Raw genomic sequence first — 70,739 nt, 5'->3', positions numbered from 1 at the left:
TACAGGAGGACCCCACGCCTCAGTGGATTAACAAGGCCGTTCTCACTCCGGGGCTGTGGCAGGTAGCTTTTCTCTACAGGCAGACGTGCCCATGCTCCCGACGGTGGCTTCCTCCCCCCGCACCTGAAGCCCCTTCCTGCATCCAGCTGCTTGGAAAACGTGGTCTTACCCTGCTCACGTCTCATAAAGTGTGTGTGTATTGGGGGGGCAGTCACAGTGTCACATCTCACTGCTCCAAGGGCTGGAAGCGTCCCTGGCCAGGCCACTACTCTGCAGGGACAGAGCTACACTGTGGAGGAGGAAGAGGGATTTTGTTTTTTCGTTGTTGTTTGTTTGTTTGGAGTTTCTTAATTTTTTAAATTTCTTTTCAGTGTACCAGAATTCATTGTTTAGGGGGTATAGCTCAGGGGTAGAGCATTTGACTGCAGAAATCATTGTTTATGGACCACACCCAGTGCTCCCTGCAATCTGTGCCCTCCTTAATACCCACCACCAGGCTCACCCAACTTCCCACCCCCTTCCTTCCAAAACCCTCAGATTGTTTCTCAGAGTCCACAGTCTCTCATGGTTCATCTCCCCCTCCGATTTCCCTCCCTTCTCTGGAAGAGGGACTTGGGTGGGTAGTTGTCTCCCTACAGGGGTCTGGGTGGGACTTGTGGGGTGAACACACGGATATTGACGGTTTGGGGTACTTCTGTGTGCCAGGCACTGTGCTCGGTGCCTGATGGACACAGCCCTAGAGAACCCTTGCAGCTATCCTGTGAGGCAAGGCCTGCCAGGGGGTCGTTCATCAGGATAGGCACCCCCCCATGCTGATTCCAGTCTCCTGGGACCTACAGCCGGAGTCCTGGGTGCCCACATCCCTGGGTTTGTGGGAGGCTGAAGTGGGCTGTCCTGGGGAAGAAAGGGCCCTGCCCAGGGGTTTTTCATCGTGTTGAATGGCCATGGTTGGACCGACTCGATGTTCCTTTTACCTCTAGGGGAGGAGGAGTTTACTGGCATTGGGGAGTTGAGGGAGGAGGTGAGATTTCCGGTGTGAGCCTGGAATCTGACACCTGGTGGTTCCCTGTCTGTGAGCAGCTCACGCTCCCTGCTCCTCTGGGGCCTCGGGTCCTCCTCTGGAGGATGAGGGGTTCAAAACCAAGGTCATGGATGGCCACCTGGGGGGTGGGAGCCTGACTTCTGGGAGGAACTTTTGGACTCTGGTTGTGATTGTAGGTCGGAAAAGCATGGTCTCAAGTGGCATTTCCTTGCTGGGAGGTTGGTTAGCGTGATTCAGTTTCATGTGAAATCTCAGACTGCTTTTAAAGGGGGGAGGGGTGATGCTCTTGTTGGTGGGAGAGGGCACGCGTAAGTGAAGACTTGAGAAAACATTGCCTAACGCACGCCCCTGGGCCCCCTCTGTGAAGCGCTGACCTTGGACAGGGGTGGGGCGGGGGCAGGAGGGTGAGGAGCTGCGGGAGCCCGAGGGTGGCAGGTGGAAGGAAGCAGGTGGGCCACGCTCTCGGCCTGCCCCTTCTACTCCCGAACCCAGGCAGTCTGGCAGGAGCGGACACCTAGGACGAGACAGATTCTGCGACAGTTTCCACTCTGCCACGTGTGGGCTGTGTGACCCTGGGCACGTGAACTCTGACCCTCGGGTTCCTCTGCAAATAGGTTGCCTGTCCCACTGGAAGGGCTCCCTGGGGGCATCTGTGCGTGCCTCAGGCTGACCCACTGACAGTTCATCCCTTCCCTGTAGAGCTTAGTGCGGTGTCAGGGGGCCCAGGGTCGCGCCCGGGCTCTGCCTGGGAGCGCTGCTCTCTCTTCTCCGAGTCCCTACTTGCTTTGTTTCATGTAGCCCGCGCATTTCGGCAAATGCGCCCGGTGCTTTCCAGGAAGACGAATCCCAGACTCTGGAGGGACACCGCACCGGCCTACAACGTCCCAATGACACGGGCTCCTCATTCATTCCCTCAGCGTGTTTGCTGTGCGCCCGGCGCCCTTCTCAGCCCTGCCATCCGAGACGCCTGTTCTGTTTGTCCATCCCAGGAGACCGTGTGCTCACTCATGTCACCATATTTCTTTGTTCCGCGTGCACACGCTGCCTCAGGCGTGAGCCCTGGTGAGGTACGCCCGTGGAGAGCTGACGGCTGCACAGGGTCGGTGAGGCCCTCTCGCCGTCGGCACTGTTGACATTGGGGCTGGGCCCTTTCTTGGCGGTGGGGGCCGTCCTGTGGATCGTAGGGTGTTGAGCGGCGTCCCACCCGACCGATGCCAGCAGCACCTGCCCCTGCATCTGGTTGAGTCCAGACATTGCCGGACGGCTCCTGGGTGTGGGGCAGAGAGCCGCAGAATGAAGCCAAGAAGCCCCACAGTCCTCAGCAGCTTTTCCTCTCACGGAGTGACTGTTCCCTGCTCTACCGCGGCCGACCCTGCGTCTCCTGGCTCCTACCACGTGCTCGACATCTTGGCTTCAGGTCGCGGTGCTGCCCGGTCTCCTGAAAGGTTCCCCTGTGAGCTGCAAGCTTAGATTCCTGGGGCCGGGCGGGGATGGGGTGGACACGAGGGATCCCCCAGCCCGCACGAGCCCTATGTTCCCTCCCCTGATTTTCCAGGAGAGATCAGATTTAGGATTTTTTTAAAAAATGGGAAGCCCTTCATTTTTTTAAATGTTAGCAGCTAATTAAAAAAAAAGCCAAAAACAAAACGCAGTGTGACTGGGCTTCCAGTTCCCAGTCCTCTCTTCAGCATCCACTCAAGAGAATTAAGTTCTCACGGAACACAAAACAACCCCCTGAACAAAGCGAAGGGAACCGTGAGAGGTGGGGGCTGTGCTTCAACTATCTCACCGTTTGTCACAAATTTTCCTTCAAAGCTGGCAACAAGAAATTTCTTTAAAGGGGGAATTAAGGTTTTGGGTCCCCTATCAGTACCCTTTGTCTCCTTGATCTTGAGCCATAATTTTAAGTCGGAACATATTACATACAAACACCCGATTTCTGGCTTCTCCTGGGAGCTCTGATAACCCCAGGTCTTCGTGCTGCACAGAGACTAGTTGGCAGGAGGTGTGGGTGTGTGTTGGGGGTGCGTGATGGTCCTTTGTACACCCCACACCCAGGGGAGGGCCCTCTCTCGTGCCTGGTCTTCACAGTGTACAGACCCAACACGTCTCAGTTTCCTCTGGAGCTCATAGACTTGGTTCTGGAGGTCAGAGGTTTCGACTCTGGGCTCAACATTCTGCATTGCGACAGGGAGGCCGAGGTGGCCACGATGCCCGGGACCCTGCTTCCTGAGCTTTTCTGGTGAGTCTGATGGCCGCCCAAGAGGGGAAGCTTCCTGCCCCAGAATTCTCTCAGACCGTCTCCACTGAGAAGGAATACTTGCACGTGTTGGGGTCTGCTGTCCTGAAGCCTCGATGGACACACGGATGTGGAGGGGACCCTGCTGGTCAGGTGGGTGCCTGGGGCCTGTCTTCTCGGGCATCTTGCGTGCGGTCCTCACGGTACGCCGGTCCTGCAGCCGCTCACCCAGGGCAAAGACGAAGAAGTTGGGCATGTGAATTTGGGCGGCTTTCCGATTCCAGGAGCCCGGAGTGGTGGTGGTAGTAAGAATCACGCTTGCTACGATGTATTTAGCGCCCACTTGGGGGCAAGGCTGACCTCCTGTCCCTCACAGCTCGTCCTCACAGAGGCCTTGGGGTTGGCATTCGTTCCTCCCCATGGTCTGTAAGGCAGTGGACCTGAGATCCAAACCCAAAGCCCCAGACTTCACAGTCCTACTGTGTTGACGCCTCCTTCCTTACTCGTGTTTACTGAGTGCATCCTACTTGTCTGGGCCCCTGCCAAGCAAGCACTGGGGACACATTGCTGAATGTGCTGACCCTTGAGCTACCCTCTAGTGTGTGTGTGCAGGGGTGGGGGGTGGGGAGGGGGAGCGGGTGGTTGGGGAGGGGAGGTCTCAAGGAGTGAAGTCAGACAGTCACGGGGTGACTGCATCTGGCTCACTTCCCGCTGTGAATGTGATCGTCTGGGAGTCCGTGTCCCATGTATGCCCACACCGGGACTGTTAAATGCACAGTTATTAAGTTGAGCACAGATGGTGAGTTGTTCAACAACGGACCACAAGAGAACTGAAATAGAGAAGTTTTCTACTTACAGGTCCTAGAGGAAGTGCAGCACATGCCCCAAGCCGCCACGTGGGGAGGTCAAGGCAGAGCGCAGACAGAGGCCGGACCCGGACACATGCCGTTACTGCAGTCTGGAGTTCCCGGGCCAGGGCCGGACTGGCCACTTTAAACCAAAAGAGTGGGGTTATGGTGAGCCCCATGGGGGTCTTAACTAAGGAGTGTGTGAAGGATGTAAGTGCTGGGAGGCAGGGGAAACTTGCTCACAGGGTGGTTGGGGCAGTCACCAGGAACTTGCCTTTGCTTCTGACTCCAGGCCATGTGCTCAAGGGAGGGGCGGGTGTCCAGCGCAGGCTCCTACCAGCCAGCAGGCACACAGAAGGGATGCCGAGGCAGAATGTCCTGGAATAGCTTAGCTCAGGGCTGGACACCACCCTTCCCAAAGTGTGCCCTGGGGAAGGTGGGTTCCAGGGAACGTTGACAAGGTGCTGGGAGAAGACAGGATCCTGTGTTCATGGAATTTAGGAAAATGTTGGATTTGAATTTTGTTTTTTCTTTTTTTTTTTTTTAAGATTTATTTATCTTAGATAGAGAGAGAGATGGGGGAGGGGCTGAGGGAGAGGGACTCCCCAAAGAGCAGAGAGCCCACGGGTCTCAATCCCAGGACCCTGAGATCATGACCTAGGTGAACCCAAGTGTTGGCTCAACCGACTGAGCCACCCAGGTGCCCCAGTATTTGCATTTTCTAACACATAGCACAGTGCTGGGCACACAGGAGGAGCTATGTCAAGATTTTGTTCACAGAATGTACCGAAAACAAATTTTTGTCTGTTTCCCTTCAGGAGCCTTTAATGGCAGAGGCGGGGCTGGAGGGCACATTGTTAATATGCAGTGTTTTCTGAATGTGTTTGATCATGAAACCTTCCACTGACTGAGCATCTTGGGGGCTGGTGTGCTCCAGCCCATCCTTTGAGGGGGGAGTGTTGTGTGTATGTGTGTATGGGTGTGCACCCGTGTGCACGTGTGTGTCCTTGTGTCTGTATCTCTGCATGTCTGTCACTGGGCAAACGTGTGTCTGTGCGTCTGTGCGTGTGTGTCTCTAGTGTCTGTGTGTGTGTATCCATGTCTGTGTATCACACACGCACTCATCGTTCCCTTCCACTTGCCTTCCAAGGAAGCTAGAGGTGCAGAGGGTCTTATTTCTGGCCCCATCGATTTTGCTTCTTCTCTGCCTCAATAGACGAAGTCTGTCCACAAGCCTGGCTCGGCCAGAGCCTTCAGCACCACGGACAGAGCCCCGTTGCCGAGCGGAGGGTGTCAGAACCCCCGTATCCCTTCCGGAGCTCCCCAGCTGGCTCATGAGGAGGTGTCCTCCCCAACTTCAGATGAGGAGAGCATCAGGGGAGGTGACTTCCCCCGGACCCTCCCAGGTTGTGAGTGGTAGTGCTTAATAGTGAAATCAAATACCCATGCTCCTAATGCTCTACACTTCATGCCACGTCTGTGAAATTTGTGTGGTCCCCAGCTAGCAGAGCAGTAGGTGTATTTCAATGGATAAAGTCATTATGGCTCCTGGGGGGCTATGCCCAAGGAATTTGGTCAGGAACTGATGTGTTTGATCACAAATAAGATCTTTTTTTTTTTTTAAAGATTTTATTTATTTGAGAGAGAGCGAGAGAGCATGCAAGCAGGGAGGAGAGGGGGAAGCAGGCTTCCTGCTGAGCAGAGAGCCCAATGCAGGGCTCGACCCCAAGACCCTGAGATTGTGACCCGAGCTGAAGGCAGATGCTTAACCCACTGAGCCACCTGGGCACCCACAAATAAGATCCTAAAAAGAATAGATACTTGGAGGAAAATTACCAAGTCTCTTTTATACCAATGCCCAGATTCCTCATTTCTCTTCCTATGTTTTTCTTTGAGATACTCAATGAATATATAAATGTTTTTAAAACTAATTTATCAGATGGGAGCCCATCAAGCGTACTGTTCTGCTACTTGCCTGTGTATGTGTGTATGTGTATGTGGTGTTTGTGTATCTGTGTATCTACTCTTATATCTGTCTAATGATCTGTGTGTCTGTGTTTCTATCATCGGTCTGTGTATCTTTGTATCTGTAGATCTGTGTATGCGTGTCTGTCACCTCTCCACAACCAGCTACCTGCCTACCTACCTGTGGATCCAGGATTATTTCAGAGAAGCTCATACACATCCTCTCATTCCTTTCCATATTTCCACAACATTTCATTGTGGACGTAACATTTTGTTATCTAGTAGCCCAGTGAGACTGTCCCTTGTCTTCTGCTGCGATGACCACGCTGCAGCAAAACCCACCTGCTCCTCTCCTGGCATCCAGGAGCTGCATGAGGGGAACGTGCGTTTGAGTTCTGACCAATACAACCTCTCCCAGAAGTTAGACTGATTGATGGTGTCCCCAACAGCGTATGATGTGACTCGAGCTGCCTGCCCTCCCTGTGAGGGTGATGTGATTTGGGGTGCTGCTGGGGTCCAGAGCAGACCACCAAGAAAGAATTCTTGAGACATCTTTGGTGCCAAAAAAGAAAAAAAATGTGGTTTTACTTAAAGCATTGGGACAGGACTGGTGGCAGAAAAGAGCTGCGAGGGGGGTGACTGGTTATATACTTGGGAGCTGGGGGAGGTAAGGAAAAAGGGAGGTGTCCAAAAGGACTTAGATACGCTAAAGAAGACTCACCAGATAGATGGACCTGGCGATTGTCAAACTAAGGTTGTTCTTCCCTCTCGTAAGGCGAGGAGACAGCTGGGAGTTTCCCAGAGGAGCTCGTCTACTGCTGTCTCAAGTATTTACCAGCGGGCTGCAGGTTATGAGGAAATTCCCTTCTGCCCTCGTTTCCCACATCACAAAGGAGGGGAGGGTGGCGCTAGGGCTGCAGGAAATGGAGTCTGTGGGTCTCTGGCAGTTAGGCTAGTGATAAGAGGGCTTTTTCCTTGTAAATCACTGAGGCATTTGTAAACTGATGGAGACGCTGATCTCTACCAATTCACCGTCTGTTTGTGTTCCCTTCCCATAGTTTTAGGGCAGGCAGGAGTGCCTGAGGAATGTCACACGTACCCCAGCTGGGGGGCAGGGGGGTTGTGGCATGTCAGAGTGCGCCTGGCCCTCATTGGCCTTCCGCTCCCTCATCAAGGGAGCACACGAGCCAGGAGGGCTTTGAGTTGGCCTTCATCTGGGGACATCCGGTCGCACGTGTGCCCCTGGTGTGTCCAGCGCTTCACAGGTAATGTCTTGGCCAGCGTTCGCAGTAACACTAGGAGGCAGGGGCTCCTTTCTCCATCCGATGGAGAAGCAGCCTCAGAGAGGGGAGGTGACACACCCTAAAATTTACCAGGAGACACAGTAATGCTGGGTGTCCGTTGCTGGGTGCTGCCACGCATAGACCCAGCGAGATTTTGCTATTGATAAGTGAAGCCACTGGCCCAATATCTGGTAATTCATTACCATTTCCCATGGGATGGGAATACTGCCCGGAACTCCGTCCACCGTGGCTGCCAACTGCAGCCCAGCCCCTTGTCCTGGACCTCAAGGCTCCTCCCTCTCCTCAGCTGCATTTGCTTTTGTTTTTAAGATTTTTATTTATTTGATAGCGTGCACAAGCAAGGGGGAGCAGCAGGCAGAGGTAGAGGGAGAAGTAGGCTCCCCACTGATTCCAGGACCCCAGGATAATGACCTGAGCCAAAGGCAGACCCTTCACTGACTGAGCCACCCAGGGGCCCCTCCTTAGCTGCATTTGATGTGGGAAACAAAGGCAGAAGGAAAAAAAAATAAATTTCCTTAGTACCTACAGCTCACGGACAAGGCCTTGAAACAGGCAGAGTGACCTTCCTCTAGAAACTGGCTCCGGGTTGACACTTCGCTGAGGATAAAAGGCAACCTTAACCCAACCCCCAGGGTCCTGTAAGTCTACCTTAACATATAAAAATTCCTTTAGAAATTTCCTGTCTCTCTAAACCTTCCAAGCTACGTGTTGGCCATCATCCCCCGAGCGTATGTCCCACCGATACACATCTGGAGGGTCTCACGACTCAAGTTTTATTAGATGGTAATAAATGACGTTTTCCCAACAACCGCTAGCCCCCTCAAGGTCCTGGAAACCTTGTTTCCAAAATTCCTTAGAGACTTATGCTAGCCCTAACCCCCTCCCAACTTGGAGATATATAATGGGCCACTGCTCATGACCCTAGAGCTGCTCTTTCTGCCCACGGGTCCTGTCCCCGTGGTTTAAGAAAACCACCTTAAGAAAACCACCAAAGACGTTTCAAGAATTTTTTCTTGGCTGTCGGCTTCGAACCCTGTCTTTCCTACATCACGTTCACTGCTGTGAATCAATCCAGAACAATTTATTTTTAGTTATTTATTTTAGGTAGAGCGCTGCCCAAGTTGGGGGAAGGATCAGTGGGGGAGGGGCAGAGGGAGAGACAGAATTTGAAGCAGACTCTGGCTGAGCCTGGAGCCCTGGCCTGGGTCGGGGGGTTGAGCCCACCACGAGATCATGACCTGAACTGAGATCAGGAGTCAAATTCTTAACGTCGTGAGCCACCTAGGCACCCCCAGAATGATTTAGCCGTAGCTTTCTACTGTGCAGAAGTACAGCCCTGCAAGGTAGATGTTCCCATCCCCGCCTCCCCTCAGCTTCCTAGGGTCCTCTAGGAAAACGCTGGTCTCTGCTGCCACTGTCTGGGTTCTTGGGAACAGTAGTGTCTATGAAATAATGAAGAGACAGGCTCCAGGATGAAGCGCAGTCAAGTATATCATATGTCACATCATTTACTTTTTAATTTTTAAAAAAGATTTAGGGTGGGGTGCCCGGGTGGCTCTGGGTTAAAGCCTCTGCTCAGGTTGTGATCCCGGGGTCCTGAGATCGAGCCCCGCATCAGGCTATCTGCTCGGCGGAAGCCTGCTTCCTCTTCTCTCTGTCTGCCTCTCTGCCTACTTGTGATCTGTCAGTCAAATAAATAAATCTTAAAAAAAAGATTTAGGGTAAGAGAGATTGTGAGTTGGGGTTAGGGAGGCAGAGGGAGAGGGAGAGAGAAAATGTCAAGCAGACTTCCCATGGAGTGTGGAACCCTATGTGGGACTCCATCTCACGACCCCGTGAACGTGACCCTGAGATGGTGACCCTGTGATCGTGACCCTGAGATCATGACCTGAGCTGAAGTCCAGAGTCAGAAGCTTAACTAGCTGAGCCACCCAGGTGCCCCTATGTCACACCATTTCAATGCATTGGTCTGAGTTAGACCTTGTGTTGTTGGTTTATTGAGGGAAAATGCACATAATGCAGAACCAACCATTTTTCTAAAACTTGGTAAGACTGTTAAAAAACAAAATAACAAAATATCCTAAACTATATAAGTTTTACTTTATAAAAGTATCAATGACATCATCATAACCTCATGAATCCTGATCACCTCCCAAAGGCTCCACCTCCTAATACCATCCCGTTGGGAGTAGTTTAAACGTCTGAATTTGGGGGGAGGGGGCACATTCAGTCCATAACCGTTACAGAAGATTTCTTTCTTCTTCTTCTTCCTTCTTCTTCTTCTTCTTCTTCTTCCTTCTTTCTTCTTTCTTCTTTTTTTAAAGATTTTATTTATTTATTTGACAGACAGAGATCACAAGTAGGCAGAGAGGCAGGCAGAGAGAGAGGGGGAAGCAGGCTCCCTGCTGAGCAGAGAGCCCGATGCGGGGCTCGATCCCAGGACTCTGAGATCATGACCTGAGCCGAAGGCAGAGGCTTTAACCCACTGAGCCACCCAGGCGCCCCATCTTCTTCTTCTTCTTCTTCTTCTTTCTTCTTCTTTCTTCTTCTTTCTTCTTCTTCTTCTTCTTCTTCTTCTTCTTCTTCTTCTTCTTTTTTTTTTTTTTTTAAATAAAAAGAGCTTTCCGGATTTTTGTCTCTGCTCCCCATTCAACTTTTCATCGTGGTCCCTAATCGTCTGTGGCAAAACTGTGAAGACACCCCATTTCTGACACAGGTGCTCCCAGACCTGGAAGGACCGGACCTGGTTTTCTCCAGGAATTTAAGACCTCTGCAGCCAGAGTCTCTTCTTTAAAAGAATAGACCATTTGGGGGGCAGTTCTGGGTCACAGCATTTGTGGAAGGTGCAGAGATGCCCCGCTACCCGCCGGACCCACCCACGCACGGCCTCCCCCGCTCTCAGCACCCCCCACCGGAGCGCGGCATCTGCTACGGCCGAAGGACCTCCGTCCAGACCTGTGGGTGACATTCGGGTCATTCTTGGTGTTGCCTCTTCCACCGATCTGCAGGGACGTGTGACGTATCTGTCACTCCGGCATCACCCCGCGTAGCCTCACTGCCCTGACCGCACCTGTTCATCCCGCCCCACCCCCCGCAGCCGACCACCATCTCCGTCTCCACGTCTCACGTTTCCAGACGCCACACGGTTGGAGTCGCACAGCGCGCACCTTCCAGACCGGCGGCTGTCACCGGGTGGGGCGCGCTCGCGTGTCCTCCCTGCCCCTGCTGGCGGGCTCCGTGCCTCCCGGTGCCGGGACACTCGGCTGTGTGGACGGAAGGCGGTGCTTCTGTGCGCTCACCCCCGAGGTGCCCACCCCCGGGGCGCCCACCCCCCCGCCCCAGGCGCTCACCACCCCCAGGTGCCCACCCCCCCCAGGCGCTCACCCCCCCCAGGCGCCCACCCCCCCCCCCCCCCGCCCCAAGCGCTCACCCCCCCAGGCGCCCACCCCCCCTCCCCCGCCCCAGGCGCTCACCACCCCCCAGGCGCCCACCCTCCGGGGCACATTGGCTGCTTCCGCCGTTCTGGCCGCCGTGATAATGCAGGCTCCGCCCTGGTGTCGTCCGTCGCCTGCAGAGGAAGCCAGAAGCGCACGGCCTGTGCCGGGGCTGCCGTGGGTGGCCGGCCGCGGGGCTACAGGGGAGCCGCTGAGGGTGCCCCCCGGGAGCGGTCCCTGCCGCGCGTGCGGTGGTCCCGGGGGAGCGGCGTCGGGAGTGTCTGCGGCACTTTCGTGGTCGCGGCGGGGGCAGGCGGTGCCCCTGGCGGCTGAGTGGGTAGAAGCCAGGGACGCGGCTGAGCAGCTTCGCGGGCCCGGGACGCTGCCTCCCCGACAGCGAAGCCGACGGGGCTGAGGATGCCGAGGTCCACGCAGGGCGGTGCTGGCGGCTCTCCCGCCGGGCTCGCTGGCGGTGACGGGGGGCTCTAGCGCCCTCTAGCGGTGCGGGCGGCTCTCCCTCCGGGCTCGCTGGCGGTGACGGGGGGGGGGGGGGGCTCTAGCGCCTTCTAGCGGTGCGGGCGGCTCTCCCTCCGGGCTCGCTGGCGGTGACGGGGAGGGGCTCTAGCGCCCTCTAGCGGTGCGGGCGGCTCTCCCTCCGGGCTCGCTGGCGGTGACGGGGGGGCTCTAGCGCCCTCTAGCGGTGTGGGCGGCTCTCCCGCCGGGCTCGCTGGCGGTGACGGGGAGCTCTAGGCGGGCGTTGGCGGAGGGTCAAGGGCACCGCGGAGCCACAAAACGGCCGGCGGGGAGGGTGTCCCGCCCCAAGCCAGGCTGGGTCGATGCTTCGCGTTGATGCTCAGGCCGCCCTCAGGGACGACTCCGTGGGTGGCTGTTCCCAGGTTCAGTTCTGCAGTGCGGGGAGGCTGTGGGGAGTCAGTGCCGGGTACAAGTGGGCACGAGGGCTTTTTTGGAGGATGAACTGTTCTGTGTATTTTGGCGATGGCTCTCCAGCTGCTTGTCAAAACTCAGAGCGCGACACTCACCGGAGGGAGATTGCTGCTCTATGTAAATCATACCCCAAAACCAACCTAAAACAATACAGATGAGGCGGAGGCAATGCAGCCTTCTCAGGCTCTAAAGTCAGCATCACCCCATGCTCCTGCGGACAGGACTGATGGTATGATGTACCGATGGACGTTTGCCGCCTGTACCTGCCACCACCCTCCCCTCCTTGTGTTGCAGGAGTGCAGTAAGCTCCCGGACAGCAGGGACCTTGTCGATCTTACGTGCTGCTGGATTGCCAGCCCTGGCCAAGCGGCCAGCACACAGGTGCTGGGCATTTCTAAGAAGAATCAGCACCTCGTCCCCTCCTTTTGGAACTTGAAATCGAGTGAGAAATCAGGAATTAGATATAAATAAAAATGTCGCCTCTATTCTCCGTTGGTCTGATGGCCTGTATTTGCAGATTTTTAAAAAGATTTTATTTGAGAGAGAGCAAGAGCAGGGGGAAGGAGCAGAGGGAGAGGGAGAAGCAGGCTCCCTGCTCCATGCGGGGCTCCATCCCAGGACCCTGAGATCATGACCTAAGCCCAAGGCAGACCCTTCACTGACTGAACCACCCAAGTGCCCCTATATTTGCAGATTCCTAACACCTTGCCTCGATCAGAGTCCCAGGAGGCTTGCTGCATGGAGGAGGAGAGAATGCATGTGTCTGAGGATAGGCTGCTTGGAAGGGGTACCCAGAGGGGCACAGCCACACAGGCCTGGTGTCTTCCTTCTGGCCTTGCCAACAAGGTAACTTCTCTACCCTTGAAGATGGCTGGGTGGGGGAAGGGTGGGGACAAGACATTAGTCGCAGAAGTGAGGCGAGACTGGCTTCCCCCTAGAGCATAGAATTGGACAGACGATAAGGTGGCCCCATGATCTCTTCATCCCTTCATGCCCTTGTGGGGGCCTCTTCCCCTGCAGCGGGAGCAGGACTCATGACTTACAGCCAAACAGGATATGGCAAAGTTGGTGGGACCTCACTTGCGTGGTAACAGGAAATTTTTAGTCTGTTTTGTAGGGAGACTCTCTAGCTTCAAAGAAGGAATCTGCCACAGCAGGGAGTGGCGAGGCGAGCAGCCAGGAATGCCCCCTGACACCAAGAGCCTCTGTCTGGCGGCCTGCAAAGAAGTGAACGCCTCCAGGAACCACCTGAATTTGGAAGAGCTCCTCCCCGGTTGAATCTCTGGTGAGACCATGACCCTACCGGGCACATTCATCATGTCTTTGTGAGATCCCGAGGCAGAGGACCCAGTTAAGCCGTGCCCAGACTCCTGACCCACAGACACTGTGAGGTAAGGTGTTTCCAGCTGCTAAGTCTGTGACCCATACTGTGAACAGCCGTAGAGGACACAAGTAGGTATTTAATCATGTTATCTGTGGGATGAGTGTTCTGGCTTTGTGAGCTTTCCAGGAATTCAGCTTCCCAAACTGCCCATAAGAAATGGGTGCTGTTTTCCTTATTTTCTAAGAGATGGGAACAAAGGCTAACAGAAGCTGGCATTTGTCTCGGGTCATCAGAATCATTTCGGAGAGCCAGGATGCCAACACAGGTCTGAATTAAAAACTTCTTGCCTTCTCTCTTGGATCTTCCTTTTTGGGCAGTGATTTTCTGAAGTGGGACATAGGAACCGTCCAGGGGAGAGAGGAACAGACAGTGGTCAAGAGACTCCATGAAACACAGAAGGCAGGCGATAGGTATTTTTAGCTCTATGTAAGGTGGTATTTCTTTTTTTTTTTTTTAATTTGACAGAGATCACAAGTAGATGGAGAGGCAGGCAGAGAGAGAGGAAGGGAAGCAGGCTCCCTGCTGAGCAGAGAGCCTGATGAGGGGCTCGATCCCAGGACCCTGGGATCATGACCTGGGCCGAAAGCAGAGGCTTTAACCCAGTGAGCTGCCCAGGCGCCCAAGGTGGTCTTTCTTTAAAAAGACCGAAACAGGGGCGCCTGGGTGGCTCAGTGGGTTAAGCCGCTGCCTTCGGCTCAGGTCATGATCTCAGGGTCCTAGGATCGAGTCCCGTATCGGGTTCTCTGCTCGGCAGAGATCCTGCTTCCCTCTCTCTCTCTGCCTGCCTCTCCATCTACTTGTGATCTCTCTCTGTCAAATAAATAAATAAAATCTTAAAAAAAAAAAAAAGACCGAAACAGTATGCTTTATCAGCATTTGACCCCAACATCAGTGGGGCTGCCTCACCGGCTCTGTAGGCCAGCCGGTCCCATATCCCGAGTGGGAGAGCCAGTGCTCTGAAGACTGGGATGTCTCTAATTAGGAGGCATAACTGTGACATCGCTCCCCCATTCCCATCACACAGACCAGGCCCCGTGGGTCCAAGGCACAAGCGTTATGTAATCTGAATATTTCCAGAACACGCATTTAAACACTGTTCCTGGAGAGACACCAGAGACGGAAGATAACACTAGCAACAGAAGCCCAAGGAAACTTCGAGGCTGGCCTTTCTCCTCTGCTTGGTCTGAATTTCCATCGGCCACATCACAGGGCTGAGAGGCAGCAGGCAGAGCCGCTGTAACCTGAGCCCACAGGGAACAGCCTTAAACATTTCCAGGTTTGTGGAAACGGTGCTTAAATTCTAAGACCAATGAGTTAATGTGTAGATTGTGCATTGCGTAGAGCCTGGCACACAGGAAGGACCATGTTAGCTACTATTGTCGTAGAGCAGACAGAGCCATAAACGGAAGGACTGATGGAAAGGACACACTGGTGCGAACACAAGAATTTCCCACTTTCCTAGGAAGAGACTGGTCTGTAGCCATGGTAACAAGCAGCTACCCAGCCAGGGGTAAACCCATTAAATGGCTCCAAGACAGCTTGGCCCAGGGAACATGCTTGATAGGCCAATGAAGGACTCCCCTTGGCTTCTGAGAACTCAGCCGGTCAGGAGGGGTTCACTCTGATGAGCAAACCTGTGCATGCCAAGGGGTCTTACCCAAGGAACTGGTCACAACTCCCCGCAGAGACTCACCCATCCCTGAACTCCACGCTTCCCCCAAACCCCAGCCTACGGAAGACCAGCCTGTGCTTCTCTGAGACTGTGGTAGACCAGTTCTGCAGGACGCTAAGCATTTCGTTCGTTTATGTTGAGAGAGTGATGCTCACACCACCCTTTGCCTTTCAGGTTATGTTTTAATTTTTTCTAACACCAACAGGCTTGTATCCGCCACATCTGGGGGCCACTCTTAGGACCTAAGTCCTCCCACTCTTCCCCTGGATCATATCCCCACTGCTCAAGGTCGCGAGGTGCTTATTCCCTAAATGCTCCCAGTGCTTATTTTATTTGGTTTTCTCCACATGCCTGAGGTAGGACAGACATGTCACAGACACTGAGATCCTAGGGTCAGAACAGGACAGCCTATGTTGGAGGCAAATGCAATAGCTAAATTACATGGGACACATGAGAATGGTCACCAGTGAGGGTTTCGTGAGAACCGGAACTCGTATTCCATTTCTGAGAGGAAGCTCCTGGGTACAGCTTGCCCCAGAAGACTGCTTTTATGTTTCTCCATCAGAGCACGTGTGTGCATGTCGGTGGGGGGCAGTTCTTGTTTTCAGTTTTTCCACCAGTACCGGTCATCTTCATCAGTAGAATACCAGCTGTCACCAATTATCATCTGTGGCTTTCGTCGTTGGACCTCCTCTAGCAGCTTCCTTATTTGAGTGGGATATTGCCATTTCCACAACCTGGGGAGGCGGAAAGGGGACACGTTACTCTGGGGATTTGCTTCTGACTGCTTCTCCTTTCCTTAAAAGTCCTGGAAACACCACCAAGGATCTGAAGACTCTTCTCGTACTCTTTTTTTTTTTTTTAAGATTTATTTGACAGACAGAGATCACAAGTAGGCAGAGAGGCAGAGAGGCAGAGAGAGAGGAGGAAGCAGGCTCCCCACCGAGCAGAGAGCCTGATGCGGGGCTGGATCCCAGGACTCCGAGATCATGACCTGAGCAGAAGGCGGAGGCTTTAACCCACTGAGCCACCCAGGTGCCTCTCTTCTTGTACTCTTGAGGCGCTCCGTAGAAGAGTAGATCCCTGCATGTACAGGCACGCTGGGACATATTCATGCTGCACCGAGCTTCTGTAAGCATCGGCCCCTCACCACAGTCCCCAGAGACAGGCATGATCACTCACACATCCACGAACTCCTTCCTGAGAACCTGCTTCGTGCCGGGTCCTGTGACAGGGTTTGGAGGCAGGGCGGCCAGTAAGGCTAAGTGCCTGCCCTCGTGAAGCGCGTGTGGTGGGCAGGAAAAGGAAGTATTCAGTAGGCGCACAGCATTGTCTCCATCTTACGGACAGGGAAATGGGCTCCCGGAGGGTCCGTGAGTAGAATCCAGGTCTGACTCTTCAACTGCTGAGTCCCATGATCACAGGCTCAGTTTCCCCAAAGCTACGCTGCTTTGTGAGTCATTGATACAAATATGCTCTCTTTCAGCCCAGTCTCCTGCCTTTGCAGCCTATTTGCAGAGAGATCGCTGGGAGTTCCCCTGCTCACAGCGAGGTTTTGGAGTCTGCAGAGCTATGTCTTCCAGTCCATCCTGGTCCTCACATCCCCCACTACAACCACCCTGTTACGTCCATAGACCAACACTGACCGTTGTAGGACCCCAGCCCCTGTCTGCTGTTGAAACCAACAGAGACCAGCCAGCCTCCGCAGGCTGTCCGTCCTAACCGTTTTCCAGTGGGTGGTTGGGCTGCCATCTCTGCCATCTGTCCTCATGACTTTTCATCTTCCCAGCTGACACTCTCTGCCCATCACACACCGTCTCCCCACCCCCCTTCCCCAGCCCCTGGCGCCGCCGCTGACCATTGGTCTCTATGACTTTGCCTGCTCTGGGGACCTCACTCAAGTAGGACCCTGCTCTATCCTCTTCCTGCATCTGACTTACTTCACTGAGCATAATAACCGGGAGGTTTGTCCCTGTTACAACAGGTGTCAGGACGTCCTTTGGTTTTAACGCTGAGGGACAGTCCACTGTGTGGACAGATCACGCTTCATTCACCCATTTGCCAGACAACAGACGCCTGGGCTCCTGCCGCCTCTGGACGTCTGTGAATGATGCTGTTGTGAACGCGGGTGAACAAGTAATTCTTCTAGATCCTGGTCTCAGTCCTGTCGGGGGTGTGCTCAGAATTGTTGGGGCATACAGAAATTCTACTTCTGAAGGATAAACATCTCATTTGTATGTTGTCTCTCTGTTCTTCCTCAGCCCTTCCAGAAGTAAGGTCTGTGATATCAGGCACCTTGCTTCTGTCTCTACCCCTGCATCCCCAGGACGGTGCCTGGAGCACAGTGGGCACTTACTGGTTGAACAAGGATCTGGTTGTCAAGCTACCTGTCAGCCTCGGGATAAAGGGTTTCTCCCCCAGCCAGCATGCCTGCAGCGGAAGGGGGTGTGTGTCTTGGAAGACAATCGCCAGGGACTCACCCGATGATCTGTAGGTTGCACGTGGGCTGCATGAGGGCCAGACACAGCGTTGTCATTCCTTCAGGGCTGAGATCGTTCCGCATCAGATTCAAGCTGGTCAGGTGCTGGCTGCTGAGGACAGCCGAGGCGAGGACCTCGCAGCAACTGGCAGTCAGTCCACACGCCTCCAACCTGCAGGGCCAACACGCCAAGAAATGCCTCCAAAGTTCAGTGACTGACCCTTCAACCCATCGGACTTCCAGGGCAATGTTTAAGATGGGGGGCGGGTGGTGGGCTCTACCCCTGGCGTTTCTGGTCCTGCAGTTCTGGGGAGGAACCTGGACATTTGCATTTCTGACGATTCCCAGGCAATGATGCTACCTACCACGGCTGCTGGCTCTCCTATTAAGAGGTGCTGGGTGACTTAATGACAGTTGTGGAAAGAATGCAAGATAATGGGCGAGAGTGCTTGCAACCAGGAAACAAAACAAGGAACACGGAGAAAGACTTGCTGAGAACCTACATTTCACCTGGAACCCGAGAGACAAGAAGGAAACCAGATGAACGGGGCAGGAAGTAGTGACGGGGGTGGGGAATTGCACACAGCTGGCCCTCGCGGGAGGGAGTCTGGGACACGTCTGAGCCACGGACAGTGAACTACAGGGGAGATGGCCACAGGGGAGCCAGAGGCTCCCTGTGTGAGAGGAGGCTGGGCATTTTAGGTCACATTAAGAATTTAGGATTTTATCCTAGGAGCCGCCGATGGCTGGACAGCTTCATGAGGTGTAGTAACTGGATGGCAGCTGTGTTCTCCCGTGTTGGAGACGCATGTCAAGGTACTCAGAGGGGGACGACAAGCTATGAAATGGTTTACCAGATGGAGCGAAACACTGGCCATCGTTGAAACTGGGCAGTGAGCGGGTTTTTAACGTCCCAATCATTCTAGACTTTGTGTGTTTGGGGTGTTCTTGTGATAGGGTAAGAAGTCGTGGGGTGTGCTCCGGTAGTTTTAACTGCCTATAGTTGGATGGGGAGGTAGGTTTGGGTAAAGCTTACTGTTATTATGGGTTTTGCTTCTAACATACTACCGAAACCTCTGTGAAAACAGGAAGTCTCGACAAGGCCGACTGTGGAAAGAGGCAAGGGGAGGGAATTCCGTGAGCGCACAAGGCACAGCATGGATCCCCCACGGGAGTGAGGTTAAGCTGAAAGCGGTAGGGATCCTTCCCTCATTGTTTCAGAAAGAAGGGAGCGTGGGGACAGATATCAAGTGGTTTCGTGGTGGAACGTCCAGGGCTTTCCCCGGAAATGGCTTTATGTTGATGCGAAGGGGTTGAGCTCTATTTCTTGAGCAGCCGCATGCGACTGGTTCCAACGGGATCGGGATCGTGAGAGTGGGGACACCGCCTCATTCAGCACAGCGTGCTCAGCTCCCCCTTCCCCCGCCCCAGCCCTCACACCGGGGCCAGGAGCTCGCACACTCACCCCAGCCTCCGCACAGAAGCCCTCCGGTGCCTCAGCCCCTCGCACAGCGCCAGGACGCCGTCATCTCCCAGGGCGTTCACGGCCAGATCCAGGCTCTTCAGGCGTTTGCTCCTCGTGATCGCGCAGGACAGCTTCTTACAGCAGGCGGCCGTGAGATGACACTTAGCCAGCCTGCAAGAGGAGAACCCGTGTCCTTTGAGGAGCGTGCTAGAGGGGGGTGGTGCCCAGAAGCCTCGGCGGGGCTCTCCTTGACTCCCTCCACACCAGGAACCTTTCTGTCCGTCCCTGGGAACTGCTCAGTCTGGGCAGCGTCCAGGGCTCAGGTGAGGAGGGCTGGTAGTGGTGGGCGGGGAGCTCGCGGGATGGGCCTGGAGGGATCTTTGGAAGAAGAAGAGAGCCCATCAGAGGGTGCTTCCCGCCTGCAGGTGGGATACAGATTCTCCCTGGTGGATGGAGAGAAAGAGACGGGGAAAAACACAAGTGAGGAGAAGCTGGGAGAGTCCCTGAGAGGGTGAGAAACGAGGACAGATGACAGAAGGTACCGAAATGCTAGATGGGGTTGGGGTCTGAAAGGAGAGGGGTCTTGTGCTTCTGTTCCCAGGATGAATGGGAAGGATGGGAATGGAGAAGTCCCCTAGCGGATGACTCATCTGTGTAGATGATGGAAACAGCTCTGCGGTCTCCTGTCTTCATCTAAGAATAGAACCATCCCTTGGGGATGAGAGCGCCCAGCTTCACGAGGCATCCACGCCAAGAATGAGCAGGAGCTCAGCTGCCAGGGCTCACACCTGCCCACCAGGTGGAGTGACCAAGCCTCAGATGCCAGCGAGGGTCAGCGATGATAGTGTGGACGCGACCCCCAGCACATGACTGTGACCCCAAAGAAGCGGCACCTCCAAGTGATTAAGCTTTAGTGTCTACACCATGCCAGAGTAGGGCTTGAGATGATGGGTTCGTGAACACAAACGTAGGAATGGACACTTGGGTGGGGAGCACTCAGATCTGTGGGCTACGATCTCTATCCACTTTCTTTCTTTTATTATTGGAGAAGGAGAGATATTAAAATAGTCCTACTTTATGGTTCACTGATTATACCTTTGTCACTGAGAAGAAGATACTACCAAGTACACAAAGATTTAGAAGGCACGCATGACTAAAACATTGGGCAGAAGCTCAGTGTCCAGCTTTGGGGGATTTTTAAAGTTATGATGCATCATTAAGTGGAATTCCATATCTTACCTAGTTTAGGGTTATGGTCTGCAGATCCTCAAGTGAGACCAGAAGGCCAGGTTTTGGCTCCTAAGGGACTTCTGGTCTCCCCTGGAAATGACTGGTAGGGGGACTATGTGAGTCTAGACACGTGAAATATTGAAAACGCTGGGCCCCCTATGTGGCAAGAACCCTCTCAGCGTAACTGCTGGGATCCTTTCTTTGTAACGATTGTGCCTCCAGGAGGAATTTGCCGAAGTATTAACAACATTTACTGCTCGGTTTTCAGCCTGGGGATGTATTTCTCCTCATCGAGGACTTTTAACGTTCCTGTAGTCTGTTTAAGGACAGAACGCTCTTATTAAATAGAAACATTTCAATAAATGGTAAAGAAATTGAGCCCCAGAGGGAGAAGGTGTTGACAGCGAGCCCTCCCTCTCCACCCTATGCAGAATGAACAGCTGAAGAGTCACTTAGGGCAAGCAGAGGTCTTGTGAGACGTGAACGGGTTTTGGAAATCGAGGGTGACGTAAGCTCCAAAAATGCTGTCATGGGGCTCCTGTCTGGACTCCTTCCCATGTCCTTCCCACACTCACTGTGGCAGACATGGGAAAACAGGAGCATCCGTTGACCCAACTAGACCCAATTACCAAGAACTAAGTTTTGGTACCAGTCTTCCCACTCATATCTCTGGACTTGCTAGGAACCCCAGACCCCAATATGGGAGAGCTGACCCCCAACCGCTATTGAAACTTACTCCAGGTCCTGGAGGTGACAAGATGGTTCCATCAGGACCTCACAGAGAAGGTTCACCCCATCATCTTCCACAGGGTTCATGCTGAGGCTCAGATGTGTCAGACGTTTGTTGCCCATAAGTGCGAACGCAAGAAAGCCACAGCTGGCGACATCCAGGTTGCACTCATTTAGCCTGTGGGACGCACACAAGGGAAAGAGGAAGGTCATACCCATCACTTGCCATAAGTCACTTGGGTAAGTCACTTCTGTTGGCCTCAGCTTCCTCCTCCTTTAAGAGGGAATTATGTAAGCGGACACTTAAGGAGGTTTCGGCTTGGGTGACAGGGTGACCATGAAGTGCTTGGCACAAGTCTGGCCAAATGCACGCACCAGATGTTCAAGATCCTCTTTTTAATTTTCCTTCGTACTTGACGTGTCACTTTCCTATGGCCACCGAACGAATCACCACGAGCTTAGTGGCTTAAAACACACATCCATCTTACAGTTCTGGAGTTCAGTGGATTTTTACTGAGGTAAAAATCAAGGTGTCAGTAGGGCTGTGTTCCTTCTGCAGACTCCAGAGGAGAATTGGTTTTCTTGCCTTTTCTGGCTTTTTATAGGGCTGCTCAAGTCTTTGGTTCCTGGTCTTCAGTCAGCATCCCCTGTTACTACATCTCCTCTCCCACTTCTCCTTTCCCTCATAACAACCCCTTCAAGGACATTAGGGCTACTCAGATAATCCAAGATAACTTCCCATCTTAAAGTCCTTAATTTGATCACACCTGCAAAATCTCTTTTACCACGTGAGTTTATGTATTTACAGGGACTAGGACATGGACATCTGGGGTGGGTCACTCTTCTGTCTACCAACCTCAGTATCTCTCCATCACTTACTCACTGAGGAACCTTGGAGCCCACAAGGTAGACAAGCATATTCAAGTTATATTCTTTAACAGAATTTACGGCCACAGGTAGACCATTAGCCTATGTTGATTTTTTAAATTACAGCATTATTGGTGAGCTAACTGGTCAGTGGGAGTGAAATGGCAGAAAGGGAAGGGACCCCAGCAAGGGAAGCTGACGTGTGGAACAGGTGTGACACTGGTCTCTTGTTCTCACCAGCGGACCAACGATGTGGGCTGGAAGAGGACCCCGGCCACGGGGTGGCAGCTGTTAAAGCATTTAGGGAGACTGCTTGCTGCCCGCAAGCTAGAGGACACAGCCTCCCCTAGCTGTGCGCGTGGTACCGTCTGGAGTGCTGGGACACCACCTCTGTGGCTGCCGACCCTTGGGTCACTATTACCGTCATCTGAAAATCTCAGTTATCAGCTTCCCCTCCCAGAACCTAAGCTCTGTGAACCCAGGGACCGCAGTGGTCGTCTGTGTATCACCAACAACCGAGAACGTTGGCCGGTCGCCTGTGCTTAAGGGTGTCAGTCCTCATTATTCATGGGCTGTGCGTTTGCACGTTTGTCTGCTTGCTAAGATTTGTCCGCTGCCGCCCGAATCCGTCCTCGTGGTCCTCGTGGTCCTTCATGGACGCACGTGCGTGTGCACAGCCGAGCAACATTCCAGCCGCCCGACGCACACGCTCCCCACGGAGGGTGAACTCGTTTCAAATTCGATGTCAACAGATCTCCTTTCCATGATCCCGTTAGTGCCACTTTTTTTGCGTTTTTGTGTTTTTTTGTTGGTGATTCGGTTAAGTTGTGGTGCTCACGGGTGGAGCTGAAGTCCGGCCCGGCGTTCCCACGCGAGCAGCTGTGCTGGTGCCCGGAGAAAGCGCTTGGTAAAGGAGCTTCGTTCCGCCGCGAGTCACGGCGCTGTGGGCCCAGAGCGCCACGAGAACGAATCAGTGACGCGCATTCAATAAGGGGTCTTCAAACAGAAACACACACAGCAAGGTTAGGCGCTGGTTGGTTGATGAGAACGAGACCGGAGGCTCTCAGGAACCTGGCCCCGTGTTCCCCTGTGAGCGGTGGGGACTTTGTAGACCAGAGCTGCAGGAAAGAACGAGAACCGCCTGGATTTGGATAAACGAGGACTTCCCACTGCAGGAAAACGGGCAGAGGTGGGCGTCTCCGCGCACGGAGGGAATCCATGGGATGGGACGCTGCCCTTATCCGTCCCCTTCACTGTGCAGCCATGCTCCCACGGCTCTGAGCTTGGCCAGGGGGACATGCTGTTTGTGAGAAGGCAGTGGTGTCCCCCCAGGAAAGCGAGCTGGACTCACATCAGCCTCCGTAGCCCGCAGCTGGGCAGCTTTATGGCTCGACACAGCAGATTCACGCCTTCGCGCCCCAGGCTGTTGCTTGACAGGCACAGGTGCGTCAGACTCTGGTTGCTGATGAGGGCTGAGGCCAGGTCCCGGCAGTCAGCGGCTGTGAGGCCACAGTTCCCCAGTCTGCAGGGAGAGGGCCCCGGGGGGAAAGCATGAGGTCTGTTCTGAAGGTTCCCTCCCTCCCTCCCTCCCTCCCAAGGAAGGGACAGAAATGCCAGCCCGTGGCTGACCATGCCCTTGAAGACATATGGTAATGTCACACTGTGTCTTGGGTCTAATTTGCAAAGCCGACCCTGATGTTCTGGGTGGCCTGGGTGACGAGATCTGCCATCACCCACAACGCATGGACGAGGTCAGCCTGCTCCCCCTCCAGGTGTCTTTGCTCCTCGCATGTGCCATGAGGTGTTGCTGAGATGAGGGACCCCCCATTTAGAAGGTGACCTTCCCAGTCCATCTGTGTCTCAGAGCTCAGTACACAATAACACTCGAAAACGAGAAGTTTGTTGTACTTCTCTCATGGGATTGTGGTAAAGTTAAATGAACTAACACATCTAAAGTGCTTAAAATCATGTAAAAACAAGCATTTACTCCATATTACCGAGAACGGCTTATTTGGATGAAGAACTACTGGCTGGCTTGGATTAGAAGGGGGTCAGGATATGTAGGCCTGAAACACGTCACTTTGGCATAAGGATGATCTTGAGCTGAGAGCAGCTGAGAAAAAGCAGACACAGGAAGGGCTCTGTGTTCTCCCCTATCTGCCTAAAACAGGGCATGGATTTCCCTTGTGCATGTGTCCCTCCTCTTTGGTACCAGCAAGAGAATAACCCTTGCACCAGAGATGGACAGGACATGGAGAAGAGTCATCATATAACCCTTACCGTGAGTTCTCATATACTAGTCACCTACCCACAATTTATCAGCCCCTAGAAGCCCCAAACGCCTTTTGTCTAGTCACTTCTCTGTAATTTAGTGTAACTCTGGTAAAATGACATAGAAGCTTGAGTCTAACCACTTCTTTGTGTTTCTCACATCTTTTCTGTAAAGCCTCCTTGCCCATTAAAAAAAAATGTAGTACCAATAAAATATGTGTGCTCTTTCTCTTGTCAATCATGAGTTTAATTTGCAGGCCTCAGACATTGAACATAAGAGGATAGAGGGAATGTCTAACCCCTATAGACTGAGGGAGAGAAGATATGTTGGCTTCTAAGGTGATCCTCTCCCCCTCAGGACTTTATAAGGTAATTTGTACCATTTTGTTTTTTATTTTTTCTATGACTTTAGACTCAAACTCCCCATGAAAGCAGGATGTTATTGACATGGCATGCTTTGGGAGAGGTGCGGGAAACAACTTCGCCCAGACTGTAGGTCATCAAGGGGAGCTTTCCTAGGCTTAGGTGTCAAACCAGAGCTCAGGTTATAGTTTTGCTTTTTATTCCCTATGTGGACCTAGACAAGAGATGTCCCTTCTTCTGGATTCTATTTTCCTTATCAGCCAATGGGGTGGAAATAATTCCTAGCGGGCAGGCTGTGAGGATGGCATTCATGGGACGAGAACACTCAGCACGCAGCCTGGCGTTCTAGGACCCCATGGATGGCAACTCCAACCGCAGGCTACAACTCTGGGATTTTGGCGCTGGTGAAGCTTTCCAGTATGTTACACAGCAGTACTAACTATGAGCACAATGCCGTATGTGAGATCCCAGATCTTATGTGTCTTTTAACGGTACATCTGTACCCTTTAACCAACTCCTCCCCGTTTCTCCCCTCAATCGTCAGCCCCTGGCTGTTCCCATGCCTTTGGATTCTCCCCTTGACTTTTGTATTGTTCAGAGTTTGGTAGCAAAGACACAGATGTTATTTACTGACTTTTTAAATACCTCAATATCGGGGCACTCCCATGGGGTCAGAACTCCCATTGTAACCCTTGGCTTAGGCACCCACTAATTCCCTCCCCTCCCCCACCATCTGGGCCATGTCAGTTAAGAGAAAGGATCCCTTTTGGAAAGAAGAGCGACTCACATCAGCTTCTGCAGAGCGCACTGCGAGGCTGTCAAGGACTCACAGAGAGCCTTTACGCCCTGGGTCGCCAACTTATCTCCTACCAGGCTGAGAGATTTTAGGCTGATGGATGTAACAAGGATCTGGGAGATCAGCAGGCAACAGGTGGGGGTTAGTCCACAGTGACCCAACCTGCAGAGATAAACAACGGGAAACACATTCTCATTTCTCCCCCCAAAGCAAATTTCCTTGTGCACCAGCTACTCTGGCCATGTCACTGATTTCTGGACACGGTTTGCTCTAGGTTCAGGGTCTGAGCATCTGCTATTCCTCCTGTTCGAACCGCCCCTCCTCATCCCCAACCCCTCATCTTTATGTGGTTCAGTTTTTCATTCAGTGTCACCTCTACTGAGTCAGCCAGTCTCCAAACCTTACCTAACTGTGCTGGCCCACCCCACCTCCCACAAAACCCCTCTCTCCAGCATTACTTCATGCATAGCAAGGATCGCCAATGTTTGCACTTAAAAAAAAAATGAAGTAAATCTTACATGTAACATTGTGTAAGTTTAAGGTATAAGCATGTTGATTTGAAACATTCATATACTGCAATGTGATTGCTGTGGTATCAGTAGTGGGTACCTCCATCAGGCCATGTAATTATTTCTTTTTGTGGTAGAAATAATTAAGACCTAGTCTCTTAGCAAGTTTTATGTTGATAATACAATGTTGTTGTCTGTTAAACTGTGCCCTAGGTCTCCAGGACCTGTTCACCTACTAGTTGCAAGTTTGTATCTTTCAACAACATATTTCTACTTTCTACCACCCCCCCAGTGGCTGATAAACACCATTTTACTCTGTTTTTAGGAGTTCAGCTTATTTAAGATTCCATACGTGAAATCATAGTGTGTCTGTCTTCCTCTGACTTGTCTGTTTGCATGATGTCCTCAAGGTTCCTGCGTGTTGTTGCTAATGGCAGGATTTCCTTCATTCTCGGGACTGTTTGCACTTGTTTATGGTTTGTCTTCCTCTCTGGAATGGCGTCTCGATGACCCTGGCTTGGGATGGCAGACGCACATGGGGCAAAGCCAGATGCTTGTCCACAGTTGCTCTGGGTCCATTAAAGCTCAAAACAGACCTTGTGTTTCTTGGTCTCGGCAGAAGCAAACAGTACTAGTGTCTTTAGACCAAGTTAATCTAATCAGCAGAACACACGCCCAGGATCTACAAATCGTGGTAACAGCCCCGAACTGAAAAGGACCAAAACGCCGCGGACAGGTGAATGGCTGTGCTAACTGCGGTGTATCCTTCCTACTGAGTGGTACTCAGCCCCGAAAATGAGCGTGCCCTGACAGATGCGGCCGAGGGGCATCGGCCGCTTGAAAAAGAACCGATCTCGGGGGCGGGTGCCTGGGCGGCTCAGTCAGTTAAGCATCTGACTCTTGATTTTGGCTCAGGTCCTGATCTCAGGGTCATGAGATCGAGCCCCACATCAGGCTCCACACTGAGCATGGAGTCTGCTTAAGATTCTCTCCCTCTCCCTCCCCTAACCCTGCTCTTGCTCTAAAAAAATGTGTGTGTGTATGTGTGTGTGTATATATATATATATAAAAGCCCGTCAGGAGGCAGTGACATACTATAGGATTCTACTTAGAAAGCATTGTCCAAATGACAAAATTATGGAGATGGAAAACATCAGTTATTTTCAGGGATTAGGGATGGTGTGGCTGGAAAAGGGAACAGGGTGATGACCCTCTGATCTTGGGTATGGTGTGGTTTTACAAGTCCCCACCTGTGACCAACAGGCAGAGAAGGACCTCCATGTGATGGTCAGTGTCAGTGTCCTGAGTTTGACGTTGTGTCATAGTTACATAAGGTACAACTCCGAGAGAAACTGCCAGGAGGGTTCCTATCACCTCATTTTTTATCTTTACAAAACACTGATGATCACAGCTTTGTAGTAAAGCTTGAAATCGGGCAATGTGATGCTTCCAGTTTTGGTTTTCTTTTTCAACATTTCCTTAGTGATTTGGGGTCTCTTCTGATTCCATACAAATTTTAGGATTGTTTGCTCCAGCTCTTTGAAAAATGCCAGTGGAATTTTGATCAGAATGGCACTGAAAGTATAGATTGCTCTAGGCAGTACAGACATTTTAACAATGTTTATTCTTCCAATCCAAGAGCATGGAATGGTCTTCCATCTTTTTATGTCTTCTTCGATTTCTTTCATGAGTGTTCTGTAGTTCCTCGAGTACAGATCCTTGACCTCTTTGGTTTATTCCCAGGTATCTTATGGTTCTTGGTGCTACAGTAAATGGAATTGATTCTCTAATTTCCCTTTCTGTATTTTCATTGTTAGTGTATAAGAAAGTCACTGATTTCTGTACATTGACTTTGTATCCTGCCACATTACTGAATTGCTGTATGAGTTCTAGTAGTTTGGGGGTGGAGTCTTTTGGGTTTTCCATATAAAGTATCATGTCATCTGCGAAGAAGGAGTTTGACTTCTTCATTGCCAATTTGGATACATTTTCTTTCTCTTTGTTGTCTGATTGCTGTTGCTAGGACTTCTAATACTATATTGAACAAGAGTGGTGAGAGTGGGCATCCTTGTCGTGTTCCTGATCTCAGCGGGAAGGCTGCGAGCTTTTTTTCCACTGAGGAAGATATTCACTGTGGGTCTTTCATAGATGGATTTTATGAAGTTGATGAATGTTCCCTCTATCCCTGTACTCTGAAGAGTTTTAATCGGTTTTAAAAGGTAACTGAGGGCTCCTGGGTGACTCAGATGGTTAAGCATCTGCCTTCTGCTCAGGTCATGATCCTGGGGTCCTGGCATCAAGTCCCGTATCTGGCTCCTTGATCAGCAGGGACCTTGCTTCTCCCTCTGCCTCTGCTTCTCTCTCTCTTTCTTATGAATAAATAAATAAAATATTAAAAGGTAGCTGAAAGTTACCTTTTCATCAGAGTGAAATATGCATAATGAAGTTTACCACCTTGCCCGTAGGTGCACGGAGGGGCACATGAGGTCCGCCCATGGACGCTGCTGCCCATCCACCACCACCACCTCCGGACGCCCTCTTCCTCTCTTACGGGTTTGCAGCTTGCTCGACAAGGGCAAAACCGAAAATGCAGCAGCCACATGCACCACCCAGAGCATACCTCAGCGACTCCAGCAAGCAGCTCGGGTGTCTCAGCGCTTGGCAAGCCATCGTCAGGTCGGCCTCCTTCAGGCGAGTGCTCTCCAAGTTCAGGTATTTCATGTTACGGTTGGTAATGAGAACCGTCCAGAGATGACGAAGGCCCAGGGGAACCTGCGCATCTTTAAATCTACTCAAGAGAAAGCGGAAAATACGCATGAGACCTGGGGGACAGCCGTGTCCCAGTTTTCCTCTCACCATTTGCATTTATGTATTCTTAAAGATTTAAAAAATTGTGTAAGTGATTTCTACACGCAGTGCGAGGCTCGAGCCCACAATCCCCAGATCAAGGGCTGCATGCTCTACCCACTGAGCCGGCCAGGTGACCCACGCCTACTTAATTTAAAGCAACAAATTCATGAGCATGTACGAGGCGTCAGGAACTAGAAACAGTGTCAAGGGTGTCTGGCTGGCTCAGTCGGAAGAACAGACGACTCTTGATCATGGGGTTGTGAGTTCAAGCCCCGTGCTGGGTGTAGAGATTGTTTAAAAATAAATTTTTTTTTTATTTTTTTATTTGACAGAGAGAGAGATCACAAGTAGACAGAGGCAGGCAGAGAGAGAGGAGGAAACAGGCTCCCCGCTGAGCAGAGAGCCTGATGCGGGGCTCAATCCCAGGACTCTGGGATCATGACCTGAGCCGAAGGCAGAGGCTTTAACCCACTGAACCACCCAGGCACCCCTAAAAATAAAATCTTAAAGAAAGAAGAGAGACTAGTAGAACTATAAACAGGTATGGTCAAGTTCAGGCTGAAGAGAAAGGTCAAACATCAGACGAGCGTGTATACGTAACACCATTTGGATTTTAAAAAGTCATTTGCCAATATATACATATAGTTGCATGGGAAGCTCAGGAGTTGTTAATAAGGGAGGTAGGAAGTTGAAGAGGACTTCTTCTGGAAACCCCCGTAACACCCGAATCTCGTTACCACACGTGAGGGGTTACTGCTGAGTTACAAATACACACATGATGGGTTACTGTGTTACAGATACAGCGATGACACAGACTTGGGCTCATCACTGCCTGGCAAGAGCTAAGAGCAGGGGTTCCCAGGGGCAACGCTGCAGAACCTTTGTCTGCAGCAGAACTAGCACTTCATCTCCTACTCCAGGAACCTGGGGAGTACCCTGAGGTCTACCACAGACCCAGAACCTTACCAGGTGTTCAAATATTTGTTACCTTATTAATGAACGTAAAAGCATTAAGAACTGATTTAAAGCCTCCCTCAAGTCAAGTACTTTGGTCTTGCAGTGGCCTCATGCTCCAGCCATTTGCCTACAAGGAGCTCCCCATACCTTTGTCCCTACTAACAAACTCCTATTCATCCTTCAATACCCAGTGAATGAGCCTGCCTCCGTAATCCCTTCATGGGGTCTTTAGTTTCTCCCCATTGGGTGCTTCTGGGAACTTGGCTCCTGTATCTTCCACAACAGCTATCCCCTCTGATTACATTCTTAGATGGATCTTTTCTGGTAGGTGGGAGAAGAGAGCAGTGACATAGCCACACCAAGGGACATGTGGGGGGTGCCGGGCAGCCTTACATCAGATTCTGTATTTTACATGTTGGCTGCCTCAGCTTGACGCACAGGGTCTTCATGGCCCGCTCATTCAGGACGCTGCCGCTCAGGTCGAGCTCCCGCAGGCTTGGGTGGGTGCTGAGCACGACGCAGAGACTTTCCCAGCACTCAGCAGTGAGGGTCTTGGCTGGCATCCTACAACAGAGAAAGAAATCGCCACTGGCTTCCACAGGATGGGATTTAACACGAGCAACCGCCCCAGCGGTGTCAGAGGAGAGGAACCAGTGTATGACGGCAAGACGGGCATGGCTTCAGAGGCGCTCAGGCCAACTTAGTGACGCTGCCTTGTGCTTTCATTGCCCGCTCTCACACCCACCCCACCCCCTGAACATTTTAATACCCCAGGGGCCCGACAGCCAAGATTCGGAAATGACGTGAATGTCCACTGACAGCTGAGTGAAGAAAATGTCACACACACACACACACACACACACACACACACACACACACACACACACGGGAATGGTACTCAGCTTTTAAAAAGAGGGAAATCCTGCCATTTGTAGGAGTAGGAATGAACCTAGAGTACGTTATGGTAAGTGAAATAAGCCAGTAACAGGCAGACGCGTCCGGTCTCACATGTAACATTTAAAATAGCCAAACTCGCCCAAGCAGAGAGAGGACGGTGGTGGCCTGTGGCTGGGGGTGGGGATGGTGCTGGTGGAAGACTATGGAGTTTCGGTTACACGAGATGGATGTCTACGAGCAGTAACTATCTGAGGTGGTGGGTATGGTAATTAGCTTAGTCATGCTGATGATTTTACCAAATTGTACATCTTAAATAAGTACGATTTTCATTTGTCAATTATACCTCCATGAAGACGGGAAGGAAGGGCTGTGCCTGGGAGGCTCAGTGGGTTAAGCATCTGCCTTCAGCTCAGGTCATGATCCTGAGGTCCTGGGACTGAGCCTGCTCTGTGGGGAGTCTCCTTCTCCCTCTCCCTTTGCCCCTTCCCTAACTTATTGTCCTCCCTAATAAATAAAATCTTAAAAAAAAAAGAGGGCATGTGTGGTGGTGGGCACTGGGTATTCTACTCAACTAACGAGTTGTTGAACACGACATCAAACATGAAGGATGTATTACACGTTAGCTGATTGAGCATAATAAAGCAATGAAGATAGGAAGAAAAAAAGACTAAATGGTAAAAAAAAAAAAAGAAAGAAAGAAAAAAGAATAAAATGAAGGACTCACCCTTGGGGAATGAGGGACTGCGCGTCGGAGAACTCGTCCTTCGAGAGGCTCTGCGGGACTTCGATGCGGATTCTCTGCAAATACTGGCACCGCTGCAGACAGAAGGCGGACACCAGCACGTCCGTCCGGTGCTCTATCGGAAGCCAAACTTCCTGGAAGCTGTCCAATGCCAAGCGGACAAACTCCTCATCCTGAGTCTCGAAAAGGCAGTGGAAGGCATCCCGCAAGTCCGGCGGGGTGCAGGTGCCCGGCTGTCGCCCCAGCAGAGAGATCCAGCTCAGAAGCCCCCGCTTCAGCACCCGGGGGACACGGCACCCGAGCAGGACCTCCAGAGCCCCTGTCACCTCTTTGCTCATGAGGCCAAACAAGAACCGCTTCATCTGGTGCAGGTGGGCACCGGAGCCGGCCGGTCCGAGCACAGCCAACCCCTGCATGAGCACAGGGAAGGGACGACTCCCTGTCTCCAGTCCTTCTAGAACGTAGTGCAGGGCAGCACAGAACTCCTGCAGGCTGACGTGCAGGAAGGAGTAGCAGCACCTCTCCCGGCGGCCATCCTGGAGGAGGAGGTCTGTGTGAAGCAGAGCAGAGAGCTCAGACTCCCGCAGTCCGTGGGCGCAGAGGTCATCTGCATAGAACATGAACTTCCCGCGCCACACGCCCTGCACAGCCAGGAGGCACAGGCTCCTCAAGACGGCGGTCTCGTCCTGGCTGAGACGGCGCCGGGAGGCGTCTCGCGGGCCGAGCTGGCGGAACACGAACGCGGCGTACAAGCTTGTGAGAGTGTGGCAGGGAGGGGGAAGGCGTTCTCCCCACACCTCCTGTAGGTTCAAAGCCTCACAGATGAGCGACCCCAAGACGGGGACTTGGCACACGTCCAGCAGCGAGCGGCTGTCGGCCACGGCTTGCAAGGCTTGCGTCTTCTGATGCTCGTTCTTCGAGTGCCGAAGGAGCAGCTGGACCCTCTTCTCCATGGAGATGCCCCCCACGAGCAGGTAACGGGGCGACGTGAGCATGGATTTGAGCTTCTCTATGCCCGTGTCTCTGACGGTGATCATCAGCGAGGACTCCGGGAGCAGCGCCTTCTTTAGCAGACTACGCATCAGAACAGATGGGGGTCGCTTGTCTGCCCAGTCTTCACAGAGACTCGTGTCGTCATCTTGGAAGGCAAAGTCCAGGTCATCAAAACCATCAACGATAAACAAGAGCCTTTCTGGTTGGGACATGATCTCCATCATTGGAACTGGGGCGTCTGGCCACTCTCTGGAAATTAACTCTGCAAAGCTGCCCTCCCTCATGCACTGCATGTCTCTGGCATGGAGGAAGAAGACGTAGGAGAACCTGGCCTGGTAGAGTTCACCCTGCGCCCAGCACTGCAGGACCCTTCGGGCCAAAGCGGATTTCCCGATTCCTGATTTTCCGTGCAAAACCACAGTGCGGGGCTGGAAGCCCGTCTGGTCTGGATTGAAAGCTCCCAGCAACATTTGCATTTCTGGACAGTCAGAGGCAAGTTCGAAACCATGGAACTCATCCGACTTTGCAGCAAATTTTGTCATCACGTAGCCCTTGTAGTCCCTTGTCTTATCTCCACGGCCCAAGTTGGACAGGGGAAGGGAGAACAAAAACAGGAAACAACATTTGAAGAAAGTCTGGAATTTAGGGAAAAAGAAAAACCAAAAACAAACCCCCAAACCCTGGACCTAGAATCAGTGGCCCTAAGTCAGACATGGTTCTTGTGTTCCTTCCTACTGATGACGAGCCCCGTCCCTCAAAGACCACTTCCGCCAAGCTTAGGAACATCCTACAAACTCGCTCTATCTGTCCCTTTGATCGTTCTTTTCAGCACTTAATACCTGATACATCACGTCTTTGTTGGCTTCCTGTCCTTGTCCCCTCAGTACACCCCGTGCAGGGACTTAATTATTTACTGTTGCGTCTTCATTATTCATGAGGATGCCTGGCACCCTGTGGACACTAAGTATTTGTTAAAGGAATGAGCTTTGCCCAACAGTCCTACGTGGTCTCTGAAGGACAGAGAGGCTTGGGGGAGTGGAGGATGTGTGCGCTGTGGCCGGAGTTCCAGGCGTGCATCTCCAGCAGCTCTAGGCTCCTGTGGAGAAACCCCTCCACGCAGGGGGTTCGGCTCTGTACAAAAGGTCAATCATGGCCCTTGAAGTGAGACAGATCCTGTTTGAAATTCTATATTCTGCTGTATGTGGTCAGTTTCTGAGCCTCAGTTTCCCCCCCTCTGAAAGGAGATTAACATCCTAAGTGTTGCAGTGAATATTTAAGAGAGAATGTGCCTTCAAAATTTATTAGTCCAGGGCTTGGCAAAAATGACCAGTGGCCACTACTGTCATTACAAACCATAATTCCTTCACATTATCTTGTTTTATTTTTATCCCAGCACTTGCCCTAAACGGCCACTTTGATGCATCTTGTTGTCTAGCACCTAGACTGTGAAAGAACTTTACCTCCATACTTCCAGCCTCTTCAACAGTCTCTGCCATCTGCTAGGTACTCAGTAACATGAGGGAAATCCCTCCAATCCTGGGTCTTTACATTTGCCAGTAACACTATTATCTTCTAAAAAAAGGCAGCATGACTCTCTCTGTACGGGTGTATAAGGCAATGACTATCTCTACATAAAGTCTCTACAGAGAAGTTCTACATCTTAAACTTCATTATTCCGTATCAGGGACAGGTATTCAGGGACTGTATTAAAACCACAGCAAGCAGGGTGCCTGGGTAGCTCAGTGGGTTAAGCCTCTGCCTTCAGCTCAGGTCATAATCCCGGGGTCCTGAGATTGAGTCCCACATCGGGATCTCTGTTCAGTGGGGAGCCTGCTTCCCCCTCTCTCTCTGCTTGCCTCTCTGCCTACTTGTGATCTCTCTCTCTCTCTCTCTCTGTTAAATAAATAAATAAAATCTTTAAAAAAAATTTTTTTTAAAAGGATGAGCTTTTTGGTACATCAATTTTTAAAAAAGGAATGGAGTAACATTCCTTAGGAGAGCCTGCTGTCACCTCCTTGACGGGTCAGCTGCGACTTCATAGAATCATGGCACCTGGGATCTTGTCTTCATTTCATGTTTGGTTTGGTTGACATATAACTGTACATGGCCATGTGTAGAGGTTTTACTGCTATGCTCCTGTCACAGCTCTTCAAATGGTAGGTATTCCCAAAATAAAGGTTGGCAGAAATAATTGAGGGGAAAAAAAGGATTACCACTAGCCAAGTAATTTTGAACAAAGAACTTGCCTGCTCGTCTCTATATTTAGCTCCTGTCAACCGAACTTGTGCTTGACGCCCAAGTTCACCAGAATCACAGGTTTTTGGGATCTCTCTTTGTACCCAGTGACTGTAGATGATCACAGTGAACACAGAGGACTCTGTCCTTGGTGAGGATTCTAGGAGCTCTTGGGGAAGAGACTAGTGTACAGAGACGAGTGCGGATGAATGAAGGGACAGTGGACTCCTGTCCCACCCAAACTCCATTCCAGGATGGAAGAAAAAAGTAAATCAGTTTTCTTTACCTTGTTCTTTTATCTCAGCTGATATGGCACCACCTTGTTCTATAGCTTGTGAAATTTCTGCAAAAAAGAGAGGAAGGATGAATTCCCCCCCCGCCCGCTTATGTAAGTATCCGAATCAGCGAGGGCACAGACCCACGTCTCAGGACTGGTTTGAAAATGGCAGCCGCTGGCTCAGCGAGACAGACTAACTGAACGTAAAAGGAGCACTTGATTCAAAATCCGAAGCTATGAGGTTCTGGTTTCATTTCTGCTTTCAACTTGTTGGAGACCTCTAAGCAAATCATTAACATGAGGGATAAAACCTGGTGGATTGGAACCGAGAGGGTCTCTACTCGGACATAGGATATAAATGGGAATTCTGTCACTTCCTACTTCTGAGGTCTTTGTCAGCTCGCTGGGCTTACAGGCTTCTGTATGTTCATCTGTAAAGCGAGGAGAACCGTTCCTCTGTTGTGGAGTTGCCTGTCTATACATGTAGAGTTTGGGCAAGCCATCTGGCCTCTGAATCTGTTTTGTTACTGGACAGGTAGAATTACAGTGACTACCACACAGGAGATTTGTGAGATTAAAGCCTGTGACGCCATGCTTGACTCACAGGGTCTCAACAGGTGGTGGTTCTGACCGACAATGGTAATTTAGAAGGGCTTCCCAATGTGGCTGGTAAGACCGCAGCCTTCATTGATTTTGTTCCTACTGCCAAGATTAGTCAGGCCGTGTCTTCATTCCACATCATCGCTAAATCCCTAAGCAATCCATAAATGCATAATACAATTTTATCCATGGGAAGATAATATATAGGACTCACCCGGTTAAGGTGACATTTACATTAAAGTTGGAACAACTGAGGGGCACCTGGGTGGCTCAGTTGGTTAAGCAGCTGCCTTCGGCTCAGGTCATGATCCCAGGGTCCTGGGATCGAGCCCTGCATCAGGCTCTCTGATGAGCAGGGAGCCTGCTTCTCCCTCTCCCTCTGCCTGCCTCTCTGCCTACTTGTAATCTCTATCTCTCTGTTGAATAAATAATAAAAATCTTTTTAAAAAAAGTTGGAACAATTGATAACCTCCAGGATTCTGAGACTCTGACTCACCAACCACTCAGACTTTGGTTTTGAAGGGGGTTTTCCTAGCCGCAGCCTGGACAAAGCTGCATCAACAGGAAGTTGGTCCTGTGTTAGACTTTGCGGTCAGTGCTGACTGCTGGAAGGCTGCAATGTGCCAGTGGTAGTGTGGTTAATATTGGGGAATGCTTGCTGTCTATGAAAGCCTACATCTTTCCCTCTATGTTGTGGCTTCACTGCTTTGGTCCCTTTTGCTGGTCTCCCTTTCCTCCACTGAGGTATGGGCTTCCTGAATGCCGGAGATTTGCACGTACTTTGTCCATGGATGTAACCGAAGTCCACAGAGCAGTGCCCAGCAGGCACCAGTATGCAGATATTTCAGGAACTGTATTGAGTCTGATTTCACGCTACCTGGAGCTCTCCACCAAAGCGTCCAAAACAGACCTTCAGGTGGATGTTGTCCTGACAAGGTCATGAAGTTGCCCAAACTGAAGATGGGAACCCAAAGAGTCATAAGAAAGCTTTAAGATCACAGAGTTCTCTTGGTCTTTGAATAAGACAGACCATGATTACTAGATCCTCAGGGCCCAGGGCCGGGCTAGAAAGAACACTAGACCATCGAAGTCATGGTTCGAGTCCCGGGCGTACCAGTAACTAACGGTCATGTGGCTGTAGACGTACCATTGTCCCAGCACGTCCACACTGACCTGGCACTTCTTTCGTGCTTGGTTCCTGGTCTTTCTTCATTTGTGTAGAATTTCCTGGAATTTCAGCCAGAGAATATTCTGCAACAGAGGGGAGAGGACACGACTGTCTCAGTAAAGTCACAGCAATTACCCAGACTGGGGAGGAGAGCGTCCTCTGCCCAAACTACTGAGGGGAACCAAGAAAGCCTCCGGATCTCAGTTTGTCCCAGGACTGTCCAGTAATGGAGACAATGGAGTCAGATCCTCCAGTGACACCAGCCCAGTGACATAGCAGAGACCGGTCATGAAGAGTGCTCAGAGTTTGAACTTGTGAACTCCAGTCCCACTTTTGCTGTCTGACCTTGGGTAATGCACATGATGAGGCAGAGTGTTATGGTTCTCAAGAGTTTATCTTCAAGAGTCTACCTCAGCCCCTCTTGAACTTTAGCTAGTTAGTGGATGACTCACTAGAGTAGTGAATTATCCAAACAGAGGTGTCCAACTTACGAGTGCTAACACTGGCCACTCTTTCTCCAGTCTACTTGCTCTAAAACATCTGTCCCAGTGTTTCTTGGGATGAGCTAATAGCCCATCCACTAGGACACCTGGGTGGCTCAGTTGGTTAAGCATCTGCCTTTGGCTCAGGTCATGATTCCGGGGTCCTGGGATTGGGCCCCCTGTCAGGCTCCCTGCTCAGCAGTGAGTCTGCTTCTCCCTCTCCCTCTGCCCCTTACCCCTGCTTGTGCTATCTCTTTCTCAAAAGGAATTTTTAAAAAATCTTAAAAGAACCTCACCCACCCACTTTCTCATGCCAGAAACAGGGCGTCATCCTTAAGGCATACCCTCTGTCTGCATTAAGTCCTACAAAACCAGTGTGTCTGCTTTTGAAACATCTTCCCATTGCATTTCTACTTTCTTTAACAACCACTGCCACTCTGGCCCAAGACACCACTATTTCTCCCATGGGGTACCAGAATGGCCTCCTCCTGGTTTCCCCACATCTAGTCATAACTCTTTCTGGACCACACAACACTTCAGCAACAATGCTGAATTGCCAATGGGGTTATTTTTTTATCCCTGTCCCCTTCAAAATGAATTGCTTATGCTTTGCTGTTAAAATTATCCTCAAGATGCTGTGTTGTTGGACTTGTGGTCTACCTCCCCATATTAATCTCTTGCCTTGCTCCCTCCCATTCTCCATGGTCTAGCCAAGCTCCCTGTTAAAGGCTTCATAATGCAATCTCTGTTGCTCATCATGTTTTCTCTACCATCCCCAATTAGCTTGGCTAGTTCCTCTTCTTCATATGTGTTTCAGCTTTAACTTCACTTCTTTTGGAAAGTTATTCTAGTCTTCCTTTCTTTCTGGTCTGGAATAGGAACCTCTCCTTTTTCTACACCATTTAAAAAAAGATCGCCCATCTTTCCCTCTTGCTTGCAGCCCTGGAAGCTATAAATCTCTGGCATATAACCCATGAAGATTTAAAGACATGTTAGATAATGAGTCTCATCTTTGTCACCTATGAGTGAAGAACTTGGTAGAACCTGTGTTTTAGCTTCTACCACAGGGAACCCATTTCATCAGGTGGGTTTGACTTGATAGCAGGGCGGTTTCAACATAGTGCCTCACCTAGACCACTGACTCAGTAAATATCAGTCATCATTTTAATTTTATAACCTCCATTTCCTGTGAATAATATCGACATGTTTTCCACATGGGGCTTTTTGGAAGCTCAGGAGGGATAGCTTCTCTTAAAGTCCTTTGTAGCTATAGATGCTGAGTTACATCTAGGGACGGCCATACCTGTAGTCTTTAGGGTCAATCTGACTGTTCACCCTCAGGACTCGAAGTTTTCTGTCCATGGTTGAAGAAAAGAATTCTTCCCGATAAAGGAGGACTATTTTCTTCCACTACCTTTCTCCTAAATACCCTGAGCCAATCACACAATTTGATCAGAGCAGGTTGCTATGATATCGACACCAACAGTCTGACAAGATCAGTCCTTAGACGAGTTCCTTGGCTTTAGTCTCAGGCAGGAAATATGGGAGACATCCACTGAACAACCACCACAGTGTTCTCAATAAGTGAATGAAGCTTTGTTAACCACTTTGCGTACATTACGTTATTGAGTCTTTGCAAGAGCACAGGTAAGCATCCAAGTTACTGTTCCAAGATGTGGAGTCCAAGGGTCAGAGTAAAAGGAAATTTGCCCAAAGTCACACATAGAACACATAGAAGGTCCAGAGCTCAAGCTCAGAACTTAGGACTCCAAGTCCTGTCTATGAACTTCAACCAAATTCTGTCTGGGTAGAGGGTCTGTCTACTCGTTTCTTCTTTTTTCCACAGGGTGGGGACTCTTCTAATTTCCAGCCAGGCAGGATGACTAATGAGGGACTTCTTACAGTTCAGACCCATACTGTGGAGATGGACCCAATTAGTGACCAAGGATGCCCTCTTCATTCCCATGGGAGCTCGAGGTAACCTCCTTTCTTTCCCACCTGCAGATTTCCCCCAAGGCATACTCACTTTTCATCTCTTGTCTTGCCTTCTCAGAGAGTGTGGACAGGCCCATCGTTTCAAAGATGTGATTGGATATTTTCCAGACCAGAGATTCTTCATAAAGCTCGTGCAAGAGGGAGGCTAGATGTTCCATGTCGGCGTTGTCCACCTCAACCCATGGAAAGGAGCACACTGCCACTTCGGAAGCTTTTTCCATGAGCAGTGCCTTAAACGTCTGAAACTCCTCCTTGCTCAGCTGCATGAGATACCATTGCAGGGCATAGTTGGAAAAGGAGGGTAATTTGGCTTCTCTCATCTTCGTGCAAGGCTGAGAGCTCAGATTTTGATGGAAAAGTGGATTCCTTAATAATATGGAGAAATGGTACCTGTGGAAGATTAACAAGATTCAAAAGAGACTCTTGGATCCTCGGGTTCATACAACCAACCTCAACAAGTCACTAGAAACAACACTTTCTGTTTGTTTTGTGACACACACAGAGAAGCCCAATTCATGGGTAACAATTCTTCATAGATTTTAAATTACTTGAAATTATATCTATTTATCTTGTTATAAGAATATAAATTCCGAGGGCGCCTGGGTGGCTCAGTGGGTTGGGCCGCTGCCTTCGGCTCAGGTCATGATCCCAGGTCCTGGGTTCGAGCCCCGCATCGGGCTTTCTGCTCGGCAGGGAGCCTGCTTCCTCCTCTCTCTCTCTCTGCCTGCCTCTCTGCCTACTTGTGATTTCTCTCTGTCAAATAAATAAATAAAATCTTAAAAAAAAAAAGAATATAAATTCCAGGATGTTTTGCTGCCTTTATCCCTCATTCCCAAAACAGCACCTAGCATAGAGTCAGATTAAAAACACTTAAAGAATACAAAAACATTAACTTGAAAGCATATGTGCTCTGCCACATTTATTGTAACACTATTTACAATAGCTAAATTATGGAAGAGAACCCAACTGTCCATCGATAGAGAAAGGCTAAAAAAAGATGCGGTATACGCACAATGGAGAATCACAGAGTCAAAAAAGAGTGAAATATTGCAATTCACAATAACATGGATAGGCCTATAGGGATTTATGCAAAGTGTGGAGATGTCAGACTGAGAAAAATACCACATGATTTCAGTTATACATGGAATTTAAGAAATAAAACAAATGAGAAAATGAAAAGAAAAGGGAGAAAGACAAACCATGCAATGGACTCTTCACTGTAGAAAACTGATGGTCAGTAGAGGGGAGGTGAGTGGGGACGGGGTGGGGGGAGACAAGTGATGGGGATGAAGGAGTGTGTTTGTGCTGATGAGCACGGGGCGGTGTACGGAAGTGTTGAACCACTATGCTGCTCACCTGAAACCAACGTAACACCATATTTTAACTATACTGGAATTAAAATAGAAAATCAAAAACCGCTCAACTACCTTTCAGTGATGCTCTTGGCTGATATGTCCTACTCATGGAAACTGGCAAGTAAGCTACCACCATTTATGGAAAATTAGTCACTCTATTTAAAGTAGGCTCTCACCACATACAGGTAACGGGTAGGTTAACTAGCTTGATGGCAGTAATTACTATGTAATGTACACCGTATCAAAACATTACATTGAACACCTTAAATATATCTAATTTTTATTGGTACATCATACCTCAATAAGGATGGGAAATAAAAAGAGCCCACTTTGGTAATTGCATGTTGAGAGGGGGTATGCTTCTGTGATTAGCAACACAGGCTCCCAGATGGAGGGACAGCCCAGCTCCGATTTCTGCTTCCATGACAATCAAGAATGTCCCTGGAAAGTAACAGCCTCTGAGAGGGGCTACTTGCAAGAGTGGCTAATAATCGCTCCCTCTCCAGTCTGGAACAGAAACCTCAGTTGTTCCACAAACCTTGAAGAAGCCCCTAGAGTTTTGTTTTTCTGGTTTTTTAAATTTTAATTTCAGTATGGCTAAAAACAAAAAGACTTCCGCCCAGCAAAGGAAACACTCAGCAAAACTAAAGGACAACCTATGGAATGGGAGGAGAGATTCCAAACGACACATCAGATAAAGGGTTAGTATCCCAAATCTACAAAGAACCGATACAACTCAACACAGAAAAATCCCGACTAATCCAATTAAACATGGGCAGAAGATGTGAACAGACAGTTCTCCAAAGAAGACACACAGATGGCCAACAGACCCATGAAAAGATGCTCCACATCCTACAATTTTTACGGAAGTTGGTCTCATTTGTGTTTCTGTGGCTCCTCACAGACACAAACGACCTCAGATTTGAAGTATTTGCAGCCTCTCTTTGCACTGTAATCAATTTTTACCAATATTTTGCGGCATGAGAAAAGCGCTCTTTTGTTTCGGGAAACAGACTCTCATTCTCTAGTAGAAAGGCGGTATTCTGCAAACAGGTGGGTGTGAGCAATGAGAATGAGATTTGGAAAAAGGCTTAAAAAACAATACACACGGGCACACACACACACCGGAAGACGGATTCTATTTAAGGCAGAGTAGAGCCAAAGAGCCACGCAGTCAGAGAAAAGAGCACATTGCTGACGAAACTGAGGGACACTGGCGTCACAACAAAGCCGGAGCCCCACATTTCCAGGAAAACAAAGCAGCAAGATTACATGGTCTCGGTGAATGCCTACAGGGTATGGAGACAAGGGTTGCAAACTAGAACTAGGCATCCTGCAGCAGACTGAGTTTTCTGCTGGTAAAAACTCCAGAAAAAAAAAAAAAAAACTCCAGCAAATATACTTAATGGTTAAACTTTGTTTTAAAAAGAAAAGTCAGGGTGCCTGGGTGGCTCAGTTGGTTGGGCGACTGCCTTTGGCTCAGGTCATGATCCTGGACTTCCAGGATCGAGTCTCGCATTGGGTTCCCAGCAATTTGGGGAGTCTGCTTCTCCCTCTGACCTTCTCCTCTCTCATGCTCTCACTCATTCTCTCTTAAATAAATAAATAAATAAAATCTTAAAAAAATTAAAAAGAAAAGTCGCAGCAGAAGTCAGACTTTCTGCCAAGGGCTGGCTCCCTTTGGCTCTGTGGGCCGCTAGCGCTCTGTCCCAACTGCTCAGCTCAGCGGCCAGCGGCCCTTGACAACAGAGACTCAGAAAAGCGGTTTCCGGTGAAACGGGACGGGCTGCGTTTGACGGCAGTTTGCTGAGCCCAGGGAGGGAAATGGAGCATTTCTTCTCGTTCCCTGCTCTCTCCACTACCGTTTGATATATTCTGCAGCAAAGCAATCGGATAAAGAAATGAGAAGTATGGGGCGCCTGGGTGGCTCAGTTGGTTAAGCCTCTGCCTTCGGCTCAGGTCATGATCTCAGGGTCCTGGGATTGACCCCGCATTGGGCTCTCTGCTCAGCATGGAGCCTCCTTCCCCCTCTCTCTCTGCCTGACTCTCTGCCTGTTTGTGATCTCTGTCAAATAAATAAATAAAGTCTTTTAAAAATAAATAGCTAAATAAATATATATATATATATAAAAAAGAGAACACAGAAAAACCAAAGAAAGAAGAAAAGAAGCCAAAAGCTTCTTTTGGGAGGGGGGAAGGACTTCGTTGACATCTCAGCTAGATGGTTACCTCCATGAAGTGCTTTAGGCAAAAGCATTTTAACACACACCTGATTATAAGTGCTCCCCGTCTTCCAATACATCCCAGCAAGGGAGCTGACAACCAAACCCAACGGAGTAGAGAGGAGGAGAGCCCAGGTGGGAGGACTAGCCTGGGAGAGGCAGAGGGACGCCATCCCCTGTAAAACCACAACGGGACTGGGAAGAAGGTTACGTTACTCCCGTAGATGCAGGACTGTAGGTTGGAAGAATGTAAACCAAGAGTGGTGGTTAAAGTTATTTCCTGGACATGAAAGACCATGGACACCAAAGCTCTCCCTTGGTCTCTATGCTCTGTAGCCTCTACCAGCAACAGCTCTCTGCCTGAGGGCCTTGAATGATCCCATAGAAGCAGTCACGATCGCAGAGCGGGAGATCAGTCACACGCCGTTCCGAGCATGGATTCACCCCCTTGCTACCCCGGGCAAAGCCATTCGACTCATCTGTGACTCAGTTTCCTCACTAATAAAGAACAGCCTCAGGAGAATCGTAAGCCGTAATTAACATGTAATTAGCATAATTAACTCAGTGACACCCCCAGACTCCCACAAGTCCAGACGTCAGCTCATCTTGAACCTGGAGCCACGGCCTCCCCGACTCTGTCCTTTATTTTTCTTTTTGTTTTCCTTTTTTACGTAGTTCTCAGTGATTCATCAGTTGCATATAACGCCCAGTGCTCATCTCATCACGTGCCCTCCCCCATGGCCACCCCCCAGTGACCCCATGCACCTCCCTTTCTGCAACCCTCAGTTTGTTCCCCGGAGTCAAGATCTTTATTTTAGAACTAGAGGCTGGGAAGGATTGAGGAACATGCCCCAAGTGAATGTGGAAAATGCTCTTTTATTAAAATGGGGGAAATGGGGCACTTCATTCTTTCAGAGGGTGTCTTTGGTCCTTGGGCTCTGGCTAGTGGACACGGAGAGCCTGGGGGCACAGAGCAGAGCTCAAAGAATAGACCGGAATCAGTAACAGAGAAAGAAAGGAGAGGGGAAGGCACTAGGAACCGGACAGGATGAAATACCGACTCACCTCCTCGCCTCCTCACCCACCAAAGCAGAACCTGCTCCCCAGCCCACGGGCAGCCGCACAGTGAGGGTCTTTGGGGAATCCTGGGCCGGTGACGTTGTAGCTTCCCATTGGCTGCCCTGGCCTCGGAATGGCCAGACCCAGGACAGACGCGGAGCAGCTGCTTCGGCACCTGTGTGAACTGCCCTCCCACCTGTCCCCACACTACTGGTGAGGACGCTGCCCGCCCCCAGCCTCTGCTGGGCTGTCCCATAGCAATAATCGCGCATGTGTCCTGACTTACACGGCCCGTATTTACTGACCACTGTCTGATGCCGTTGCTGATGTCGGTTCAATCCACTCTCTCCGCGAAACTCTTACTTGGATTCCCCGTGAGCTCACAGTAAGCCGTCCTGTTAGTTGCGAGAAGAACGTTCTCCAGAATTCTCCCCTTCTACAGTGTCCATCCTGGGTAATGGAAACACCAGCCCCTTTGTGCTGTGAGTCTCCACGTGGATGGTGGCCCCCCAGAGTTTTCCTGTCCTCGCCATCGAAGCTTTATTGAGATATAATTGACAACACTGTTTAAGTTGGAGCTTTGTGAGGTGTTGATCCGATAGGGTGATTACTGCAGAATGATTACCAGCTGCGGTAAGGACAGAGCCCACTTCAGTATTCCCAAACTTTCCCCCAGATTAGAATCACCTGGGGGGGGGGGGCTTGTAAAACCCTCGATGCCTGAGCCACACCCTGTTCCAGTCGAGTCCGGAGGTCTGAAGCCCCCCCAAGGTAAGACGCTGTGCCACAAAGCCTGGGGACATTGTCACACTTTCAGGCCCGGCTCTTCCCAAGGCGCATTCCCCTAATGCTTTCACAAAGGCGTGTCTCCTGGGCCTTACGGGGAACGTGTCAGTGGGTGGATTCTCCAGGTTTTATTGCCCAGCTCCAGGCCTGCCGACCCCAGACAAGGCCTTTAGAGCAGCCGGGGCTCATTCGCTGTGGATCCTGGTGGTGGTGGCTCACCATTGGCTCCAGCTGTTAAATTCTGGGCTCTGAGAACAAATTAAATGGAGATTTTGACTTTGAGGGACCTTTGTTCTTCTCTACCCCTTAAGGATGGTGTGAGGTTTGGGTAGGCTGAGGATCCCACCTGCTCTCACTTTTGTAACGAAACCCTTCTGGAGAGCAGAGAAACCAACACAGGTAGTACCTGCTAATTTCGTGTAGAAAAAGATGCTTTTTCCGAAAGAAAAATTGTGTGGCTGCTTCTAGATCTTTGAGTTCCAAATGCTGTCCTAATACTTCAATCATGACAGGAGGGTTTGGACCTGAGAGTTTAGTCGGTGCCGTGATGTACAGTCCCCTCCCGTGGGGTCGGAGCGGACGTGCTGCCCACCACGAGATAGACAGACCGTGCAGGGGACCACTCTCTAGAGCAAGGCTCTTGGTCAGTCTGCTGGGTGTCCAAGAAACGTCTCCTTTAACTTGTTCTAGTGTATTAATGGACTAAACCCATTTTAAAAAGTTATTTCATTTTTAAAAATTTTATTTTCTATTATTTTCTATTTTATTTTGTTTTGTTTTATTTAGTTTATTGCTCCATGCAATACGTGCCTTCCTTAATACCCTAAGAGCGTTCCTTGAACACCAGGTGCGGGGCGCCTGGGTGGCTCTGTTGGTTTCGGCTCAGGTCGTGATCTCGGACTGGTGAGATTGAGCCCCCTGTGAGGCTCTGCACTGACAGATTCTCTCCCTCCTATTCACGCTCCCTCTCTCTCTCAAATAAACAAAATCTTAAAAAAAAAAAAAAAACCCAAACAACCAAAAATGAGGTGATTTCCCTTTTCCATCCCACTGTTGTATTATCTTCCTTGGAAATGTCCCCTGGACACTTTTTTTACAGACAAGGAATGTATTTCTTCTTTTTTTAAGATTTTATTTTCAGTAATCTCTACACCCAGCATGGGGCTCGAACCCACAACCCAACATTGAGAGTTGCATGTTCCACCCGCTGAGCCAGCCCAACGCCCCCGAGATTTCTTCCTTCTGAACAGTCTCCTATACTAGTCTACTGGTAAATAAGTAACACTTGTAAACTTTTCAAACTGCATTCATGTATATATTTTTATTTAAATTCTTCCAATATCCTTAAAGGCCAGTCAGATATTTTCCAGAGACAATGTTAGCATGACAGATTCAGAGACGGGAGCAGGGGCAGGGGGGAGGTAGGCGGGCCCCCCTAATTCAGTGACTAATTCATGTCTAACATATGGCCCTTGGAGATGCTTAGAGGTCATGCCTCACACCATTTTCTAGAACCAACTGGGCCATTCCAGACTCAGAATGGCCCACAGAATAAGGTCAACATTTCCAAAGGTAGAAAATGTCCAGGGAGCCACCACATCACTCTGTCCATCTTGCCTCATCCCAGCAGTCCACGCTCCAGTCCTGTACAATCCTCAGGACTGTGTTCTTCACGACTGGGCCCTCCAGCCTCGCCGTCACATCTGGGGCAAAATTCTGTTTCGTCTCCCTGTGAAGGATAAGAATGGAGCTTTGTTCCCTCACATTCGGTTTTCTTTTGCAGTCCTAGAGAAGCACACAGAACCCCAAGGACAGTCACCATCCCGGAGACCCCTCTGGTCCCCACAGCAGACTGAGACCAGCTGTGCTGCTCTTGGGGAGCCAGGGATGGAGTCTAAGGGCCTCAGTTCAGTCCCTTACTGAGTGGTGAGCAGCCCCCACCAGCTCCGTTACTCATATTCTGGTGGAGTCTCCTCCCTCACTGGGCTGTGGTTGGTCTGTGTGACCAGCAGTATGAGGCAGAAGTGGTCAACATGAAGTAATCAAACACTGGGGTCTTTCTTGGGTGCTCTATCTCTCTCTCTCCCTTGTTCACTGTCATGAGCAGCCCTACATGGGTCAGTGTGGAAACTAGACTCTGTCAAACTCCAGTCAGGCCCTTACCTGAGGCCTCAGGAAAGACCACGAGCTAGAACCAGCCAGTCAACTGCTTCCATATTTCTGGCCCTCAGAAATTTTGTAAGGAAAATCATGTGCTGTGTCAAGTGACTAAACTTTGAGGTATTTTGTCACAGGGCAACAGACAAGGACTACTCCAGGTGTCGTTACAACCTCCACCCAGAATCCACGGCTGACTGAGAAGGTCCCGGTTTCAGGCACGGGGCTTCATAGACACACTTCCTTTCCATCCTGACATCTCCACTGAGGAAGCCGCCAGCCCATTTCACAGATGCGGGAACAGACTCAGAAAGGTAAAGGAACCTGTTCACAGCCCTATGGCTGGTGAGTGGTAATTAATCAGTTAGGACCAGGGTGGAAAGTGAAAGATAGGAAGAATTTAAAATCAGATGGGAGAATCCAGGTCAATTTTCCCATCAGGCAGAAGCAGGAGCTGGGGTCTGATCAACCACTAAAGGAGACTCTAAACCCCAAGGAAACGAGACAAGGGACACTAGCAACATCTTCACTAGCCTTTTGGGTCCAGAGTCTCCCTCTTTCTGAGGAGCTTTGCTTGGGTGGCTGTTTCTGTGCAGGGAGCCCAGCAGAGACTTACAGAACAACCTTCTCTTTCCCCTTGCGCTGCTGGAAGGCCCCCCACAGGAGCTCTCTGCCCCTGAGCCCGATGTCATTCTTGCTCACGTCCAGGTATCTGAGGCTCTGGTTGTGCAAGACCATGGAAGCCATAGCCTGGCAGCAGACAGTGGTGAGCAGGCACTTCTCCAGCCTGGGGAGGGGGGGAAGCAGACAGTAGATGAATCACTGTGCCCCACATCTGAGAGCTCAGCCCATCCCAACCCTCTAAGCCCCAACCAACTCCAAGTTGAGCCACATTACCTCTTTCCAAAATTGTCACCGTGCATTAATTTTGTCCATTCAAAAAATATTTATTGAGCACTCCCTGTGTATCAGGCTCTGCCCTGGGCATTGTTGATGCCACAGTGAAGAAAACATCCCCGGCTTCCTGGAATGCATATGTGATTGGGGGTGGGGCGAGGAGGCAGGTCACCAAATAAATCTATTTGAAGAGCATGGTTGATTTCACTCTACTAGCGTGCAAGGGGTTCTAGTTCCTCTGTGGACACATCCCCCTGTGCTCACAGCTCAGCAGGAGAGGCCGGCCCAGAAAGGAGCCAGGCCATAGGAGCACCGCTTATCAGTAACCCAGAGCGGGCATAAAAGACAAAGTGGTGTGTAGCTGAGCGAAAGGTACAGAAAGGGGGCACTTGGGATCCCATTTTTGTTTCTGTTTAAATACTATATTTATTTATTTATTTGTTAGATATATAGAGAGAGCACACAAGCAGGGGGAGAAGCAGGCTTCCCACTGAGCAAGGAGCCCTACATGGGACCCTGGGATCATGACCTGAGCCGAAGGCAGACGCTTAACCGACTGAGGCACCCAGGCATCCCGGGTCCCATTTTTGAACACAAAGTACAATCTCCCTTGGAGCAAGGCTATGACAAGCAGTGTAAAGCAGACAGGACAGAGGGGCCCTGGGGGTCCCTGCATCTCCTGTGCATCCTTGGCTTTCTTTCCAGTGGCCTCCCCCGCCCTTCTGCTAGCTGAGAAGTGACAAGCTGGAAACAGCTGCCCAAGCCAAAAGGGCACGCACCAGCTTCTCGTTAGTGCAGAATGGCCAGGACCCTGCTCCCTCAGGAAGGCACCTGCTTTTCCATCGGTGCACCAGCCGAAACATTCCTTAATCTTGATCAGTCACGCAAATCACTTCAACAGAAGGAGGAGGGAGAGTCGTTCTAAAATAATTCTAACCATGAGTAAGACCTGCAGGGGTGTGAGGGCCTTTTTTTTTTTTTTTTTTTAATGAGGAGAATAAGCAATAGAAGTCTGGGATCTTCTTGGGGAAAATGTAGATGGCTTTTCTACAAGACCAGAATCCCACAGAATGAAATCTAGGGGATTTTTAGATCAAGAAGTTTGGGGTGGGGGACGGTCCATGAATTTTATACTCAGCCAAGTCACTGCTCATCAGTGAACACAGATTAAAAAAGTCATCTCACACAATCAAAGGCTTAGAGGACACCACATAAATGCTCATCTGGAAATTTGTTTCCTTCTTGAAAATATACTTTACACAATCTAAGAGAGAAATCAATGTCTAAAACACAAGATTCAGTTTCTGGAGAAAAGGAATCATGACCTGGGCCGCCTGGCGTCTTGGCTGGTAGCACATGGGACTCTTGATCTCAGGGTTGGAAGTTTGAGCCCTAAGTTGAGTGTAGAGATTACTTAAAATTAAAAAAAAATCTTGGGGCGCCTGGGTGGCTCAGTGGGTTAAGCCTCTGCCTTCGGCCTAGGTCATGATCTCAGGGTCCTGGGATCGAGCCCCGCGTCGGGCTCTCTGCTCGGCAGGGAGCCTGCTTCCCCCCTTCTCTCTCTCTGCCCACCTCTCTGCCTACTTGTGATCTCTATCAAATAAATAAATAAAATATTAAAAAAAATAAAATTAAAAAGATCTTGAAAAATAGTTTTTTTTTTAAGCGAGAGCGAGCGAGAGAGTGTGTGAGGAAGGGCAGAAGGAGAGGGAGGAGAATCTCCAGCAGGCATCATACTGAGAGCAGAGCCCGACATGGGGCTCTATCTCACGACCCAGAGATCGTGACCTAAGCTAAAATCAAGAGTCTGGTGCATGACTGACTGAGCCACCCAGGCGTCATTAAAAAAAAAAAAAAATCCTGAGTTACAGTGAACACTGAATTTCCTTAGACTAGCTAAGTATCAACAAAAATGAAATCCATTATCAGGACGAACCTAAGAAACGAGAAAGGTAACATAAAACAATGATTGTGATGATCGAGTCTACAAACCCAGATTACACTAATAGGGAACAGAAAATGTGGGCAGAAAAGAGGCATAACCTTTTCATCCACTGATCACCAGGGAAGAGCTGTTTCCAAATCTTTTCCAAATACCTAATGTAACCACGATACGAATTAAAAATAGGATGAATCTTGTCAAATCGTTGGCTGGTGTGCATGTGAGCACCGAGACCATGTAGGAGAAGAAGATAAAAAATTATATGTATAAAAGAATCCCTAAGTAAAAGGTCGATTTCAGAAGACCAGCCATGTCAGGCATTGGTCCACAGCCAACAAACACACTTCTGCTGAATGCAAGACCATTCTCTAGAACCAGGGTCCTCCAAGTGCACCATGCATGGGAGCTGCCTGGGCGTGAAGGTCGAGGGCTCAGCAGGCTCACCCCCAGAGCTCCACACGACCCAGGAGCCCCACCTCCGTGTCCCCATCTAAGGACCTGGAACCAGGGTCTCCAAGAGACACCAGTATCCTCATTCCCTACAGCATGACCCACGGTCACAGAGATGGCCTCCTTGCCCACCAACAGGTGAATGGATAAAGAAAAGGTGGTATTTACACACAATGGGATAGTATCCAGCCCTAAGGAAGAAGGAAATCCAGCCGATGCACCCGGAGGGCATTGTGATAAATGAAATAAGCCAGACAGAGAAACAAAGAGGGCGATGACTTGCATCTCTAACAACTCCCCAGCGGAAGAAGTTCCCAGTCTGGGGAACTCCTTTCCCAACCCTGCACTGAGGCTGCCCAGTCCTCCAACTAAATGGAGGAAAAAATCCAGAAATGCAAAAACCCTGTCCCGTATTCTGCTCAGAGAATTCTACAGACCATTGTCGCAAAAGTGGAGATGGGGTAACTCACTCCAGAATCTGGAGGCCGGACTGGGGTTTCGTGAGGGCCTCAAAGAGCAGGATAACGCCATCGTCCTTCAGGCTATTAAAACCAAGGTCTAAGCTTCTCAAATTTTTGTTTTTATCCAGAGCGGAGACCAGGTCCGGACAGCAGTTGGAGGTCAGGGCACAGTTTCTCAGGCTGCAAAGAAACACATGTCAAGAAAACCAACCAAAACACCTTTAGATTTTACTCCTTTCTTGCCTTTTTTTTTTTTTATAACAGCGTTATCAAGATATTACTAATATCACCAATATCCATTCACCCATTTAGATTGTACAAATCAACATTTTTAGTATATTTACAGAGATGCACATTTGCCACAATTTTAGGACATTTTCATCACCCCAAGAAGGAAAACCCTGTACCCTTTCAATTCCTAATTTCTTCCCCCAGCCTACCCCCCAACCCCAGCAGTCTCTATCTGGTTCTGGATAGTCATCCAAACGAACTGAAATCCAAATCTCAACGACATCTAAAAAAAATTGTTTATTTCATTTACCACATTTTTTTCCTAAAGATTTTTATTTACTTGTTAGAGAAAGAGAGCGCACAAGCAGGGGAGCAGTAGGGAGAGGGGGAAGCAGGCCCCCCACTGAGCAGAGAGCCTGATGCGGGGCTCCATCCCAGGACCCTGGGATCATGACCTGAGCCGAAGGCAGACACTCAACCCACTGAGCCCCCCGGGCGCCCCGACTGTAATATATTTGAGATGCATCCATATGTAGCGTATTTCAATGCACTGTTCCTCTCTGCCGTTGAATCAGTTCTGTCACACGGATACAGCACACACTCTTTATTCACGCCTCAGCTGATCACTGAGGCGGACAGAGACTCCTGGCTCCAGCCCCTTTCCAGCCCTGGCTCCCCTTTGCTCCTGCTAAGGCCAAGAAAAGACCAAATCGCCATCCCCTTTGACTAAGATAACAAGTCATTGCTCCTGCTGAGACAGAAGAAAAAGACCAGTTGCCCAGTCCTGTTTGAACAAGAAAAGAAAGAGAAACAGCCCCCACCCCCAGGTGATTTAGCACTCTCCTGAGGTGCTCCACACGATTATACTTCCACAGGAAAGGGCCATTTGGCCTTGGGGAACTGGGAAAGTGTCCGGGCCTTGAAAGACCTGGAAAATACCCAGCTACCATCTCCCATGGCCTGTAACCATAAAAACTCACTCCTAACCCTGTCAGGTGCTCAGTCTTTGGGAACGATCCCACTGAGCCCGCTGGTGTTAATAAAGCTGTGTACTCCCATCTCTCCACGGGCCGTTTGGGTTTCCTTGGTCACCTCGGATTTTCCGCAACCATCAACACTTAGGTTGTTTCCACCTTCTGACTCTCGTAAACATGCCGCTGTGAACATCTGGGCACATTTCCGTGGGAATGTATGTTCCCGTTTCTGCTGCCCAGGCGCCTTGTGGGGGAGTCGCTAACTCCCGTGTTGGGTCTACGTTTAACCTTGTGAAGAGCCGCTGGATGTTTCCAGAAGCCCCGCACCGCTCCCTGCTCTACTCCGGGAAGCTGAAAGTGTCATGGGCTCAGGGGATATTTCGTACAGATTTCTCCGTTTCTGCTTTTACGAGCTAGCACATTTCTTTACGGTTTAAGACCATCTGAGTTTATTTTCTGTTAATAATAGACAAAAGCACCCAACATCAGTGTTCTGAGTCCCATTTCAACGACTATGGGGGTGTCCCCCCCACACTAAGAAAAGCTCCCAGACACTCATAGGATCAGAGAAATGAACTCAATTCTGACACTATGCGCAGATTGCCAGATTGTGCAGGCTAAGGGCTTAGTCCTGCTGGAAGGCTCTCCCACCTCACTCCCCCTGGACACCGGCCCGAAGCCCAGGCTGTGGTTCCTTCCACTGCAGGTTCCAGCCCCATCCCAGGCTGCCAGTCACCAGTCAGGTTCCCAGGACCCCTCCTTGGAGTCGGTTAATTTGCGGAAGCAGCTCCCAGAACTCAGGAAAGCCATTTACTAGTGACATCACCATTTTACTACAAAAGGATGGACACCGGAAAGACCAGATGGGAAAGACACGTGGGAGGAGGCATGGGGAGAGGACACAGAGCTTCTGGGTCCTCTCCAGGTGGGCCACTCGCCCAGCATCACACCCAGAAGCTCTCAGACCCCGTCCTTTGGGGCTTCCATGGTGGCTGCATTACACAGGCGTGATTAACTAAATCATCCGCTGTGGGTGGCTGGTTCCATCTCCAGCCCCTCTCCCCTCCCCAGAGGTCATGGGGAAGGACTTAAAGTTCTAACCCTCTAATCACAAGGCTGGTCCTTAGGGCAGCAACACCCCATCCTTGGGTCCTTTCCCAAAGTCACTTCATTAACATAATAAAACATACTTTCCTAGCTCTCACCACATAGCTCTCACCATTCTCTCCAAGGGTTTAGGGAGCTTTGTGCCAGAAACAGGGACAAAGACCAAATGCACATTTCTTGTGTTGTAAATCACAATATCCCAGATCCTGATGCCTAAGGGAAATCATTTAAAGAATTCACGATTGAGGGGCACCTGGGTGGCTTAAGTGGGTAAAAGCCTCTGCCTTCAGCTCAGGTCATGATCTCAGGGTCCTGGGATTGAGCCCTGCATCGGGCTCTCTGCTCAGCAGGGAGCCTGCTTCTCCCTCTCTCTCTGCCTGCCTCTCTGCCTACCTGTGATCTCTGTCAAATAAATAAGTAAAATCTTTAAAAAAAAAAAAAAGATTTCATGATCAAGATTATGTGCACACACACAGCCGGTTCCGTCAATCACTCAATTCTACTCCAAGAACCCTCAAGAAGAGGCTATCTGGGACTCACACCAGCCTCTGTAGAGGACACGTAGAACACTGTAAGGCATTGCAAAGCTCCTTCGCTCCTTCATCCTTCAGGGCATTTTCTGCCAAGCTCAGATGGGTCAGCATCTCATTACTCTTGAGGGAGGAGGTAAGAATTTTACAGGTAAGCAGCGCGAGCTCACAATTCTCCAATCTGGGGGGCAGAAACACAGACGGAATCCACTTTAATTCATGTGCACGCCCAGATTTTCTTTGCCCCGCACTGAGAGATGAACACTGCCATCTGGGCTTCCCTTTTTTGGTGTGAAAAGCCTCATCACACCTCTGTTACTCCGTCTTAGGGCTAACAAGTCCTGAAGAAGAGGGTAGCAGCCTTCCTATGACACTAGGGGAATGGAGGAGACGTGGGTCAGGAGAATGGTTATAGGGACAGGAAGGACGGGAAGGAGACCACCGACAGTTAAAGACTATGAACTGGGTATTGTGGGTGGGCAGTATCCAGACTCACAGACACTGGAGTCTGTGAGAGGCAGATTTTGCAAGCTTTAAAAATCAATGCTTACTCAACAACAACAGCAACAACAACAACAACAACATGTATAGGCTTTTAAAAAGTTGCATTAAAGACAGGAGTAGGCATTCATCGTAGAGGTCATGGAAACATTTTCATAGTAATGAAGGAAATAGAGGTTAAAACCATGAGATGCTATCTCCTGCTCAGCCGACTGGCAAGGCCAGTGGGGGGAATACCGATGGGGACGACGGCCGAATGGGGACTCAGAGGTATGGGACAGGGCATCCAGCTGCTGGTGCGACCATAAGCTGGTGCAAAGACGCCAGACACAAGCTGGTGAAATGGAGGAGGGATGTTCTCCGTGACACGGAGATCCCACTGCTGGAGTGTGCATCACAGCGTGTGCACGTGGACTCTGTGTGTGCGTGCGTGTGTGCAAAGAGCCGGCAGGTAGGACGGAAATCTACATTGTTGCATATTTACACAATTGTTACCATTCCTCTGTGTAACCGGGTTCTGAAGCAGCTGAGCACAAAAATGTCCGTGGATCAGAAAAAGAACATGTCCTAGCTGAGGCCACTTGTGTGAAATTCAAAGCAATGTGGAACTGTGGTGCTGTGTGTACACGTGTGAGAGGGGCCTGGGTGGCTCAGTCAGTTGGGCGTCTGCCTTCGGCTCAGATCAGAATCCCAGGCTCCTGGGATCGAGCCCCGCGTCGGGCTCTCTGCTTAGCAGAGAGTCTGCTTCTCCTTCTCTCTCTGTGTTCTCCCTCTCTCTTTCTCACAAATAAATACATAAAATCTTAAAAAATATATATACACATGAGGGGCCTGCTCGGCCCAGCTGAAGGAGGCTATCATGAAGAGCAGGGCCGGGATCAATACAAATGTTGAGGAAGGAAAACTGCTGGAGAGGTTCTAGGTCATAAGCGGGAGGACAGATAAACCAGGGTCTCTGTAGCTCTGTAGTCCAACTAATGCTCTTGTCCCAGAAGCACTCAACTCACCAAACTCATGAACAACAGTCATGACAACAAGAGTTACGACAGCCTCTCCAGTCGGTCCACTGGCAGGCAATACATCCCAAATGTCTCCAGGCAGATACTTCTTTTTTTTTAAATTATTTTTATTAACATATATTGTATTATTTGCCCCAGGGGTACAGGTCTGTAAATCACCAGGCTTACATACTTCACAGCACTCACCATAGCACATACCCTCCCAGTGTCCATAACCCGACCCCCCCTCTCCTAAGCCCCCTCCCCCCCATCAACCCTCAGTTTGTTCTGTGAGATTAAGAATTTCTTATGGTTTGTCTCCCTCCCGATCCCATCTTGTTTCATTTTTTCCTTCCCTACCCCCCACGACACCCCCGCCCTGCCTCTCAAATTCCTCATATCAGGGAGATCATATGAAAATTCTTTCTCTGATTGACTTATTTCTCTTTTTTTTTTAAGTTTTCAGCATAACAGTATTCATTGTTTCTGCACCACACCCAGTGCTCCATGCAATCCGTGCCCTCTCCAATACCCACCACCTGGTTCCCCCAACCTCCCACCCCCCGCCGCTTCAAAACCCTCAGATTGTTTTTCAGAGTCCATAGTCTCTCATGGTTCACCTCCCCTTCCAATTTCCCTCAACTCCCTTCTCCTCTCCATCTCCCCTTGTCCTCCATGCTATTTGTTATGCTCCACAAATAAGTGAAACCATATGATAATTGGCTCTCTCTGCTGGACTTATTTCACTCAGCATAATACCCTCTAGTTCCAACCATGTCGTTGCTAATGGGAAGAGTTCATGGTTTTTGATGGCTGCATAGTATTCCATTGTGTGTGTGTGTGTGTGTGTGTGTGTGTGTGTGTGTATACCACATCTTCTTTATCCATTCATCCGTTGATGGACATCTAGGTTCTTTCCATAGTTTGGCTATTGTGGACATTGCTGCTATAAACTTTCGGGTGCACGTGCCCCTTCAGATCACTACGTTTGTATCTTTAGGGTAAATACCCAGTAGTGCAATTGCTGGGTCATGGGATAGCTCTATTTTCAACTTTTTGAGGAACCTCCATGCTGTTTTCCAGAGTGGCTGCACCAGCTTGCATTCCCACCAACAGTGGAGGAGGGTTCCCCTTTCTCCGCATCCTCGCCAGCATCTGTCATTTCCTGACTTGTTAATTTTACCCATTCTGACTGGTGTGAGGTGGGATCTCATTGTGGTTTTGATTTGTATTTCCCTGATGCTGAGTGATGTGGAGCACTTTTTCATGTGTCTGTTGGCCATCTGGATGTCTTCTTTGCAGAAATGTCTGTTCATGTCCTCTGCCCATTTCTTGATTGGATTATTTGTTCTTTGGGTGTTGAGTTTAATAAGTTCCTTATAGATTTGGGATACTAGCCCTTGATCTGATATGTCCTTTGCGAATCTCTTCTCCCATTCTGTCAGTTCCTTTTTGGTTTTGTCGGCTGCTTCCTTTGCTGTGCAAAAGCTTTTGATCTTGATGAAGTCCCAGTAGTTCCTTTCTGCCCTTGCTTCCCTGGCTGCTGGTGATGTTTCCGGGAAGACGTTGCTCAGGCAGGTACTTATTAGCAATAGCGTTTGTTACTTCCAAGATCCTTGGCAAGATTAATCCAACTTTTAGGGGTAACTGAGCAGTCTTCCAGCCTATGGAGTCCACATAAAAATGCCAAGCCTGAACTCCTGGGGAAAATGGTACCCACGTAGTCGCATATATCCCATCTACTGTCCCACATCTTTGTTCTTCAGGCAAGAGCAACTCCAGGAAGGATGCTCATCTTCTCCAGCTGGTAAGCATCAAATTCAGCATCTTAGTCACAAAGTATCAAATAATAGACACTTGGGGCCAAAATCAGCAGGCACAGGCTTACAACTGGGCTCTATCTATGAAACAGGACCTCAATTTTACATTTCTCTGTCAAACAATCTTCAAGACAAAGAACTGAGATTTCACTCCCATGAGATCACAGCTGCCATCTTGTTAAGCGAGATTTCCACCTGACATTGACCTTTACCCGACTACCATGCTGAGCCACCTCTGGGTCTAGCCACCTAAGCCTCCAGGCTCTACTCAGCTCTGACAGGTGTGAAGGACCAGAGCTGGCTGGTGGAAACAAGAGGTTGCCCAAGCTTAATTGGGACAATGGAACACACAGAAAGTCTGGTGAGGATGCTGGTAAGTGTTTACTGACTCTGGAGAAAAAAGCCCTGATGTGCAGTGTTTGCCAATGTCTAGTGTGATGCTCCCACAGTGGCTGATTCACCGACATGGAGTTGTTGAACGCACAGTGGGAGCACCCCACTGCACAAATGCGACAACCTCAGGAACGCGCACTGGATGTTGGCTGACTTTGGCTGTGGGCCAGGTCTCCTGGCCACCTGGTTTTGTACAGCCTGTGAGCTAAGAACAATGTGTGTGTATATCAAGTCATCACATTGTACACCTCAAAAAAAAAAAGCCAAATAAAACTAACAAGAAGATCAAAAGAAGGATGATAGGAAGATTACGCATGTAACCCCACCTCGGAAAGAACAGTCTGGGCACCAGGGTCTCACCAGACCCCAGGCTTCTCTTACCTCAGACACTGCAGATAGCACTGTGGACATTTCAAGGCTGTGCACAGAAACTCCATGGCCTCACGTCTCACTTCCGTGCCTTGTATTTCCAAGTAGCTCAGATACTGGTTTTCAATCAAAACTTGGATTAAGTCTTCGTTCAGCATGGAGGGATGCACACGTCTGAAGCTGGAGAGGGAAGCAGTGCCTAGTTACAATCAGATCTCATCTCCTTACTGAGGTGTGATTGACACATAATAATGTGTAAGCTTAAGCTGCAGGACATGTTGATTGGATCCATTAATATACTGCAAAATGGTGACTGCCTTGGCATTGGGTAACACTGTCATCCTGTCACAAAATTATCATTTCTTTTTTGTGTGTGTGATGAGAATCCTTTGCAGGATACTGTACAATATTGCTGACTGCTGCCACAATGCTGACGATCAGATTTCCAGAATTTATTCGACTTCTACCTGGAGCTCTGTACCTTTTGACCAACACCTGTCCATTTGCTCATCAGTTCTAGATTCAATTCATCTAGGAGTACATGAGGGCTTTCCTGTGAGGTCTGCACTGGGTCCTCAGCTTAGCAGGGCCTCCCTGGTTGGGTGATCCTATGTAGGTCACGTACCTTCCAAGCTTCAGCGTCAGGGCCACAAGAGAGAGTGCTTGATGCCTTCTCCTTAAGATGGGGGTGGGGGCTAATGTACACGATACCTGTAATTGGCTTTGCACGGGGCTTGATGTACAGTGCCCACTCAGTATGTGGGTGCTATTAATAGTCGTCATAATAACAGGAGACAAAATTGGTCAGATACTGGCTAGGGACCACGTGATGTCTGGTGGGCTATTTCAAGGAATTCTGATGAGTTATTCGGCTTCTGGATCTTAAAAGCAGAGAGCGAGAGAGAGCATGGTGTAGTGGCTAGGAGAATGGACTCAAGCCAAGATGTGCATGAGATTCTTGACTCTGGGAAACACACTGTGGGTTGCTGGGGGGAGGTGGGTCAGGGGCTGGGGTAATTGGGCATGAAGGAGGGCATGTGATGTGATGAGCACTGGGCATTATATGCAACTAACGAATCATTGAATGTTACGTCAGAAATTAATGATGTATTATATGTTGGTTAATTGAATTTAAATTTAAAAAATTTAAAAAACCATATTTTAAGGATGTAGCAACAGTATCACCTTGTGCCCCAGTTTGTTCATCTGTGAAATGGGGAAAACGACTCCATTTGTATGTCCTTTTTGGAAAAATGATCTCATTAATGGGTGGAATCTCAGAAAGCAAACAAACCCAAAACTCAGAAAAAGAGATTGGGGTTTGTTGTTGTTGGTGGTGGTGTTAGAGGCAGGAGGCGGAGGAATTGGGTGAGGGCGGCCAAAGGGTACAAGCTCGTAGGTACCAGTTGTAAAAACACTGGGAATGTGCTGTACGGCCCGAGGACTGCTGTCAGCATGGCTGGGCGGCGTATTTGAGAGTTGCCAAGAGAGAAGATCCTTCTCACCACAAGGAAGAAAACCATTTGGCCTCTCTAGGAAGTGATGAATATTAACTTACGAAGGTGATCAATTTGCAATACATGCACGTCAAGACATTATGCTGCACACCTGAACACTTACTCAGTGCTGTGCGTCCGTTCTGCCTCCGTAAGACTGGAAGGGGAAAACAGTACACAAGGACGCTTTCTGCAGGTCTAGGCGAGCAGAGAGGGGCTAGAAAAATGGAATGGGGAACAGACTCTTTTGGTGGAATTCCTTCCAGCCAAGGTCTGTTTGTACGTACATGAGTTTTTGCAGTTTACACCCAGGATGTCTCAGAGCCGCAGAAAGAACCTTCACTGGCTCAGCCTCCAAAGAAGTGTTGGTCAAAGTCAGGACTTCCAAATTCTCATGTGTCCTAAACACGGAGCAGAATTCTTGCCACCAGAGAAAACACTGGTCACTGCTTTCTGGTCTATGTGCAAGGGAGGAAAGAGAACACAAATCATCGTGAGAGGTGAAACTTGAGAAAATCTACTTGTAAACCCAGGGCTGATGTTCCCAGCCCTGGTTGTGATCACAGATTCTTTCTGATTCCAGTAAGTCTTTCTCATTAAAAAAAAAAAAAATGCCCAGGAATACCACTGCAAGAGTTCTCATTTTATCCCAGGAAGACTTGTGGTCTTAAATAAGGATATCTAGATTTCCCCATGACTTTGGAAGAAAGAGAGTTGTTGTTTTAATCACTTAGGATTTCTATGGGGGCAGATATTGAATTATAGCTTTATCTTATATTCTTACTCTTTGCTTATAAAATTATTAAAAAAGAAAAAAGTCTATGTAGGAACAGAATAAGGGAAAAATTAATTTCTTTTGGCATGGTGAGTGCAGGAAAGGAAAATCCACAGCTAGACCAATATGAGATGTAGTTGGACTCTGGAAGGACCTGCTAATTTTCCCCTTCATTTTCCCCTGTGCAGTCTTTTCAGAGATGCTGGCCAAGAGACTCTGTGAGGATTTTTCTTTCATGCTGTTTGTATTAGACAGTTGCAAATGAGGGGGGGAACTGCTTTAATAATCTCCAGTGCACCCAGAAGACTGTAGGACACCTCACTGAAGAAGGTATACACACATGTTAAAATAGTTCTAAGACGTATTAGATGAAAAAAGAAAATTTCAGAAAACTTCTTACACTAGCATGTCATCTTCGTTCAGAATGAAATCCCATAAAATAAAGCCATGTGCCTTTCCCACCCATTTTAAATGCAAACACATAAAAGCAATACAAAGTATTTTGCACATATTTTAACAATTTTTATAATTATGGAAAGATAATTTTTTAAGTAAAATCAATAAAATTGATATTAAAAAATACAAACTCCATGTATGGGGGCGGTGGGGGAAGTGGATACAAGTGGTCAAAGTTATATAAGTTGTAAGATACGTTATAAGATGAATAGATTCTAGGGGGTGACTATCAGCTGGGACTATCAGGGACGATACCATATTGTGTATTTGAAAGTCATTTGAGAATAAAAGTTCTCATCAGACACACACACACACACACACACACACACACACACACACACTGTAACTAGGTAAGGAGATGGATATATTAAGTAACCTTATTGTGATAATCCTTTTGCGATGTGTACATATAGAAAATCACTATGTTGTATGCCTAAACGTACACAAGGCTATACGTCAATCACAGCTCCAAAAAGCTGGGGTAAGTATACGAACCCTCTTCAAGGGGTTGAACAACTTGACCTTGGACAAGTTACAAATCTACCTGACCTCCATTGCTTCCTGGTGCCCAATGGCAATGTTAAAATGAATAATTCACATAAAATACCTGGCACTGTGTCTGGTACAGAGCAATGGCTAAAAAAATATGAACCAGTATGAGAACTGTACGAAAAAATGAGTGGTCAGTAGAAACTGTCACTTCTTAAGAAAAAATAAGTTCACTATATTTGTTTAAATATAGATCTTCTGTGAGAGTTTCAGTTGAATGGTGGGAATAAAAATCACATTAGTAATTGTAGCTTGTTTTTATTGGTAGGAGCTAAAGGCTGGGACAGGCTTGGTGTATCATGCATATTGTCTCACTTAACCTTCCAAAAACCTTGTACTATTTTTTAAAAATCATTTACTCATGAAGAAACAGTGACCCAGAAAAGTTAGGTGAACTTGTCTAAAGACACACAGTTGGTTCTGGGAGGAGATGGAGAACTCAAACTCTTACCCAGGAAGCCAAGACACCCACTTCAAATCACAGTGGGGAGTAGGGAAGAAACAGTGACTAGAAATGGTGTTTTCAAGGTGTTTGGTAGGAAAATAAGAAGGAAGATGTGATAGTCCCCTGATGAGGACAAGTGGTTTTCAGTTCTTTTTTCACTAATTAAAGACGGAAGCGATGTTTTTGCACTGAAAGGAAATCTCCCTTGGAGTTGCACTGCCCAATATGGCAGCCACTAGCTACATGTGACTACTCAAATTTAAATTAACTGAAGTTAAATAAGATTTGAAATGCACTGCCTCAGTCCCACGAGCTGCAGTCCAAGTGCTCCTAAGTGTCACATAGCTTGTGGATTTCCACCGTGACAGAAAGTCCCATTGGATAGCACTTCCCTAGAGACCAGCAAGCTGGTGATATGCAGAAGTGGGGATGACAGGTGTAATAAGGTCCCCACATATAAGGGAGGGGAGGGCAGGCAGGATAGAGATAAGGAAAGTAAACAAATCATCTTGCTTCCAGGATTCTCCCCGTTTTAGCACGGAAATCTGCATCCTAGCAGCACCGTGTGTGAGGAACGACCTCAGGACAGCTGGTCGCCCTGAATGGCTGGGGGACGGTAGGCAAGGTCCCTGGGAAGCACAAGTTGCCAAAGGAGAGATGAGAGCACTCACTCAGCAGAACGGAGGGGATCCGAGCTGAGTGTGCCCACGTGGGGGATGGTCAGGGTCATAGTCAGTTCTAGATCCCGCAGACGTTGACAGTGCTTAAGACAAAAGGCAGACACTTGCATGTCTTTCTTCTTGCTGATGATCAAAGCAGCCTTCTGACAATCGCTTAGGGTCTGACGCACAAATGCCTCCTCCTGGATCTCATGCAGACAGTAGAACAGCTGCGGGACGCCGTGGTGCAGTGTGGGTGGGCCACATTCATGCAACAGGGCTGCCACTTTCAGCAACTTCTTCTTGTTGCCCAGGGACAGCTTGCATCCAAATGACTTCCCTGCAGCTGAAGCGCACGTTTCGTTTAAAAGGCCAAATAAGAAGAGCCCCATCTGAGCAAGATAGTTTTTCTTTCTTCCGGGATATGCTATCAGGCGTATGATCTGAACACGGTCCAACACCCGGAAATTTCTGAGTTGTTGTGGGAAGCACAGAACGTACAACAAGGCAGCAAAAAACTCCTGGAAGCTTAGAATGGCAAATGCATAGCGGTCTCCGTCACCTGCCACCCTTTGAAAAATATTCACACGGAGAAAAGTAGCAACAGCGGTCTCATCTAGCTTGGCCTGCTCGAGGTCTTTTGTGTCAAACACCCATCTCATGTTCCACATGCCCTCTGCGGCCAAGTAACACAGACCTGCCAGTCGTGTCTGATGAGTGTTCCTGGGAGGGCTTCCAGGCTTGGTGGCAAAGAAGCCAGACAGATACTGGACAAATACAGCTGTGGCGTTTGGATATGCCTGTGCAAGTTCTGCTCCTCTCTGCATCTGCTGTCTCAGACAGGAACACACCATCCAGCAAACTGCAGGGACCTGACACATGGAGAAGAGAACTGTATTTCCTGTGACAAACCTCAAGGCTTCATCAGCATCCCTCTTGTTTCCGAAATACGTCCTGAAGTACTTGGCTCTTTCTGCCATACTAAACCCCGTGAGTGTTATGAAAGAGGGGTGTTTCAGGAAGGGCTTGAGCTTCCTCCAAGATGTGAACCTGAAGGTGATCAGTAAGGTGGCTTCGGGAAGCATTCTTTTGCTCAGCAGACTAGCCAGGAGGACAGGCCCGGGCAATTTCTGGATCCAGTCATCACTCAGGTCAGCTGGTCTATCCGTGAGGGTCAGTGACACTTCCTCAAAGCCATCAAACAGGAGCAGAAGTTGGTCTGGTTTGGACATAATCTTGGACATGAGAGACTGTGACCCGGGCCACTTACGGGCAATCAGCTCTGCGAAGCTCTGCTCGTCCTCCTGAGCCATTTCCCGGCAATGGAAGTAGAAAGCACACTGGAACTTGTGGTGGTAGAACTTGTTTTCCACCCACTCCAACATCACCTTTTTGGCCAAACTTGTTTTTCCAACCCCAGCGACTCCCTGTAGGACCACAGTCTTGGGCTGTCTGGCTTGAGGTCTTTTGGGAAGAAAAAGGCATGGTAAGATCCTCTCGTGTCTCTCTATGTCTTGGTAGAAGAAGTCTGCATGGCTCCCACACCAGGTGGTCATCGTCCGCGTCATGGAATACTCATCTGTCACGTGCACTTTGTACTCCTGTATTTTATCTAGATTAGCAGGGTGGGAGAGAGACAGGGTAGAGTGTCAGAGTTGTGTACAAGAACTGATCGAATGAGAAGAAAGCTAGCCTTGACGTCTACATCAAGCCCCATGACACACCTGGACACTTCATGCTCTTTTCCTGACAGCCCTACACCAATAAAGAAGCCGTGGGTAATCGGAAAAGTCAATGTGAAGTGACTTAAACAGAAAAGGGCTGCTTTTTCCTTAAGAAATAGGGGGATCTGTGTGTAAAACTGTTGAAATGGGTGGGGTGGTTTTGTAGCTTCAGGGCCAAGTAACACCACATTTCTGTAAGTATGTCCTTTGCACCGCTTGCCTCCTGATGAGAGGATTGCTATTGTAGTTATGTTATCATTATGTCGTGAGTTATATTTGCATTCAAAGCAGAAATCGTGGGGAGAAGGGACATGTTCGCAGCTCATGTAAACTTCCATTGGTACAAACCGAAACACTCAGGAGGCTTCTACTTGTATCTCATGGCCTAGAGCCATCAGATGGTTAACCCCAACTTTAAGGAAACCTGGAGAAAAAGTATTTCCCTTAGGGCTGGGTCCATTTTATCCTTAAATAAATTGGATTCTGTCAACACATGAGATGTGGGGTACGGAGTTAATAGCATCTGTCACAGCCTTTATCTCAACCTGTGATTCTCTCTCCCCTCCCCTCAACAGGAAACTTTACAAATTATACATGATGTCTCACTCTGACTTCCTTCCCTCCACCTCCAGCTGATAGATAGGAGGAAGCTTACTGCAAGTTCAAGGTCTACTTACTTATTGGGTTTATGAGGGTAAGCAAGTCACAGAAGCTCTAAGACTCGAGCCTGCCGTCTCCAAAATAAGTAGACTTTACAACTCTGGCTCAGACTGTGGTGTCAGAACCATCAGCCCTCTAGTGTTTGTTGAACGGCTAGAACTGGGAATCCCATACCCCACCTTCCGTGTGCTTTCCAGCAGATTAGAGTGTTGCCCTGGGGCCCTCAGCTCCTTTTGACCTCATCTCTTCATACAACCTGACTGGGAAGTGCAAACTTGATTCACATGAACAGAATTCTTTCTAGAATCCAACTTTTGATGCTTCAGGATGGTGGAGTGGAGAAGAGGAGGGATTAAGGTATTTGCTGTACATTTTTTTTTTTTTCCCTACCAACTGTTCCCATCTGGCAACAGCACTCCAGTGGTTCTTTGGAAAACCACCCCTTGCCACTCTTGGTCTGTTCTGTTGGGCTGTGGGTGGCCCTACCACCAAGCTCTCCCTGAAGTATGTGGGCCAGTCTTAACCAACCAGGGCGCTTCATCATTTCGTTCATTGTTGAGCTCGTGACCTCAGTTCATTCAGCTGAATCAGTTCAGGGATGAGTGCTTGGAGAAATGAGAAAATACTCCTCTTTCTGCCAATGGTGCTAAGCAGGCACAATGTATGGGTGAGGTAGCTGGTGGTCAAGATGGCCACTGTGGTAGGAGGGACCACTCAAGGCTGAGTCCCACGGAAAAAGAGGGAGCCAGGAGAAGGACAGAAGTGATGTCTCCTTGACATCACTCGATGCCTCCCGCTGGGCTAGTGGCTGGACTTCTGAGTTAGGTGTGTCCATAACTACTCTTTTTTATTAAAATTCTGATTCATTTGAACAGACACTGACATACTAATTTACAATCTGTCTCGCCCCAGGAATTGAGCTTCTCACCCCAACCCAAAGCCCGTTTTCCTCCAGGCTTTGTCACAATGCCAGCACATACCAGATTCTCCTTCCTCCAAATTCACTGGCATTTCTCTTGGGTTCGAGTCCTCGGGCTCCAGGTTGGGTAGAATGTCTGGAACAGACAAGAAAGGAGACTGTCACACTGGAATGACTGACAAGACAGGGAAAGCCACATGGAAGCAACAGGCCCTTTCAGGATAGGATCCCAGAGTCCCATTCTCTCACCAACTTGGTCCAGGGTGAAGAAAATGGCCTAGACTCCACCATGATGCTAGGAAGTAAGAAAATGGTGCTGTTTTAGGATGTACTGAAGAAGAATTCAATAACATAAATCGATAGCTCATCCAAACACAGAGGGAGTGATATACACAAACACACATGCATATGTGTATATGAGATACATGCACACTTTAAAATCTATGAGTGTGCACATATATGTGTGCATGTGTCTGTGTACATACATATTTAGATGTATATGAAAATAATCATGTGTGTACACACATAGATAGTCACTAACTCCTCTTACTCGGGCTATTTAAGTTCTATAAAATTACTGTAAATATTCAAATAACCAATACCGCGCCCCCGTGAATACAGGGTTAGATTCCTGTAGCCTCTGCTTACAACATTTCGGCTCTTCAATGCGTAACCATGGTCTACGTGTGTTTTTGTTTAAAGAAATCTTATTCAATATGTATTATTGATTCATGAACATCCCTTCACCACCACACTTGGGGGACAGGTTAAACACCAACGAGATACACAGAAACATAAAAAAGAAACAAACAAAAAACAGGATGAGGGCACCGGTCAGAAGGCAGAGCACTGCTTTATTCAGCTGCAGCTGGGAACATCAGTGTCCAATTTTTCTCCAACCTACATGTCCATAATGACTATGAAAGTGCCACAATGACTGATCTTGGAGTTAAAATAAGTTTTAGTGAATAGGCAAATTCACAAACGTGGAATCCATCAATAATGAAGATAGAGTATCTACAGATACCAGATAAGCAGTATCTGGTTAAGTTTTTTAAAACTATGCTAATGTGATGGTCTTTGGGTTTGGGGGTCGGTCATCATCATACTCCACTATTTGCCTTCTTGTTCAGGTGGCCAGTATGGGTACCCAGTAAAGTATTTATTTCTTTAATACTCAAACCCGTTCCCATTTAAAAAAAAAAGATTTTGTTTATTGTGGCCATGGCTGCCAGGAACATTGGGGTGCACCCCAATGTTCCTGGCAGCCATGGCCACAATAGCCAAATGTGGAAGGAGCCGAGATGCCCTTCAACAGACAAATGGATAAAGAAGATGTGGTGCATACACACAATGGAGTATCACTCAGCCATCAGAAAGGAAGGACACCCACCATTTGCATCAACATGGATGGATGGGACTGGAGGGGATTACGCTGAGTGAAGTACGTCAAGCAGAGAAAGTTAATGATCATATGGTGTCACTCAGGTGTGCAACATAAGGAATAGTGCAGAGGATCATAGGGAAGGGAGGGAAAACTGATGGGAAGAAATCAGAGAGGGAGACAAACCGTGAGAGACTCTGGGAAACAAACTGAGGGTTTCAGAGGGGAGGGGAATGGGGGGAGGGGGTAAGAGAGTGATGGGCGTGAAGAAGGGCATGTATTGTGATGAGCCCTGAGTGTTATATGTAACTAATGAATCACTGAACACAACATCAAAAACTAATGATGTACTATACAGTGCCTAACTAAACATAATAAAAATTTTTAAAAAGATTTTATTTATTTATTTGCTAGAGAGAGAGTGAGAGAGGATACAAGCGAGGGGAGTGGCAGGCAGAAGGAGAGGCAGGCTCCCTGCTGAGCAAGGAACCCAATGTGGGACTCGATTCCAGGACCCTGGGATCCTGACCTGAGCTGAAGGCAGCTGCTTAACTGACTGAGCCACCCAGGTATCCCCCCAGCCCCGTTTTGTAGACCAGATTACTACTCACAATTTAGCTCCATCTGTACCCGAAGACACAATTCTGTCTGGTTCATCTTGGCAAAGATGTCATGAGTCACATCCCAAGCTAGTCGTCCGGGGAAGAACTCCACCAAGAGATGAACCACCTCTCCCCATCTGGCTGTCTTCACCTGGTCCCAGGTGATCTGGACTGATCCAGGCCTGGGGTTCTCATCCACTAAAAGCTGCTTGAATGTTTGCAGCTCCTCCTTGCTTAAATAGGCCACGTACAGCATGACTCCATTTTCAAAAGGAGAGTTGGAGGAGGCAGAGGACATCAAGGATGACATTAAATAACAAGGAGAAGGAGAGCTAGAAGAGGAAGAGGAAGAACAGGGGGAAGACTGAGAGGAAGAGCTGGAGGAAGAGCAGACAAAAGGGCCAGACTTCAGATCCACATCACTCATCTCCACTCAAGACGTAGAACCTTAGTGCCAGTGATGATGCCAGTCAGTCAGAAGAGAGTACAGACAAGACCTGTAGAGACATGAAAATATAAGTAAATGAAAACCCACTCAAGAAGACGGATTTATCTAATCCATATCTGGTAGAGTATACAATGCGCCAGATACTCTCTTTAGCTCCTTCCCCCCTCAAGGTTCTTTGCTTGCGGAAAAACCTAAGGACCTGTCCAGTATTCAGGCTTAGGGTTTGGACTTAAATCCATTCTGTAGTTTTTATTCTTGATGTCATGTACTAGCAAGGTAAGTGGCCAAATCACAGCACCTCTCTGCCTCTTTTCTGATCTTTGGTCCTGGGACCAGAGCATACTTGTTGATGGGGGGTGTGAGGATTCTGAAAGAGACAAATCTATAGGTACACTTGGAGCTGTGCCAGGCACATAATAGCTAACAATTATTTGGGGCTTACATGTATGCCACAGTTACTTCATTTTATTATTATTAATTATGTTACGTTAGTCACCATAAGTACGTCATTAATTTTTTTTTTCAGAGTTGAGATTTGGTTTATTAAGGAAATGGAAAAGAACATAGTCCAATTCATTTATGGAAAACATCAAATTTTAGAAAATCAGAATTATTCTGGACATTTATCAGCATGCCCAAAGCAGATCAACACACAGAACATTCATGTTTGCTAGGTATTGTGCTCAGTGTCTTACATAAACTGTTGCATTTATTGCTAACAACTCTGTGTAGGAGGCGTGATTGTCCAGACTCAGACTTTTGAAATGCCTCAGTCATAGCTAATAATTGAATGATCACAGAACAGAACTGGATCTCTAAGCTTTACTTTGGTACAAGGGGCCCTTGACATATAACCTGATAATTTTAGATTTCTGAAATTTTCGGCAGTACAGAAAGGAAGTTTGAGATCCTCTTTTGCATTTTTTCTTATTACCAAGATATTAATTGGAACAGATTTTTTTAATTTTATTTTTTATAAACATATAATATATTTTTATTCCTCAGGGGTACAGGTCTGTGAATCGCCAGGTTACGTCATTAATTTTTGAGGCAGTGTTCGAAGATTCATTGTTTGCGTATAACACCCAGGGCTCCCTGCAAAACTAATATCCTCCCTAATACCTATCACTGGGCCAACCCATCCCCTTACCAACTGCCTCTCTAAAACTCTGTTTGTTTTTTGGAATCCGAAGTCTTTCGTGGTTGGTCTTCTCTTCCGATTTCCTCCCCTTCGTTTTCCCCTTCTTTCTTCTAATGTCCTCCATGTTATTCCTTATATTCCACAACATAGTAAAGCCACATGATCATTGACTTTCTCTGCTTGACTTATTTCACTCAGAGTAATCTTTTCCAGTCCCGTCCATGTCGTTGCAAATGGTGGGTGGGTATTTGTCCTTTCTGATGGCTGAGTAATAGTCCATTGTACATATGGACCACATCTTCTTTATCTATTCATCTGTTGAAGGGCATCTTGGCTCTTTCCACAGTTTGGCTATTGTGGACATGGCTGCTATGAACACTGGGGTGCACATGGCCCTTCTTTTCACTTTATCTGTATCTTTGGGGTAAATGCCCAGTAGTGCAATTGCTGGGTCATAGGGTAGCTCTATTTTTAATTCTTTGAGGAAACTCAACAGTGTTTTCCTGTGGGGAACAGACTGCAAGTTGATACGGTCCTTGCAGTCAAAGGAACTTTACCAAGGGCTAGCTCTCGCAATCCCTGCAGGTCACTCACTATTTGGTTTGGCTAACATAAGCACTCTGGGTCAAGCTGACATGGTTCTTGAGTTCCTCTGTAAATATGCTTGAATGAACTTTTGTTTTAAAGCAAGGCAGCCACATGGGACTTGTGGTCATCTGACCTCAAGTTCCTTGATAAACATCCTTGTTATTGAACCATAAAATAAGGTCTCTCATGCATTTTGGGGGTCCACTGGGTTATCAGCCCATGGAGACCTCCCAATCCCAGCTTTCTAACTCTTGTCTTTCTTAATTCCCCACCATTCTCTCTTGGTCTTCCCTTGGACTTCTCATGCTGGTCTGTGACATTTTCCAACGTGGCTACACTAACTTGCATTCCCACCAACAGTGTAAGAGGGTTCCCCTTTCTCCACATCCTCTCCAACACTTGTTGTTTCTTGCCTTGTCAATTTTTGCCATTCTAACTGGTGTAAGGTGGTATCTCAATGTGGTTTTTTTTTTTTTTTAAAGATTTTATTTACTTATTTGACAGAGAGAGATCACAAGCAGGCAGAGAGGCAGGCAGAGAGAGAGGAGGAAGCAGGCTCCCTGCTGAGCAGAGAGCCCGACGCGGGGCTCGACCCCAGGACCCCGAGATCATGACCTGAGCTGAAGGCAGCGGCTTAACCCACTGAGCCACCCAGGCGCCCCCTCAATGTGGTTTTGATTTGAACTTCCCTGATGGCTAATGATGATTTTAAAGATTCAATGGGAATTTATAAAAAGTGTCTGGAATCAAAGGCATGTTGTTCCTCTCCATCCACTGTCTCATCCTTCTTTTGTCTTCCTTCATGATTATTATGAGCAAGAAGTGGAATGTGGAGAGGAAGAAAGAAAACAATGACATTGCCAGCAGGGGAGAGACTCAATTCTTAGTTAACCTGCTGCTTACATACAATTGCTTCTCTGAATTTTCATTGTTACCATCTTTTAATCCTTATCCCCATCATCTGAGAACTTCCTGTATATTTCCCTTAAGTCATCATGTATTGGGCACTAACTCGATGTTTTATTTCCTTTGACTCACTGCAATGGTTTTGAACCTTTGAAGGCCCCTGCGGATGCTTTTTTTTTTTTTTTTTAATTTTCAGTGTAACAGTATTCCTTGTTTTTGCACCACACCCAGTGCTCCATGCAATCCGTGCCCTCTCTAATACCCACCACCTGGTTCCCCCAACCTCCCACCAGCCGCCGCTTCAAACCCCTTAGATTGTTTTTCAGAGTCCATAGTCTCTCATGGTTCACCTCCCCTTCCAATTTCCCCCAACTCCCTTCTCCTCTCTAACAAATAACAAATAGCATGGAGGACAAGGGGAGTTAGAGAGGAGAAGGCCCCTGCGGATGCTTAAGCAAGCACCCAGCTTTCACCTCCACTCTTGGATTCTATCATTCTGATAGGTGAGCAAAAAAGCCTACATTAAGAAAAAAACATCTCAACCCAACTTTGCACCTCAAGGAACTAGGAAGAAAAGAACAAACTGAGCCCCAAGTTAGCATAAGGAAGAAAATAATACAGATCAGAGCAGAAATAAAGACAGGAAAGACATTAGAAAAGATCAATGAAACTAAGAGTTGTTGCAGTATTATATGCAAACAATGATCATGGAACACTACATCAAAAACTAATGATGTACTGTATGGTGACTAACATAACATAGTAAAAAAAAAAAGATAAAATTGGCAAAGCTTTAGCTAGACTAACCATGAGAAAACAGAGAGAGGGGACTCAAAATCTGAAATAAAAAAGAAGACATTAATACTGGTACCACAGAAATACAAAGGATCATGAGAGATCACCATCAACAATTACACATCAATGAACTGGATAAAGAAAAAGAAATGGATAAATTTCTAGAAGTATACAAACTACTGAGATTGAATCATGAAGAAAT

The 70,739-nt window shown here is 48.8% G+C and overlaps 2 protein-coding genes across 2 annotated transcripts; both read right to left on the bottom strand.

Annotated features, from left to right (window-relative positions):
* Positions 1 to 15,352: 15,352 nt before the first annotated feature.
* On the bottom strand, positions 15,353 to 39,097 carry NLRP5 (NLR family pyrin domain containing 5). Its single transcript, XM_047709791.1, has 10 exons — positions 38,770 to 39,097; positions 30,971 to 32,552; positions 29,743 to 29,913; positions 28,163 to 28,330; positions 25,025 to 25,195; positions 22,955 to 23,125; positions 20,744 to 20,914; positions 18,778 to 18,948; positions 17,314 to 17,484; positions 15,353 to 15,570 (listed from the first exon to the last, which is right to left on the bottom strand). The coding sequence occupies exons 1-10, from the start codon at positions 39,056 to 39,058 to the stop codon at positions 15,438 to 15,440; spliced, it is 3,198 nt and encodes a 1,065-aa protein (XP_047565747.1). The 5' UTR covers positions 39,059 to 39,097; the 3' UTR covers positions 15,353 to 15,437.
* Positions 39,098 to 46,929: 7,832 nt separating this feature from the next.
* On the bottom strand, positions 46,930 to 66,957 carry NLRP8 (NLR family pyrin domain containing 8). Its single transcript, XM_047709790.1, has 10 exons — positions 66,669 to 66,957; positions 64,735 to 64,809; positions 61,383 to 62,982; positions 58,774 to 58,944; positions 57,003 to 57,170; positions 56,014 to 56,072; positions 54,455 to 54,476; positions 52,920 to 53,090; positions 50,077 to 50,247; positions 46,930 to 47,104 (listed from the first exon to the last, which is right to left on the bottom strand). Exons 1-10 carry the CDS (start codon positions 66,955 to 66,957, stop codon positions 46,930 to 46,932), a joined length of 2,901 nt encoding a protein of 966 aa, XP_047565746.1.
* Positions 66,958 to 70,739: the final 3,782 nt, after the last annotated feature.

Source organism: Lutra lutra, chromosome 17 (genome assembly GCF_902655055.1).
Source record: "Lutra lutra chromosome 17, mLutLut1.2, whole genome shotgun sequence".
In the NCBI taxonomy this organism is placed as follows: Eukaryota; Metazoa; Chordata; class Mammalia; order Carnivora; family Mustelidae; genus Lutra; species Lutra lutra.
This window is presented reverse-complemented; position numbering and strand designations above follow the sequence as displayed.

What these genes read in the sequence shown, in the direction of transcription:
- NLRP5 (XM_047709791.1), bottom strand. Translation starts at nt 39,058, where the DNA reads ATGAGAGAAGCCAAATTACCCTCCTTTTCCAACTATGCCCTGCAATGG. An exon ending in CAGTCCCTCATTCCCCAAGG is followed by an intron (nt 29,914 to 30,970) that starts GTGAGTCCTTCA and finishes TCTCTGTTGTAG; the next exon opens with GATGCCAGCCAAGACCCTCA. An exon ending in GCTTCTGTGCGGAGGCTGGG is followed by an intron (nt 17,485 to 18,777) that starts GTGAGTGTGCGA and finishes TTGGCCCTGCAG; the next exon opens with GTTGGAGGCGTGTGGACTGA.
- NLRP8 (XM_047709790.1), bottom strand. Translation starts at nt 66,957, where the DNA reads ATGTCCTCTGCCTCCTCCAACTCTCCTTTTGAAAATGGAGTCATGCTG. An exon ending in GATCCCCTCCGTTCTGCTGA is followed by an intron (nt 58,945 to 61,382) that starts GTGAGTGCTCTC and finishes CCTTGCACATAG; the next exon opens with ACCAGAAAGCAGTGACCAGT. An exon ending in GACCGACTGGAGAGGCTGTC is followed by an intron (nt 53,091 to 54,454) that starts GTAACTCTTGTT and finishes TCTGCCCCCCAG; the next exon opens with ATTGGAGAATTGTGAGCTCG.